We start from the raw sequence: 71,306 nt of genomic DNA on the forward strand, positions 1-71,306 counted from the left end.
AGTCCACGTGTTCGGCTTCATATCCAGAGGTTGGCTTTAAAAAATAGACACATGAGTGCTGCCAGCATTGCTGCAGAGGTTGAAGACGTGGGAGGTCAGCCTGTCAGTGCTCAGACCATACGCCGCACACTGCATCAACTCGGTCTGCATGGTCGTCATCCCAGAAGGAAGCTGACGCACAAGAAAGCCCGCAAACAGTTTGCTGAAAACAAGCAGTCCAAGAACATGGATTACTGGAATGCCCTGTGGTCTGACGAGACCAAGATAAACTTGTTTGGCTCAGATGGTGTCCAGCATGTGTGGCGGCGCCCTGGTGAGAAGTACCAAGACAACTGTATCTTGCCTACAGTCAAGCATGGTGGTGGTAGCATCATGGTCTTGGGCTGCATGAGTGTTGCTGGCACTGGGGAGCTGCAGTTCATTGAGGGAAACATGAATTCCAACATGTACTGTGACATTCTGAAACAGAGCATGATCCCCTCCCTTCGGAAACTGGGCCTCATGGCAGTTTTCCAACAGGATAACGACCCCAAACACAACCTCCAAGATGACAACTGCCTTGCTGAGGAAGCTGAAGGTAAAGGTGATGGACTAAACCCAATTGAGCACCTGTGGCGCATCCTCAAGTGGAAGGTGGAGGAGTTCAATGTGTCTAACATCCACCAGCTCCGTGATGTCATCATGGAGGAGTGGAAGAGGATTCCAGTAGCAACCTGTGCAGCTCTGGTGAATTCCATGCCCAGGAGGGTTAAGGCAGTGCTGGATAATAATGGTGGTCACACAAAATATTGACACTTTGGGCACAATTTGGACATGTTCACTGTGGGGTGTACTCACTTATGTTGCCAGCCATTTAGACATTAATGGCTGTGTGTTGAGTTATTTTCAGAAGACAGTAAATCTACACTGCTATACAAGCTGTACACTGACTACTCTAAGTTATATCCAAGTTTCATGTCTATAGTGTTGTCCCATGAAAAGATATAATGAAATATATGCAGAAATGTGAGGGGTGTACTCACTTTTGTGATACACTGTATGTATATATATATATATTAAGGCTGTCGAAGTTAACGCGATAATAACGTATTAACGCGATCTCAATTTAACGTGATTAAAAAAAATAGTGCCGTTAACGCAAATTCTATTTGGCTCTGCGAGTCATCCGTAGTTCATGTTGAGACTTGACCGTGCACGGCATCTCTCATTAACACAGCGTTTCTCAAAGTGTGGGGCGGACTTGCCACCGTTTGTTTCATTTGCGGTTTGTTATAATGTAACCGAGCGTCGTAGTGATGCACTCGCTTAATAAAGAAATAAATACACGCTGTATTCACAAGTTGTCGGAAGCAGAACACTTTTATTAACTTATTCTGTTACGGTACCGAGAGTCCTCGCGTTAGCCAAGCATGCTATCACATGAACTATGGAAGCCCCAAAGGGTCAAAACACACTCACTTCGTGTAGAAACGTCCATCAAACCATTGTCACGATACAAGCACAGAAAAGTCTGTTACAATAACTACGCCTTATCCCACCTGAAGCACCGCTGATCTACAATGTTTGCTGATGGTGAAATTTTAACCTACAATCTGACATATATACGAAGTCGAGGGTCTCTGCTGGATAGTATTACTGCCTAGTATGTGAGTGAATAAAACTCCCTTAGTTTTCTCTTGTCCCAGCAGTTTTTAACATCAGTACATTTAGCATAAAATGTGTTCACCATTTTAATGGTAACATTTCACTTTAAAAATCCTTGTTTTCTATAACATTTACACAGATTTTATTTAATGCAATTAATTGCGATTAACTATATGAAATTCTGAGATTAATCGCGATAAAAAATTTTAATCGTTTGACAGCCCTAATATACTTATTTATTTATTCATAATAATTATATATCCACTACATCAACCAGTTAAATATTTATTTATTTATTTATTTATTTATTTATTTATTTATTTATAATAATTATATATCTACTACACCAACCAGGCAAATATATATATATTTATTTATCTATTTTTTTTTTTTATAATAACCATATATCCACTACACCAACCAGGTACATAATTATTTATTTATTTATCTATTTATTTATTTATAATAATTATATATCTACTACACCAACCAGGCAAATATATATATATTTATTTATCTATTTTTTTTTTTTATAATAACCATATATCCACTACACCAACCAGGTACATAATTATTTATTTATTTATCTATTTATTTATTTATCTATTTATTTATAATAATTCTCTATCCACTACATTAACCAGGTAAATATTTATTTATTTATTTATATATAATAACCCTCTATATGCTACATTAACCATATTATCAACCATAAATATTTATTTATCTATTTATTTATAATAATCCTCTATCCACTACACCAACCAGGTGAATCTTTATATTTATTAATATTTATAAATATTTATTTATTTATGCATTTATTTATTTATAATAACCTTCTGTATAAAATACATATTATTTTGTCTAAAAATAGATGACCTTCTAATTCCTGGTTAGTGATTTATTAATTTCTCATTACTATTTGATGTACACACAATTATTTTCCTCTGAGGCTTTGATCTCAGGACCGAGCTGAACCTGTCTCATATACGCACACGCACACACACACACACACACACACACACACACGCACACACACTTTCAAACACCTCAGCGGTTAGATTTGAGCGTCTTCAGTGACGCGTGGTGTAAAATGATACATCACAGCTTGCTTAGTTTCATCTCTGCACATTTTTAAACCAGTGAAATAACTCACACTACCTACCTACACTGTAGGGTCAATAATATGTGGACACTATTCTGAATGATTGTGTTCAGGTGCATTTCATCATTTAATCTCTAGCTTTTAACTTGACTGTGACTGTACAAAGTGAGATCCATAAAGACGTGGGATGGTCTGTTTCTACACTCACTGTCCATTTTATCAGCTCCACTTACCATATAGAAGCACTTTGTAGTTCTACAATTACTGACTGTAGTCATCTGTTTCTCTACATACTTTTAAACCTGCTTTCACCCTGTTCTTCAATGGTCAGGACCCCCACAGAGCAGGTATTATTTAGGTGGTGGATGATTCTCAGCACTGCAGTGACACTGACATGGTGGTGGTGTGTTAGTGTGTGTTGTGCTGGTATGAGTGGATCAGACACAGCAGCACTGCTGGAGTTTTTAAACACCTCACTGTCACTGCTGGACTGAGAATAGTCCACCAACCAAAAATATCCAGCCAACAGCGTCCCGTGTGCAGCGTCCTGTGACCACTGATGAAGGTCTAGAAGATGACCGACTCAAACAGCAGCAATAGATGAGCGATCGTCTCTGACTTTACATCTACAAGGTGGACCGACTAGGTAGGAGTGCCTAATAGAGTGGACAGTGAGTGGACACGGTATTTAAAAACTCCAGCAGCGCTGCTGTGTCTTATCCACTCATACCAGCACAACACACACTAACACACCACCACCATGTCAGTGTCACTGCAGTGCTGAGAATGATCCACCACCTAAATAGTACCTGCTTTAAATTTGGACACCATTAAATTCATAAAACAATCATCTCTCTGACCCATTTGAACACCCTCATCTCCAACCAACAGTGTTATTTATTTATTTTATTAAGAGCACAGTGATCTAATCTTGCCGGTGTTTTAGTTTAGAGAGTACAGTACTGCATTATAATCTTCTACGAAGACGCCACGACTGTCAGACCCAAGGCTTTATAATCTGACACCATTCTGAATCCCACGACTGTTAGACCCAAGGCCACAGTACTTTCCCATCCTAGGTTTAACAGTATCATAGAAAGGCTTTTAGACTTATCTATCCAATTATTTACTTCTATTAAAACTTTTCCTCAGTTTATTTCATCAGCCCTGAAAAACAGAGCGTGTTGGTGCCACCATATTAATGGAATTTGTTTTTGGAAATGGGACGTCCAGCGAGTTTTGTTTCTTTTTGCTCTATATCTACCATCCCAACCTTTTTGGATTGAGTTTGTATTCCTGTACTGCTGGAACGGTTCTACAAGCACGTTTGTACAATCGTTATTAAACCGTTTTGGTGTGACCAGTAAAACCAGAAACATCAGGATGGTGTTTGTTCTTCAGCTTAACAGCTGTTATTATCCCGGCTGCGGTTCTGTGCTGTTGACCCACACCGAGTCGGATCCTGATAAGAGTTTAATCATCAGACTGAAGTGTAGCAGAACATTAACTACAATATGTGGGCTAAAGTATTGGGACTCGTCTTCTAATTACTGAATTCATGTGTTTCAGCCTGAACAATCGCAATCGCTAACAAGTGAAATTAATCAATTATATAAAGAAAAGAAAATGCTTCTGACTTTGCAGCAACAGTTTAGGGAAGGTCCCTTTCTGTACCAGCCTGTGCACAAAGCGAGCTTAATAAAGACATGAAGAAAAGCTCCATATAAAATCAAGAAACTCCAGTGTCCTGTCCTCAGCCCCATTCAACAGCTGTAAAATGAACCGGAACAGCCATACAAATGCTCATCTTCTGACTGAACGGTAGGGCTGCGACGATTAGTCGGCGTAATCGATGACGTCGACTATAAAAATTTGTCGGCGTGGAATTTAGTTGTCGACGAGTCGTTAGTATTGCAATGCACTAAAGGGACTGCAGGGGGCGCAGCATCGCTTCCATGGCGCAGCGGCAAAGATAAAGAGACCGAAACTTTCTAAAGTATTTCAGCCAAAATAACCCAAAGAAACGAGCTGGACGCAGACACTACAGAGCAGAGTTATGTTTTCACACCAGCAACACGGTGAAACGCCTTGCAGCGTTATTACGGTAAGTTTTTACACCGCTTTGTGCTTTAACTAACGTAGTTAATGTTTGTTAATGCTAGAGTACTTGTCGGAAAACTATCTAAGAGTTCGCTATTTTTCAGGTTTGTTTGCTAGCTAACGCATTAAGTGCAATAGTTAATCAGTAATGTATATGAGTAACGTTATATAACAACATTATAGCCTAACGTTACCCTGTCTCGTCTTCCATATGTTTTGCTCTCGTTAATAAGAGCATTCATTCTAAATAATAAGCTTCATCCACTTAATGATAGCTAGTTAGCTCAGCAGATAATTCAGTTCAGATATTTAACCTGTTGTGGTTTAGTTGGCATAGCCAGTACACTATTTGTAATAAACTATGATACATAGCCTTCAGTTTGTGATCATTAATACAGCTTTCTCTTTTGCTCTTTCTATTAATAGCAGTAAGCAATGGAGTGTTGATGAGAAGAGAAGGGGTTCATGCACCCCTCAGATGGCTGAGATCTTCACAGACAGCATTCACACGTTTCTCAACCACATGTTATAAATGTTTTTTGACTTCCAGAGTGATAACTTCTGAAACATAACAGTTTCTAATGCTGTCCAAAGCTTTCTTATTAAATTGAATTTTTTTTATTGTGATTGTGTGTTAATGTTTCAAATATATTTAATTCAACTATCAAGCTTAAGTTTCATATTCATGTTTCATGGGTCATTATTTTAATTTGATATTGGAACTTAAATGACATAACAGGGTTTTGTTATGTTAAGGCAGAGATGGAGGGTATGACGTAAATAATCGTTGACTAGCCGACTAATCGAAAAAATTATCGTCAGATTAGTCGACTACTAAAATAATCGTTAGTTGCAGCCCTACTGAATGGGCACAAATTCCCACAGACATGCTTTAAAATATTTTTTTTTAAAAAGCCTTTTTAGAGGCTGAAAAGATCACACAGAGGTCACTCTGTTTTAATACAGTTTGTTTTTAAATGGGACGTCCAACAAGCTCATGCTCAGGTGTCCAGATACTTTTTTTTTAATGCATTTTCTCCCGACTTTTTAGCGTATCCAATTACCCGATTGCACTCCGCGTCCTCTCTACTAATGCCGATCCCAGCCCTGGTCGAGGAGAGCCGTGACTGACACACGCCCCCTCCGACACGTGTGCAGTCGCCGACTGCTTCTTCTCACCTGCACGAGGCGAGTTCGTATGCGGATCAGCACTGTGTACGGAGAGCCACACCCTGATCGATGCATTATTCCTTTGACTCTGTGCAGACGCCATCGACCAGACAGCAGAGGTCGTAATTGCATCAGTTATGAGGAATACCTGTCCGGCTCCGACCCTGTATAAACGACAGCCAATCATTGTTCATGAGGGCCGCTCAGGTGGCGCAGCGGTGAAACACACACTGGAACCAGAGCTGGGATCTTGAATACATACATACTGCCGGCTGGGCTGAGCATCCACATGAAGAACGATTGGCCTGTTTTTCAGATATGGGTGGGATATTAAAAAGCCGGAGGGGGTCTCTCTCTCATAAATAATGCAATTACGACCTCTACTGGCTGATTGATGCCACCTGCACAGAGATGAGTGTGTCTCTCCGTACACAACGCTGAGCTGCGTCGCACTCGTCAGAGTGTAGGTGATGAGATGCATACGGCTGCTGCCCACGTGTCGGAGGGGGGGCGTGGGTTAGCTTCGTTCTCCTCAATCAGAGCGGGGATCGGCATTGGTGGAGAGGAAGCATGACGCAATCGAGCAATTGGACGCGCTAAAAGGGAGAAAATGCATAAACAAAAAAAAACAAAAAAATCGTTGTTCGTGCAGCCGCCCAGCCGGACGGCAGAGCTGAGATTCGAGCAGACGAGTTTGAGACGTCAGTGTTTTACCGCTGCGCCACCTGAGCGCCAGGTGTCCAGATACTTTTGACTAGGTATGTAACGATTCATCACAAAACTCCACGATTCAAATCGATTTGACATGTAAAATGAATCGATATTTACTTTAAACAAGCAAGGCAAGGCAAGTTTATTTGTATAGCACCTTTCATACACAGTGGCAATTCAAAGTGCTTTACATAAGGAAAAATTAAAAGCATTAAAACATTCCTGAGATCTAAAACCTCAGAAAGACTTCTCGCAAACATTTAGTTACAATTAAGAACATGTAATTCAAACAAGAGAGATAAAAATTAAGAACATGAAAAATTAAAAGAAAATATTGTAAAATATACCCTACAATTTGGGAAATACGAAATTAAAACGAGAGAGATAAGCAATTAAAACATGAAAACTAAAAGAAAATATAGTAAAATATACCCTACAATTTAGAAGAGCATGAAAAACTAAAAGAAATAGGGTAATAGCAAAAATTTCGAGCTCAGTCATAGGCACAAGAAAAAAGAAAAGTTTTTAACCTGGATTTAAAGATTTCTACATTTGCGGAACATCTAATATCTCCTGGCAGTCTGTTCCAGTTCTATGCAGCCCAACAGCTAAATGCTGCTTCACCGTGTTTAGTTTGGACTCTGGGCTCAACTAGCTGACCTGAGTCCATGGATCTAAGAGATCTACTGGGTTTATATTCTCTAAACATTTCTGAGATGTATTCTGGGCTGAACCCATTCAGTGATTTATAGACCAGTAGCAGCACCTTAAATTCTATTCTGTAACTAACCGGAAGCCAGTGTAGAGATTTTAGAACTGGAGTGATGTGCTCAGTTCTCTTCGTCTTAGTTAAAACTCTAGCAGCAGCGTTCTGAATGAGCTGTAACTGTTTAATGCTCTTTTTGGGAAGTCCAGTTAAGAGACCATTACAATAGTCCACCCTACTGGAGATAAAAGCATGGATCAGCTTCTCTAGGTCTTGTTGGCACACTAGACCCTTGATTTTGGCTATATTTCTAAGATGGTAGAAGGCTGTTTTGGTGATGGTTTTTATATGGCTGGTGAATGTAAGATCTGAGTCTATTAGAACGCCAAGATTTCGGACTTGGTCTTTGGTTTTAGAGCCCGGGAACTGAGGTGTTCACTGACACTGGTCCTCTTTTCTTTGCTGCCAAACACAACAATCTCTGTTTTGTCCTTATTTAACTGTAAAAAATTCTGGCTCATCCAGTTATTGATGTCCTCCAGACACTGACACAGTGAATCTATTGGGCTGTAATCATCTGGTGAGAGAGCCAGATATATCTGTGTGTCATCTGCATAACTATGGTAATCAATGTTGTTAGCCTGTAGCATTTGGCCTAATGGCAGCATATAAAGATTGAACAGAAAAGGTCCGAGAACTGATCCCTGGGGGATTCCACATGTCATAGCCACCCTGTCAGATTCACAGAGGGCACTGGCGCTATACACCTCGCCTGGTCGACGTCACTGGCACTATATGCCTGGTTGCCAAATTCGGGGTTTTCAGCCAAATTGGAACCCGGTTAAACTGTCCCTGACGAGCCTGGATTTACAATGAAACGGCGCTCGTGCACCTTTATACTAATTATAAGTGAATGAGAATTTATTTACATTTGAAAAGAACTCGGTTGTTCCTCGTGATGCTGGAGAGGAAGCTCCATGAGGAACGAGACCTTAACCAACTTCTCTATGGATCCGACCGAAGTTCCAAACTTCCACCTACCTGAGCAAGACTTGATTCTCTTCATTTTTCTCTCTCTGATATTTCAGTCGCACCCGGGGACGAACGTGTCGGTGATCGACCTGTTCGATCGCACCGCCAGTCTGGAGCCGCTGTGGAAGCAGGTGGAGGGATTCAAGGAGGCCATCTATCCCATCATGCAGAACGCCGCCGAGGGTGTTCACCTGCTCTGCTACTCTCAGGGTGGGTTCGTTTCACTCATCCTGACCCCTCTGTCTTGGGGAAAAAAGAAAGTGAACCCCACCTTAAATCCTGTAGTTTGATTTATCAGTGAATGAATAGCAGCTAGGAGCTAGTTTGGTGTTCTGGAGCACTTAGGTGTGTGTCTACATCACGCCAGGAAGAAATATAACGTACAATTTTCACTGCTCGTCAATCAGGGAAGAGTTTAAGGCCATTTCCAAACTATCTATAATCAGACAAACAGAGAAGCATAAAGAGGGTTGCCAGACCTCCAATAAGTAAGCGTCTGAGCCAAAGGAACATAAAATGGGTTGCCAGTCCTCCCATAAGTAAGCGTCTAAGCAAATTCAGTGCGAGATATAACAGAACACCATAAAGAGGGTTGCCAGTCTTCCCAGATGTGAGTGTTCAAGCTAATTTAGTCTGAGATATAACCGATGACCATAAAGAGGGTTGCCAGTCCTCCCATAAGTAAGCATTTAAGCAAATTCAGTCCGAGATATAACAGAGCACCATAAAGAGGGTTGCCAGTCCTCCCATAAGTAAGCATTTAAGCAAATTCAGTCCGAGATAGACTGGGGGCCAGTGATAGCTCAGTGGTTAAGGTACTGGACTAGTAAACAGAAGGTTGCCGGTTCAAGCCCCACCACCACCAAGTTGGGTCCCTAAGCAAGGCCCTTAACCCTCAATTGCTCATCGTGTTCTGCTCATTGTGTAAGTCGCTTTGGACAAAGCGTCTGCTAAATGCTGAAAATGTAAAATGTAAAATGAGATATAACAGAGCACCATAAAGAGGGTTGCCAGTCCTCTCATAAGTAAACGTTCGAGCAAATTCAGTCCGAGACATAACAGAGGACCATAAAGAGGGTTGCCAGTCCTCCCAGAATTGAGTGTTCAAGCAAATTTACTTTGGGATATAACAGAGCACCATAAAGAGGGTTTCTAGTCTTCTCAGACGTGAGCGTTCAAGCTAATTTAGTCCGAGATATAACCGATGACCATAAAGAGGGTTGCCAGTCCTCCCATAAGTAAGCGTTTAAGCTAATTCAGTCCGAGATATAACAGAGGACCATAAAGAGGGTTGCCAGTCCTCCCATAAGTAAGCGTTTAAGCTAATTCAGTCGGAGATGTAACAGAGAACCATAAAGAGGGTTGCCAGTCCTCCCATAAGTAAGCATTTAAGCAAATTCAGTCCGAGATATAACAGTGGACCATAAAGAGGTTTGCCAGTCCTCGCATAAGTAAGCATTCGAGCAAATGTAGTCGGAGATATAACAGAGGACCGTAAAGAGGGTTGCCAGTCATCACAGAAATAAGCATTCAAGCAAATTCAGTCAGAGATATAACAGAGGACCATAAAGAGGGTTGCCAGTCCTCCCATAAGTAAGCGTTTAAGCTAATTCAGTCTGAGATATAACAGAGGACCATAAAGAGGGTTGCCAGTCCTCCCATAAGTAAGCGTTTGAGCAAATTCAGTCCGAGACATAACAGAGGACCATAAAAAGGGTTGCCAGTCCTCCCATAAGTGAAAGGACCCTGGTTAGTAGCCCGAAGCGCCTGTACAGAAGTGGAGATTAGCGTGTGACTGTCCTCACAGTTAATCCACCGAAGTACAGATAAATAAGAAGGGGTTGGTGGACTGTGCACCAGGCTAAATAATAGGCATCAGACGAATATACCCTCCTCGGGTACGATCAGGGTCTCCAGCAGAGGAAGACTAACTGGCTATGACTAAATTGCGAGAAAAGGGGAGAACAGAGGTACAATAACAACACACTATATGATAACATTATACAATTCATTCATTTATCCATACCCTCCTAATCAGGTAATTTGGCCTCTCCAACAGCGGGTATCGCACACTTACTAATCAATACACTTAATCACACCTAGGGCTGGTAAACAGCCAATCCACCTTCTGCATTTTAGAGTAAACAAACACATTAACACGGGGGATCTGCAAACTGCACACATTTAATCAAAGTGGCTTACAGTTACCAAATACAGTGCTAGCAATTGAGGGTTAAGGCTTTTCTTAAGGGTCCAGCAGTGGCAGCTTGACAGTTGTGGGTCTTGAACCAGCAACCTTTTGATCACTAGGCTTTATTTGTCATATATACATGTACACACATGAAATTTATTTGTGTATCCCAGCTTGTTTGGAAGCTGAGGTCAGAGCGCAGGGTCTGCCATCAAACGGCGCCCCTGGAGCAGAGAGGGTTAAGGGCCTCGCTCAAGGGCCCAATATTGGCTGCATGGCAGAGCTGGGATTCGAATAGCACAAACCACTGTTAACCAAGAAGCTACCACTGCCCTTACAAACAGTTGCTGTTATTGGACATGTGGATGGATTAGACAAGGTTTTTATTGTGATATACCTTCACAACAATATATCGTCACACCCCTGGCCAGTAGTGTTATTTATACCACGACTTTAAGACTTTATTAAGCATTTGTGTGTTCTCTAATACGTTCTACTCACTCTGTACAGGAGGACTGATCTGTAGAGGAATCCTCTCCACGCTTAAAGATCACAACGTTCACTCCTTCATCTCCCTCTCTTCACCTCAGGCTGGACAGTATGGAGGTCAGTCTGTTAAAACCAATAGCGTTCAGCTGTGCAGTGACTAGGGCGATACGAGGTGACCATGTGTATCAATCTGTGTTTGATTTATTTCCACAGATACAGACTATCTAAAGTACTTCTTCCCTCAGTTTGTCAAGTCCAACCTCTATCACTTCTGCTACACCACCCTGGGGCAGATGTTCTCCATCTGCAACTACTGGAACGGTACGTACAGAGATAGGGGGTGCGGTGATGGGTTAGGTGGAGGGATGTATGGAAATGGACACAAGATGAGATACAGAATGGCTGCATGACTGGAGGTGTAATAATAGGATGGGTGAATAATCTAGAGATAAATATATAGAAAATAGATAGACAGGTACACAGAGGAATGGATTGATGGATGAATTAAGGAAAATATAAATTTATGGATGGATAAATAGTTGGACATATGGGTGGATGGATGAACATTTCAGATGTGAGTAGAGGGATAATGTGGTAATGGAAAAATATAATAGATGTGGAAATAGACAAAGCCAGTGAAGAAACAAGTTTGAAGTGACTGTTTGATGGATGGATGGTCACTCAATAGAAAAGTGAATGGATGGTCGGTCAGTGGAATTGTGGATGGATGGTTGGTCAGTAGAAAGGTGAATGGTCGGTCAGTTTATTTGTTTATTAGGATTTTAACGTCATGTTTTACACTTTGGTTACATTCATGACAGGAACGGTAGTTACTCATTACACAAGATTATATCGAACACAGTCATGGACAATTTTGTATCTCCACTTCACCTGACTTGCACGTCTTTGGACTGTGGGAGGAAACCGGAGCTCCGGGAGGAAACCCACGCGGACATGGGGAAACATTCAAACTCCACACAGAGAGGACCCGGACCGCCCCACCTGGGGATCGAACCCAGGACCTTCTTGCTGTGAGGCGACAGTGTGGCCGGTCAGTATAAAGGTGGATGGGTGAGAAATATGTGGGTTGATGAGTGATGGCTGGATGAATTAATAGACAGGTGGACATATGAGTGAATGGATGGATGGATGTTTAGTTGGGTGAATGTTTGGATGGATGGCTGGATAAATGGATGGTTGGATGGATGAATGGATGGATGAATGAATGTTTGGATGAACGAACATTTGGATGGATGAATGAATGGATGGATGAACGAACATTTGGATGGATAAATGAATGGATGGATGAATGAATGTTTGGATGAACGAACGTTTGGATGGATGAATGAATGTTTGGATGGATGAATGAATGTTTGGATGAACGAACGTTTGGATGGATGAATGAATGTTTGGATGAACGAACATTTGGATGGATGAATGAATGTTTGGATGAATGAACGTTTGGATGGATGAATGAATGATTGGATGGATGAATGAATGATTGGATGGATGAATAATTGTTTGGATGAACGAACATTTGGATGGATGAATGAATGTTTGGATGAACGAATGAATGTTTGAATGGATGAACGTTTGGATGGATGAACGTTTGGATGGATGAACATTTGGATGGATGAATGAATGTTTGGATGAACGAATGAATGTTTGAATGGATGAACGTTTGGATGGATGAACGTTTGGATGGATGAACATTTGGATGGATGAATGAACGTTTGGATGGATGAACATTTGGATGGATGAATGGATGGATGAATGAATAGATGAACGAACATTTGGATGGATGGATGAATGAATGGATGGATGAATGAATAGATGAACAAACATTTGGATGGATGGATGAATGAATGGATGGATGAATGAATAGATGAACAAACATTTGGATGGATGAATGAAGGTTTGGATGAACGAACGTTTGAATGGATGGATGAATGAATGATTGGATGGATGAATGAATGAATGATTGGATGAATGAATGAATGAATGATTGGATGAATGAATGAATGTTTGGATCGATGAATGATTGTTTGGATGGTTGGATGAATGGATAGATGAATGAATGTTTAGATGAACGAACGTTTGGATGATGGATGGATGAATGGATGTTTGGATGTTTGGATGAATATTTGAGATGGATGGATGTTTGGATAGATAGATGAAGGATGGACGGATGTTTGGATGAATGTTTGAAATAGAAGAATGGATAGATAGATGATGGACAGATGTTTGGATGGTAAATGAATGGATGGATGGATGTTTGGATAGATAGATGAAGGATGGATGGATGGACGGATGTTTGGACGAATGTTTGGAATAGATGGATGGATAGATAGATGAAGGATGGTTGTTTGGATGGTAAATGAATGGATGGATGGTTGTTGTATGGATGGTCACTCAGTGGAAAGGTGGATGGGTGAGTGAATGGACAGACAGCTCTGTGGAGGATGAGCACTAATATTAGATGCTGAGCCATGAAGGACTTTCTTCTAGCTGGCTTGGGTGACCACATACATTATATGGCCAAAACTATACGGACACCCATCGTGATTATTCAGCTCAGATGTTTCAGCCACACTCTTTTCTAACACACGTATAAAATCCACTAAATATAATAAATGATATGATTCCATCACTGAAAGGTTTATGGAGGTATATGTAGAGCTTGTTGATTTGATAAGTTTGGTTGGAGGAACTCCGGGACCCTGAAGGCCTCACAAATGATCTCAAATAGGATGATTGGTGGGTTGAAGGTTGTTGAAGGGTTTTAGAAACTGTACTTGTATTTATTTGGAGTAGTAAGTAAGCTGAGTTAAATGCCAGCGAGCCTCCACGATCAGTCCAGTGTTTGGTCTGTCATAAATCAAATGCTGGGATTATTTTTAACTGGTATGACTGGAAAGTCCCTCTGGATGTTTACACAGTCACGTATCTTCCTTATAACAGCTCTCAACATGTGACTTCCACCAACATCACAATGCATGATTCCGCACCGCCATTGTGTTTATGAACTTTGAACGTTACGGTGTGATGCTAATTAACTTCGTCACCGTGTACCATGTGGCACCTACCACAATGCATCTGAGTTCCAATCTCAGCTCTGCTACTGGTCGGGTGGGCGCCCCCTAGTGGACACAGTTGGCAGAATCGGCCACTACAGTCTGCTGGGTGGGAAGAGATCGGACAAAAATTGTCCATTGTTTAAGGAACCCTGGTTAGTAGTCCGGGGCGCCTGTACAGAAGTGGAGGAACGTGGAGATCAGCGCGTGACTACATTCATGAGACCGGCCTCAAGTGCCAATCCTCCGAAGTACGGGTGAATAAGAAAGGGGTCTGAGAGAGCGTGTATCAGGCAAATATACCCTCCTTGGATGCGATCAGGGTCTCCAGCAGTGGAAAACTAATTGGCTATGACTAAATTGGTAGAAAAAGGGAGAATTTAGCTCTGACTGTCCACTTAGCTGATGGGAATTGTCCGGCAGAAGAAATGGAGGAACATGGCTTGTATGGCACGGCTTTTGGTGAGAATCCACCACCGGCTGGTGTAAAGAACTGACCAGCAGCTTCATCTGTGACTGAGGGTGCAAGTGCTAGTCTAGAGCGCTAGGTGGCGAGAAGCTTTTTCAGACGTGCCGCCGTTGTTTTCAGTCTCATTCGTTTTTTTAAATGAGACATCCAGCAAACTCGTGGTCAGGTGTCCAAATACTTTTGACCATATAATGTATGTAAGAGATGAGAGGTGAGCAGCACCACAGTGACTTTATTCTTTCTCTTTTACAAATAGGGCTTTAAATATATTTTCCTTTTGCACTTTACCCAAGGGTTTAAAACATGGAGCCGCTCAGGTGGCGCAGCGGTAAAAAGACGCGCTGCAACCAGGGCTGGATTCTGAGGACGTGGTATCGAATCCAGCTCTGCTTCCCCGATTCGAAGCTGAGAGGCTGTATGAGCAACGATTGGCCGGTTGCTCATATGGGGAGGGTGGGACAAAGAACCGGATGCGGGTCTCTCTCTGTCAGAATGCGATTACGTTCTCTGCCGGCTGATTAGAGGCGCCTGCACAGGAGATGAGGAAGAGCGCCCTTAGGGTGTGTCTATCCGCATGCAACGCTGGGTGGCGCCAAACTCATAAATGTTTGGGTGGCAAAGATGCATCTGGCTGCTGCTCATGTTTCGGAGGGGATACGGGTTAGCTTCGATCTCCTCGGTCAGGGCAGGGTTCGGCATAGACAGAGAGGAAGCACGATGCAAACTGAACAATTGGATGTGCTAAAGGGGGAGAAAAAGGGGGTAAAATTAAAAACATGGGTCACAGGAAAAAAATAATAAGCCTCTTGTGGGGGCTTTACATTACGTCTTGTAAACCACAGTGGGACCAGATTGCCACCAATTTCATTAATTAAGTATATTTTGTTTTGCGTTTCGTTTTGATGCGTCGTTTGTGTTGCCTGGGTCGCAATAAAAATCACAAACTAATTGTGGGTTTGAAAACTTCAGCATTATCAAATATTTTGTTCATCCTGTTTAATACATGTCGACCCTGTTTGGCCCTCGACAGAGTCCCGCCTTTTAATTTTGGCCCTCTCTGTAATTGAGTTTAACATCTGATAGCATGAAAGACAAAGAATGCAGCTTACGACTGGTTATAATGCATCATAGCAACATCTTAATTTGGTTTGCATCCTGTATCAGCTAAGTCTTTGTTTCACCATTAGTCCCACTATTTTATCATCACGGCCTCGGCCAGCGGACACAGACCTGAATAACTGGGAGTGAAGAGTGAAAACACGTGCAGACGCCGACTCCCCCAGTTCAGTGTTGTAAATCACTGACCGTTCCACTGACGTACACCAGGAGTTCAGACGGTGTTCTCCGTAAACAGGTTACTAATATAAAAACGCATAGGAACCCGGGTTCGAATCTCAGACAATATTGACTACATCTGAGTGAAAGAATGATGGATTGCTGCCCTGTTCAGGGTATCACTGCCCTGTTCCCAGTGTTTCCGTCTGACTCTTATATACTGAGAGTATACACCGATTAGGCATAACAATATGACCACCTTCCTAATATTGTGTTGGTCCCCCTTTTGCAGCCCCATACACAACAACCTGTGATGCACTGTGTATTCTGACACCTTTCTATTAGAACCAGCATGAACTTCTTGGATCGGACCACACGGGCCAGCCCTCGCTCCCCACGTGCATCAATGAGCCTTGGCCGCCCATGACCCTGTCGCCGGTTTACCACTGTTCCTTCCTTGGACCAATTTTGATAGATACTGACCACTGCAGACCGGAAACATCCTACAAGAGCTGCAGTTTTGGAGATGCTCTGACCCAGTCGTCTAGCCATCACAATCTGGCCCTCGTCAAACTCACTCAGATCCTCACGCTCGTCCATTTTTCCTGCTTCTAACATCAACTTTGAGGATAAAATGTTCACTTGCTGCCTAATATATCCCACCTACTAACAGGTGCTGTGATGAAGAGATAATCAGTGTTATTCACTTCACCTGTCAGTGCTCATAATGTTATACCTGGTCTGTGTATATTCAGAATCAAACTCTAATTGATTAACGAATTAAATAATTAATTGATAGTGGCCAGTGACAATGAATGAATGAATGATATATTATATATATACACACTAGGGATCTTCAAAAAGCTTTAAGGTGCGAGTAAATGAGTGAAATCTAGCCAGATGCAGTTAAGACAGATAAGATGCTGAATGGGTCTCAAGAGACGCCCCATATTTAGCCTCCGTCTCACAGGTTTATTAGAAAGCTTTACTTCCTCTTACACATCCTCTCTCTCTCTCTCTCTCTGTCTATAAATTAACAAGCAGCTCCTCCTATCGGAGCTCTCTCTTTCTTTCTCTGTCTCTTTTTCTCTCTTTTAAATCCATATTGAAATACTCAAATATACAAGCTGTGTACAGAGTCTTTCTCTGCATTGAAATACAATTAATAAACTAAATTCCTTCCTCAGGTAAAAAAAAAAGTTTTTGTAACATGCAATAAAAGAAGAATCTGCAGTTTGTTAATTCTTATAAACTTTTATTTATCTGAAAAAAGTACAAATAAACAATGTCCAGTGTTTTCGCCGACCAAAGTAATTGTGTTTTCTAAAAATATAAGCATATTTTTTTAAATTTTCTATTTTTTCCCCACTTTTTCCCCCCAATTTTCTCCCCCTAATCTAATCGTGTCCAATAACCCTGATTGCGTCCTCTATACTGATTCGGCCTCTCAACTGACATGCGCCCCCTCCGGCACGTACAGTCAGTACAGACTGCATTTTTTCCCTGCACAAGTCGAGTTCATACACTTGACGGGCACTGTGTACGGAGGGCCACACCCCCATCAGCATTATTCCTCAGCCCTGTGCAGGCGCCATCAGTCAGCCAGCAGGGGTCGCAGTCGCACCGGTTATGAGGATCTACGATCCGATTTTTTTTACCCTCTAACCCTGAACAACAGCCAATCGTTGTTCATGCTGCCGCCCGGCCCAGTCGGAGAGGCAGAGCCGAGATTCAGTACGATGTATTCGAAACCCCAGCTCTGGTGAGCTAGCGTACTTTACCGCTGCGCCACCTGAGCGGCGTAAAATATAAGCATATTTACAAAATAAAAAGTTGGGATGGGGTATAATAGGAGTAAAAAGTTTATAGAATATACAAATGATTTCATTCCACAATAAGCAGGTAAGCAGGTGAGGGAATCATGATTCAGTATAAAAGGAGGATCCACCAAAGAATCATTTTGTACAAGCAAAGCATACAATAATTTTGATCTTTCACCATCTACTGTACCTAATATTGCAAAAAGAACCAATGAATGTGGAGATCGCAGTCTCACTTCTTTACAGCAACCAGCGGTGCATTCTCACGCTCCATAATTTACAGTAAATGCTGTAACACGTTTTTCTTCTGCTTCCCTTTGCCTGTGTCTCCTTGTAGATCCTCATCACAGAGACATGTACCTGAACACCAGTGATTATCTGGCCCTGCTGAACAGTGAGCGACCACACCCTGAATCTGCAGGTATTAAAGCTCTAATCTCTGATCTACAGTCTGAAAATGTATTTATGTTAGATGCACCTTGTTTACTCACTGTCTATTTTATCAGCTCCACTTACCATATAGAAGCACATTGTAGTTCTACAATTACTGACTGTAGTCCATCTGTTTCTCTGCATGCTTTGTTAGCCCCCTTTCACCCTGTTCATCAATGGTCAGGACCCCCACAGGACCACCACAGAGCAGGTATTATTTAGGTGGTGGATCATTCTCAGCACTGCAGTGACACTGACATGGTGGTGGTGTGTTAGTGTGTGTTGTGCTGGTATGAGTGGATCAGACACAGCAGTGCTGCTGGAGCTTTTAAACACCACACTGTCCCTGCTGGACTGATGAAGGTCTAGAAGATGACCGACTCAAACAGCAGCAATAGATGAGCGATCGTCTCTGACTTCACATCTACAAGGTGGACCAACTAGGTAGGAGTGTCTAATAGAGTGGACAGTGAGTGGACACGGGATTTAAAAACTCCAGCAGCAGTGCTGTGTCTTATCCACTCATACCAGCACAACACACACTAACACACCACCACCACGTCAGTGTCACTGCAGTGCTGAGAATGATCCACCACCTAAATAATACCTGCTCTGTGGTGGTGCTGTGGGGGTCCTGACCATTGAAGAACAGGGTGAAAGGAGGCTAACAAAGTATGTAGAGAAACAGATGGACTACAGTCAGTAATTGTAGAACTACAAAGAGCTGATAACATGGACAGTGAGTGTAGAAACAAGGAGGTGGTTTTAATGTTATGGCTGATCAGTGTATCTGCATTGTTTTGTTGCCTCACAGCATGGAAACAGAACTTCCTGCAGATCAGAAAGCTGGTCCTGATCGGCGGACCGGACGACGGGGTCATCACGCCGTGGCAGTCCAGGTTGGTACGAGCGTTCAGACGGAATAAAACCGAAGCTGACGTGATGCCCAATCTGTAACCCTGAGATGTTTGTTATCTGCTCTCTCAGTCAGTTCGGATTCTACGACGACAACGAGACGGTGGTGGAGATAAAGAACCAGGACGTGAGTATTGATTCGTGGCTCTGTGGGTGCAAAGACTCCGATCATTTACACCAGACTCATAAAATAACACAAATTAATAAAGAAACACGCCAAAGAGTGGGTTCAGTTCAAAGAGGAAGTTTATTTCAGGTTAAACAGCCCCCCTCCTTTCTCTTACCACAAAAACTAATCAGGGACTCTCTCATCCCTAAACATTTTATATAAAAATATTCTCTCTCCTAGTTCTAACTCAAATCTGTCCGGTATCAGAAACTCGGCCTTGAAGCTTTTACAACCGATACTGAGAAGAAACTCCCCACTCAGGGTCGAAGTGTTCCTGATAATGAGCAGCTGTAGCCTGGTGGTTAATGTACTTGTCCAGTAATCTAAAGGTAGCTGATTTGAGTCCCAGCACTGCCAGGTTGTCACTGTTGGGCCCTTGAGCAAGACCCTTAACCCTGAATCGCTTATATTGTGTACTGTCACAGTACTGTAAGTCGTTTTGGATTAAGGCGTCTGCTAAATGTAAATGTAAAATGATACAATCATACAATACAATCACAGAGTTTAATAAAAAGGATTTCGTATTCGATAACACGCCTCTAGCAGGTGGAAAGAGGCGGTCGGTGAGCGCGGGCGTGTCGGAGGGGCGCGTGACAGGACCTCCAGGATCTGAGAACCTTCTCGATCGGGGTTGGGGGGGGGCTGCAGAATCAGGCGAAGATCAAATAGAAAGTGGACACGACTACTAGATTGAGTAGAATGAGGAAATGCATACAGTACATTCAAAAATATGAAATACCCCCTGCAGCATTGGCCCAGTAGATGGCGCACTGGTGTATTTTTGATCAGCTTTGCTAAAGGCGTGTCAGGTTTTTAGGTGCCCAGACACTGATGGTGCTGGAGCCCTATTTTTGCAGCAGAGCACGCTAGCACACTTGAACTTGTGGGTTCAAATCTCAGCTCTTCTACCAGCAGGCTGGCTGCCTACACAGACAATGATTGGCTTGTTTGTCTTAATAACTGCTGAAATTACGCCCTCTGCTGGCTGATCGATGGTGCTGCACAGAGACATGGCATAACTGAGATCTGAGTCCGACTCTCTGTGCACAAAAGAAGTGGTCGGCTACTGCACACGTGTTGGAAAGGGCGTGTGGTTGTCATGCTCTCCTCCGTCAGGAGTGGAAGTCGGCAGCAAAATGCGACTGGGAATTTGATACAACTAGATTGGGAGGAAATAAAATCAGGCAGACCAAGCTGTGAAAATCAGTCGACAGCTGAGCATGATCGGCCTATAGGTGGCGCCAGAGCACAGCATCTTTCCATCTTGGCCGGGTGCCCACACACAGACACGTTTCCCTAATCTGAGCTGCAACTAGAGAATTGGATATGACTAGACTGACAGAAAAGGGAAATAATGTTCATAAATTCGTAAATGTTCTTCGGGGTCCAATACTGAGCTCTGATCTCTGATTCTAATCCCACACCACACACAGTGTAGAATGTGGACTGCCAGCCTACAGAATGCTCTACGAACTGAATAAGTGCAAGTTTCCACAGGCACACTCTTGTGGAAAGCCTTCACAGAAGAGTTTGGGGCAATTCGCTGATGCTATTGTCCAAAGCGACTTAAGGGCCTTGCCCAGGGGTCCAACAGTGGTTTAACTAGCCACCTTCTGCCCTATAGCTGCAAAGGGGTGATCGTGGGTAAATTGGGAGATTAAATCCATATTAATGCCCATATTAATGGTTTATTCACGCTACAGCTCAGGGATAAACCACGGGTTGTGAGTTCAATTCCCAATGGGTTCTGCTTTTGGACAGTGGTAGCCTAGTGTGTAGAACTTTGGGCTATCAGTCCGAAGATTGACGGTTTAAACACAGGCTCTGCTGTGCAGCCACTTTTGGGCCCTTGAGCAAGGCCCTTAACCCTGTCTGCTCCATGATTTTGGAATGGGTCATCCAACAAGCTCATGGTCAGGTGGTCACTGTCCGAATGTCCCAAATTCTCTGAATCCCAAGTCTTGCTTTCTTAAGTGTTATGAAAAGATTAGATATTATGTTTGATATCACTTGAATATTAGTTTTATGCTGTTTTGTGCATCCTAAGTTATGTGGTGCTTGAGATGTACAGAGATAAGCAACATGTCTTTTGTTATCAGATAACAAACAACAGTCAGCCCCGAATGGAGGTTCCAAAATCCAATACTGAATGTGATGTGACTAGAGCGGTATAAAGGGAGGCCCACAGCTCTGTTCCTTGTTCTTCAGCTATTCCACTGCTGGAAAAACCCACAATTGTTCCAATGAATTCTTTCAATCCAGTCAACTGTAATCTTGTGGTGTTTGTGCGGCAGGTGTTTTTGCGGGACGCGTTCGGACTGAAGACTCTGTACGCCAGAGGAGATCTGGAGCTCTGCACCGTGGCCGGCGTCGAACACATCTACTGGCATTCCAACGAAACGGTTTACAAGAGCTGCATCGACAAGTGGCTCACATAAACACACACACACACACACACACACACACACACACACTGATACCGAGAGAGGATTATTTTTACAGCCTGGATTAACACGACTGACTTTTTTAATCAGATATGATGAGATCGGATCTCTTTTAAACTGTTTTTAACGGATTTAAAGCTGTACATACTGCACACTCACAAGCACACGCAATGCAAATCTGATCAGTGCCTCATACGGACGTCTGTCCAATCATACGACGGTCAGTGGAATTTTAAAACGGGGGCGGGATCGGGGTGTGGTTTTAACCCGGGGTGGACGATATGGCTAAAATATCATATGATATCAATACAATACTGTTAGTACTTTATATACCGAGCCAAATCTCGGAGTCTGGGGGGCTGTCTGAAGCCCTGCCACAGTGTTTTCGAGTAAACTGGACCCACTGCGACCCGGACCAGGATAAAACAGCTGATAAAAATAAAACATAAATTATTATTGTTATTATTATTATTAGAAGTCCCAAGTATCAATTCCTAGTGATCATGATTCCTGGTTTCTCCAGAGTATCCCATTTACTGTTTGGGTCTTCGGGCATCTGTTTGCTGCCCGTCCTCTTCCTCTTTTACCTTCAACTCTTCTTTCGATAATATGATTGTCTTTTTATTAGGGCTGTCGAAGTTAACGCGATAATAACGCATTAACGCGATTTCAATTTAACGCGATTAAAAATAATAGTGCCGTTAACGCAAATTCTAGTTAATGTTGAGACTTGACTGGTAGAACTACAACGCTCGGTTACATTATGTTAACAAACCGCAAATGAAAAACGGTGGCAAGTCCGACATTAAAAAACATAATGTAACCGAGCGTTGTGTAGTGATGCACTTATAAAGAAATAAATACACGCTGTATTCACAAGTTGTCGGGAGCAGAACACTTTTATTAACTTATTCTGTTAAGGTACCAAATACCGGAAAGCTGAGTCAAGCACGTTAGTCCATGCACTATGGAAGCCCCAAAGGGTCAAAACACACTCACTTCGTGTAGAAACGGCCATCAAACCATTGTCACAATACAACCACAGAAAAGTCTGTTACAATAACTACGCCTTATCCCACCTAAAGCACCGCTGATCTACAGTGTTTGCTGATGGAGAAATTCTAAACTACAATCTGACATTTACTGCCTAGTATGTGAGTGAATAAAACTCCCTTACAGTTTTCTCTTGTCCCAGCAGTTTTTAACATCAGTACATTTAGCATAAAATGTGTTCACCATTTTAATTGTAACATTTCACATAAAAATCCTTGTTTTCTATAACATTTACACAGATTTTTTTTAATGCGATTAATCGCGATTAACTATATGAAATTCTGAGATTAATCGCGATGAAAATTTTTAATCGTTTGACAGCCCTACTTTTTATATAAATATCATATTCATGCCCAGTTGTAGCCTAGCGGTTAAGGTACAGGACTAGTAATCCAAAGGCCGCTGGTTCCAGCCCCTCCACTCCCAGGTTGCCACTGTTGGGCCCTTGAGCAAGGCCCTTAACCTTTAATTGCTTAGACTGTATACTGTCACAGTACTGTAAGTCACTTTGGATAGAAGCGTCTGATAAAGGTCTATGTAAATATTGATGCCATATCGTCCAGCCCTGCTTTTACTTGTCGTTATCATCTCTGATCCAAACGGTAATGTTTTCCCGCAGTCCTTTAAATGTTTAAGTCTTTTAAAGTGTTTTAGTCTTTTAGTATTTGAGTCTTTAAAGTCTCTTAGTCTATGAAGTATTTTAAGTATTTTAGTCTCTTAAGTATTTAAGTCTTTTGACTAAAACTCTGCATGTCACTTCTGTAATGCTGCCTTCAAGAGCTCCTTGGAAATCATTACTTTTAACTGAAGCGAAGACGACAAATATGGATTCATTTTGTTCTTTTGTTTGCTTTAATGTTTATTTTTTGGTATTTAAATGTCCACTGTGTGGCTGATAGTCCTCAAATTTTAAGTTTTTGACCAGTAATTACAAGAGTGTGATTAATGATGTTAATCCACTCTGATCCCAGTGACAGTGTTTATATAGAACTTGTGGGCTTTTACAGTCCAGATTTCTTACATGTTTCCTATTCTCTTCTTTACATTTAGTGATTGACTGCGTGTACTGATACACTATATCGACCAAAAGTATTGGGACACCCCTTGACATTTTTTTTATTCATGCATTGCTGCCACAGCAGTTGCTAACAGGTGTAATAAATCACTACTTATATAAAGTAATTTATGCCTCCAACTTTGCAGCAACATTTGCAGCATGGCCTCAGTCCCACCAAACAGCTCTGGAATGAACCGGAACATGAACTAGGCTTTCTTAAACCATACAAATGCTGAAACTTTCTTTTGACCATCTTTTGACTGAATGGGCACAAATTCCCACAGACATACTTTAAAGTCTTGTTAAAGCCTTTTTAAAAGAGCGGCTGTTGTTCTAGCTGAAACGATCACACAGAGCTCGCTCTGTTTTATTACTGTTTGTTTTTGAAATGGAAAATCCAGCAAGCTCATGGTCAGGTGTCCAAATACTTTTGGTCATGTAGCACATCACAAAGCTGATAAGGGACAGGGATTTTATCTACACTTTTTTTTTTACCAATAGCAATAATTCTGATCTTAATCGAGTTAATATTAGTGTTAGTGAGGACGGAGGTTTATTAGGGAGGAATAAACATTTACTGTAGCCTTGATACTTAAATATCAGCATTTTTAATAAGTCAGTACAAAAAGGTGGACGTAACGGTGTAAGACATCTAGAACGTCTTTATTCTCACTAGTGGCCTCGAACTTTTGGGATGTACAGAAGGGAGTGAAAATAGGGCATCAAGGAATTTCATTAAAAATGGGATGCAGAATTGAGGAGAACAGTCAGACTTTAAAGGGAATGAACCTTGCCGATTTATATCATTATGTATCACAGACTGATTATCATGGATGGAGAAATGCTGTTTGTGAACTGATTGCAAGCACAGATGGGTCATTGCCCACTACTTTGTTTTAGATTTAAGATTTCTCCCTATTTCGTGAATCTTTTCACCATGTTATGTACGGTAGATGGTGAAAGGCCTAGATTTTTTTTGCAAACGTAGAGAAACACTCCTTTTTGAACTGATTGCTAGTAAAGATAGGTCGTTACCCACTATTTTGGTTTAGATTTAATATTTCTCTCTATTTAGGTAAAAGACCTAAATTATCTGCAATCTTGTGTGAAGAAACACTCCTGTTTGAACAGATTGCAAGCAAAGATGGGTCGTTGCCCACTATTTAGTTTTAGCATGACGAAGTGCAGTTTGCAGACTTGAAGGTCCCGCACATAGACGGAGGTTTTTCCAGTATTTTACATCTTTTCACAATATTAAGTACGGTAGATGGTAAAAGGCCTCAATTATTTGCAATCTTGTGTGGAGAAACACTCCTATTTAAACAGATTGCAAGCAAAGATGGGTCGTTGCCCACTATTTTGGTTTAAATTTAAGATTTCTCCTAGTTTTCATTTTATCTTTTCACAATATTATGTACGGTAGATGGTAAAAGGCCTATTTTCCTGCAATCTTGTGTGGAGAAACACTCCTTTTTGAATTGATTGCTAGTAAAAATGGCTCGTTGCCGTCTATTTTCTCTCTATTTTATGAATCTTTTCACAATATTATGTACTGTTGGTGGTAAAAGGCCTAATTCATCTGGAATCTTGTGTGGAGAAATGCTGTTTTTAAAAGGATTGCAAGCAAAGATGGGTCGTTGCTCACTATATTTTGATTTAGCATGACGGTTTAATATGAAGTGCAGTTTGCGAACTTGACACAGACGGAGATTTTTCAGTATTCCACAAATCTTTTTACAATATTAAGTACGGTGGATGGTGAAAGGTCTAAATTAGGCACTACTACTACGTGGACCTATGTTCATGTAGAACAGCGCGGAGGTTACGTTTTTGTTTCAGTTTGTCCTTCAGAACGTGGACTCGAAGGGTATTAAAGAGGTTTTATTTACAAATACAATAATTTGCACAGACATGATTAAACACTCCTCTGTAAAACCAGTAATGTGTGGGTGTGTTTAATGGTATCACGGCAGTGTTTAATATGTTGTTTCTTTGTCTTGTGTGAAAGTATTTTATTTTAATATCTGACAGGAATTCTTTGTGTTTAATTTTTTTCTGCTTTTAATCTGTATTATTTTGCTGTATTATTGTGGGTTTGTTATATTAAAAGTGTTATGAGGGATTTTTACTGTACATGTATTAAACTGTAACTCAGATGTGTGTTCAGCCACATGTACTGATGTGTTTTACAGGTTTAAAAAAGTGTATTAATACATTTTGAATACTAAAATGTGGCTGAATGTCATCAAATAAAGTCTAACTTTTACACTAGACATCTCATCTGTTCTGTACTTTTTCTACTCTTGCATAAAAGGGCGGCACGGTGGCTAAGTGGGTAGCACTGTCGCCTCACAGCAAGAAGGTCCTGGGTTCGATCCCCAGGTGGGGCGGCCTGGGTCCTTTCTGTGTGGAGTTTGCATGTTCTCCCCGTGTCTGCGTGGGTTTCCTCCGGGTGCTCTGGTTTCCTCCCACAGTCCAAAGACATGCAAGTGAGATGAATCGGGGATACAAAATTGCCCATGACTGTGTTTAATATAAAAAACTTGTGAACTGATGAATCATGGGTAATGAGTAACTACCATTCCTGTCATGAATGTAACCAAAGTGTAAAACATGACATTATAATCCTAATAAACAAACAAACAAACTCCTGCATTAACAAATGAAAAAATCTAGTCGCTTCTTATTCCCCACAGAGTCTGTCTGAGAACCTAGTGATCTCTCTACACAGACACATTTTACATCATCCTACACTCCCGAGAAGAGGGCATGTCTAAATTCTTAGATTCCTTAAAATGCTCCCACTTAGGCGCCTTAATTCTGAGTGATAATCTGACTGAATAACTAGGGAGCGTCTGATGCGTCCTCAGCGCTGAAGGCAATTAAATAAACGTATTCTTGTTGGAAGTAATCATGTCCAATGGCCTACTACATTTTTGTACAAATCAGTGTAACCACAGGTCTGGCTCAATACATATTTTGGCTCGATGGGTAGCACTGTTGCCTCACAGCAAGAAGGTCCTGGGTTTGATTCCCAGGTGGAGCGGTCTGGGTCCTTTCTGTGTGGAGTTTGCATGTCTGTGTGGGTTTCCTCTGGGAGCTCCTGTTTCCTCCCACAGTCTAAAGATATGCAGTCAAGGGCATTGGAGATACTAACTTGCACTGAGTTTGTGTGAGTGCCCTGTGTCCGGAGTGTTTCCTACCTTTCACCCAGTGAATCAGACCCACCACCAGCCTGAAAAGCATAAAACGGTGGTAAAACAGACAGGACATGTTCTCTTTTTGGGACATAAAAAATGCGTCCGGGAGTCACTATTTTCGACAGCACATCTGTCTTGTTAAACAAGCCTTTACCTGATTCCAAAACAGCGCAAACACTTATTTTAACAAACACGTTCTAACACAGAGGCTCTTGTTGTGATTGCACTGCATTCTGTGGAAATTGCTCAGCAATTTCAACAATTTTCAACTTTTTTATATGTTTATTATGTTTATAATAGGTTTATTATTATTTGTTGTTATTATTGTTTAGGGCTAAACGCTGAATGCAAGGGAACAAGATTATTTGCATTTGTTAGTTATATTGTTAAAGAGTAGCTGTATATGCATTAAAGTTTAATAACATAGTTGCAATATTGATGCATTTGTCAACAATATAAACCTCTACACCATACATATTACCATGGTGCCACCAATTACATGAAATTAACCCCCCTTTTCCCAGGACCAAGTGTCCTCTTTTTTGAAAACCAAAATATGGTCACCATACAATGCATGATCAGTATAAAAACAATAGTACATTTCATACATACAACTGGTATTTTATAGTGCACCACCCAATCAATCATTTGTAAGTTTTTGTTTTGTGTTAAATATGTTAGAAAAATGATCAGGGTGACTGTTTGTTAGTTTATTAGGATTTTAATGTCTTGTTTTACACTTTGGTTACAAACATGACAGGAACGGTGGTTACTCATTACCCATGATTCATCAGTTCACAAGTTTATATCAAACACAGTCATGGACAATTTAGTGTCTCCAATTCACCTCACTTGCATGTTTTTGGACTGTGGGAGGAAACCGGAGCACCCGGAGGAAACCCACGCAGATACGGGGAGAACATGCAAACTCCACACAGAAAGGACCCGGACCCAGGACCTTCTTGCTGCGAGGCGACAGTAGTACCCACCGAGCCACCGTGCCGCCCTCAGGGTGACTGAGACGAGAAACACTGGGCAGTTGGCTGATGATCCACATGTAATAAAACCAAGAGGACGTGAACCTAATATGTAACAAATGGGTGAATAATGTATTCTGTCCATGACCATGTGATTCAAGTGTAAAAAACATATCTGTGACATAATTTTTAAAAAACATTTATGATAAATGAAAAGTCAGAACATGAGAATCAGTGTCACAAAGAACAAATGATTCATTTAGAAATAACGAAATAACGAAATTGGAACGGCTCGTTAGCAATTTAGCATTTAGCGTGTGTTGATTAACGACAGTTTGTAGTCAAATTGCCCAGAAACGAACTACAATTCCCGAAATGCTCTAGCCGGCGTTTCCGCTGTCAGACCGGATGTAGGGCCGCCGATCCGCTCTCAGGCCCTTTTCTCTCTGCAAGCTGTGCGTGTGCGCTTCTGACTCAAGTGAGTTCCGTTTTTTATCATTTAAACGCGTTTTAAGCGAGTAAAATCGGAATATTTCTCATCGTACGGGTGTGTGAACACATTCCGGAGTGTAAGAGAAGAGTTAGGAGCGGTTATATGTGCAGGAAATGTTTAAATAGTTGAAAAGTGAGCCGGAGCGGTGAAAGTGCCATGTGTGCCTGTTAGCTTTAGCATGGTTAGCCAAGCACCCATAAGAGTCATGTGTTATGTGTGTACAACATTAATACACTATAAATGTGTAATTTACATACTTAAATTATTATAAACGCGTTATTTGAGATTTTTATGTTGAACAGGTATTGGTTATTAACCGCTGTTCTGTTTGCGGCCTGTAACTGGTGGCTCTGTGGCGGCAGGAGTTCATTACTGATCAGTCCGGAGACTCTGTTTCGTTCATAATATTTGATTATTTAGTATTATCAGGCCATATATTGTATTATTCTGCACATTTAGTATCATACCGTTACTTAGGTGTGTATTAGTGATGTTAAATATTGTAGTTTTCGGTATTTTACAGGCAATTAACAGTGTTCCGCACAGTGAAACTTCATTAGAGGCTTATATTCGTTAAAGCCAAACTGTCTGGATTGTTTTATAGACACTGTTGGACCCCTGAGCAAGGCTCTTAATAGCTTGGATTGTGTTTACTTCCTTGCTCTCTATAATTAAGTTCCAGGGAATAGTTTTATCTCTATGTTGAGCATCGAGTCTGATTGTGATGTGATATGATATGAATAACGGCTTTAATAACTTAAAAACAAATAGAAATGTCATTTATTCAGAACAGAACAGAGTTCAGGTTAATTATGAGTGTACTGGTGCACTACACTATATGGCCTAAAGTATTTGGACACCTGACTAGAAGGGACAGTTGTGGCCTAGTGGTTAAGATACTGGACTAGTAATCCAAAGGTCGCTGGTTCAAGCCCCACTACTGCCAGGTTGCCACTGTTGGGCCCCTGAGCAAGGCCCTTAACCCTCAATTGCTTAGACTGTATACTGGATAAAAGCGTCTGCTAAATGCCTTAAATGCAAATGTAGAAGCTTGCTGGACCTCCCATTAAATAAAACAAATGGTATTAAAACAGAGTGACCAGTATGTGATCCCCTCAGCTAGAACAACAGCCGCTCTTCTGAGAAGCTTCTCACAAGACTTTAAAGTACGTCTGTGTGTGGGAATTTGTGCCCAATCAGTCAAAAGAGCATCTGTGTAGCTGGGCACTGATTTAGTTGTTCTAGTTTATGCGAAATGTATGTTTATGTATTAAGAAATGTATTAATACTTTGGTCGTACTATTTTCTCACTGGTATGTCATGCATAGAAATAAAAACTAGGATTGAATTCGGGATTCGGTTTATGTCCACGTGCCCAAAATCTTTCATTAGCTTTTCATATATTTAGATGTATTTATATGGAATAAAAAATATATTGCATCAAATTGATTTAGTTGTTGAGCCCTAATCGATATAATAGAATTTCTTCTTCAGTTTCTGGTGGCCAGACTACATGTGAGAGAGACTTTCTCAAGTCTCTGGCCTAGTGATCAGAAGGTTGCTGGTTCAAGCCCTGTTGTTGCCACTGTTGGGCTCCCGAGCCAGGTCTTTAACTCTTACTTGCTCAGTCGCTTTAGATAAAAATGTTTGCTAAATTCTGTAATTGTCATATCGGGATGGTGGTGACTTAGCAGTTAATGCAATGGATTAGTAATCAGAAGGTTGCTGGTTCAAGCCCCACCACCGCCAAGTTACCACTGTTTGTTAAACTGTATTTAGTGATAGTTGTAAGTAGAGATGGGACGATCGATCGACTTCGAATCGATATCGGCCGATTTTCAATCAAAATATGCTATCGGCGATCGGACGATATTTCCCAAATGTAGCCGATTCGATCGTGTGATATATAAAGATCACGTTAAGTTAACAGCTCAGTGGATTGATCCAGACTTTGCGCTACAAAACACGAACCATCACATCACCATTCATCAACCATCGTACAGAAACCATCATGAAAGCTCTTCATGACCTAAAATAACAGAATTAACGTTGTGCATCATACATACGATGCAATTTTGCTGACTGAAATATTTACTTTAAAAAGATAATTCAACCCGGTCACATCTGAGTCGATTCTATCAGCACATTATATAAACTCCTGGTTCACTTTGGTAAATCGTGAGCGGTTCTTACTTGTGATGTAGATGAGAACAGAAAACGTTACAGAGCCAATCAGAGGCAAAAGTTTATTCATTACCAAATTCGTTAGTTCAGGATCATCTGCTGAACTTTTAGGGTAATCAGAACTTTTAGCTCCACAGACGGAACGAGTCTGACTCGGTGACCGCTCTGTGGTAATAGCAGTTTAATGAAGCTTTTTAATGTAAGAGAGTCACACAGAATGTTCTGTAGTAGTTGGTGTTAATTTAAAACCACAGCATTTATTAATAACAGTAAAAACGGAGAGAGAAACTTACGCGTCACATTCGACTCCTGAATCAGAATCATTTAAAGCGACACTGTGAACAAAGCGTTTTTTTTAAAGAAACACACACACGCTGTTGCTTTCGGTTTATTTTCACTGTGAGGCTCTTTTTAAGTTTTTTTCAGACTAAACTGGATAACATTAAACCTGTGTGTGTGTGTGTGTGGTCAGTTAGACTAATAAGATATGTCTCCTGTGGGTGAAAAAAATAATTGTTTGGTTACTTTATTTACCCCCCCGGATCGAAATCGACTATCGGCCGATTGCCCTGAAAGGAGATCGCAATCGATGCCAAAAAACCCGATCGGTCCATCTCTAGTTGTAAGTCATTTGGATAAAAAGCGTCCGCTTAAACACGCAAATGTAAAAAAAACCCACTTGATAAGTGGTAAAAATCGAGGCTAGAGTCACATCCCGATACGTCTGGTTGTCCTGGTGTGCTAGAGCTCTCGTAGAGTAATATTTCTCTGCTTATTCATTGGCTGACCCTTCTCATTGCTCAGCCAATCACCAGCTCAGAAACACTCACAATAACCAGGTAGATTAAGCAGATGCTTTTGTAGAATAGTTTATTTGGATGGCACTCTTGGACGACTGGAGTCATTAGTTCTTCTCTACGTCACATGCAGCATCATAGGTGTGAAATTATGCACTAGGTCTTTGACAGTAATGGTATGTTCTGTCCTCCTCAGAATGGCAGACTGGGAGACCGCGCCCGCTGTGGCTGAGACACCCGAGATCAAACTGTTCGGGAAGTGGAGCACCGATGATGTACAGATCAACGACATCTCCCTTCAGGTAAAAACTTAACAGACGCCGGAAGCTCTGCCAGTTTGGAGACTCTGAGCTGTTCGGTTCCTCTAAACCAGAACCATTGATTTTGGGTCTCGATCTAACCCAAGTTCGGTCTGGATCATTCTTTTGAAGGTTCTGAATTTCACGTATTAGTGTGTGATTAATTTCTCTGGGTTTTCTCCGGACATTAGTGGACGGCTGACCAGAAAGCTAATTAAAGAGCGTCGCAGCAGAGCTTTCTACACGTTTCATCTAATAAACCAAGCTTGTTTGAGGTCCCGTTCCAAAACCGTGTGCGTTTATATTTCTCTTTGTAGCTTCGATATCATCCACTCTTCTGGGAAGCCTTTCTACAAGGCTTTGGAGTGTGTCTGTGGGAATTTGTGCCCATTCAGTTTTAAGTCAGTGAGGTCAGGCACTGATGTTGGATGAGAGAGCCAGGTTTAATTCATCTGGGGGGCGGCACGGTGGCTAAGTGGGTAGCACTGTCGCCTCACAGCAAGACGGTCCTGGGTTCGATCCCCAGGTGGAGCGGTCCGGGTTCTTTCTGTGTGAAGTTTGCATGTTCTCCCCGTTTCTGCGTGCGTCCTCCCACAGTCCAAAAACATGCAAGTGAGGTGAATTGGAGACACTAAATTGTCCATGACGTGTTTGATATAACCTTGTGAACTGATGAATCTTGTGTAACGAGTAACTAGCGTTCCTGTCATGAATGTAACCAAAGTGTAAAACAGGACGTTAAAATCCTGTTTGGTGAAAAGAAGTGACTGTCCGGAGAAAAGAAATGATTGTGTTTAGGGTTGGTGTGTATCGATATCGAGGCTAGAGTCACATCCCGATACGTCTGGTTGTCCTGGTGTGCTAGAGCTCTCGTAGATTAATATTTCTCTGCTTATTCATTGGCTGACTCTTCCCATTGCTCAGCCAATCACCAGCTCAGATACATTTTTAATATACACTATGGGGCCAAAAGTATTAGGACACTTGACCATGAGCTTGCTGGACGTCCTTTTAAAAAAAAAAAAAAAAACCAGACTGTGACCCTCTGTGTGATCTTTCAGCTAGAACAGCGGCCGCTCTTCTGAGAAGGCTCGTCACAAGATTTTGAAGTATGTCTGTGGGAATTTGTGCCCATACAGTCGAAAGATTACTGCATTTGTATCAGTTGATGTTCCGATTCATACCAAAGCTGTCGAGTTTCCTTAAACTAGGAGTTTCTTCGCGTCTCTATAGAGCTCGCTCATGCTGCAACAGGAAAGGCCCTTCCCCAGACTGTTGCTGTAATGTTGGACGCTTGTAATATGTTGTCGAGTCGAGCTAAAGGTGTGTGTGTGTGTGTGTTTCTCTCTCTACCGCAGGACTACATCGCTGTGAAGGAGAAGTATGCCAAGTACCTCCCTCACTCCGGAGGGCGCTACGCCGCCAAGCGCTTCCGTAAGGCCCAGTGCCCCATCGTGGAGCGTCTGACCAACTCCATGATGATGCACGGGCGCAACAACGGCAAGAAGCTGATGACCGTGCGCATCGTCAAGCACGCCTTCGAGATCATCCACCTGCTGACCGGAGAGGTACGAGCGCCGACCGCTTCACCCTGTCCGACTTTGTAGGTCAGCAGAACCGCCGACCTGGTCAGTCCAGTCGCTCGCAGCGTTTAGCAGACGCTTTTATCAATTTATGACAGAATACAAATTAAAGTGATTAGGTTTAGGCCCCTGAACCCACAACCTTATGATTACTAGTTCAGTACCTCAACCTGGGGTACCACCGAGCTACCACTGCCAACATTGGTCATGTCTGAGGGAGGGAAGGTTGTGAATGGGAGGGCACGATACTGGTAGGTGATAAAAAGCGGCAGCAGATTGGACACCTTTCAGAAGGGACGTGTGGTGATCCGGATCTCCTTAATTAGACTGAGGGTTGAGAGAGCACCAGCACATTCACAATCCGGAATTAGATATGACTAGATCTAGACACAAAGCAGTACCTACAACACTGATGGGACAAACTCATTTAGAATGATGTCTTTGGTCGTCATGGCATCACATGAGGCGAATTGGGGATACTAAATTGTCCATGACTGTGTTTAATATTAAAAACTTGTGAACAGATGAATCATGGGTAATGAGTGACTACCGTTCCTGTCATGAATGTAACCAAAGTGTAAAACGTGACGTCACAATCCTAATAAACATAATACATAATATTGAGGGTTGTGAAAGCACTAGCGCGTTCACAATCTGGATTTGGATACGACTAGATTTGGGCACAGAGCAATACCTCTCACACCATGTGTCCTGCTGTTATAGGAGAGTTTGGAGCCGGTTAGTGCTCTCGTTAGAGGAGAACGTGCCCTGTGTCCTCCTATTGGCGCATGTTCCAGGACCACCAGTCATCTGACCTGTGGTCACACGCCTGGTCATACAATACTGTCTTAGTATGTTCACTATATGGCCAAAAGTATCCGGACACCGGAAGATGAGCTTGTTTTTTAGCTAGAACTACAGCCACTCTTCTCAGAAGGTTTTTCACAAGATTTATACTATATGTAGTATATAGTATGTCTGTGGGAATTTGTGTTTGTTTAATCAAAAGTGCATTTGTATGGCCGGGCACTGATGTTGGTCAAGAAAAAAGTCTTTATGGAGCGTGTTTTTGTGCACAGGAACAGGAAAGGACCTTCCCTAAACTGTTCTTATATAATTATCACATCTGTGATCAGTATGAGTCGAGGCTAGAGTCACATCCCGATACGTCTGGTTGTCCTGGTGTGCTAGAGCTCTCGTAGATTAATATTTCTCTGCTTATTCATTGGCTGACCCTTCCCATTGCTCAGCCAATCACCAGCTCAGAAACAGAACCTCTTGTAATGTAGGACTGGACGGCGTCCAGTCAGCATCTAGCCTACGTCCTCCAGTATTCCTGACCGTGTGTGTGTGTGTGTGTGTGTGTGTGTGTGTGTGTGTTACAGAACCCTCTGCAGGTGTTGGTCAACGCCATCATTAACAGTGGCCCACGTGAAGACTCCACCCGTATCGGCCGCGCCGGAACGGTCAGGAGACAGGCCGTGGACGTGTCCCCACTCCGCCGTGTCAACCAGGTACGTGCGCACACACCGTCTTCACGTTATTTAGAAATACGGTCCGTTGGGTTTGCACCAGGATGCCCTTGCCGGTCTGGTAGCCGTCAGGCAGTCGTGCACACATCCGCTAGTCTGGGTTGCCAGGTCCTCTGCTCAGTGAGCTCAGTGTCCGCAAGGCTTGGTTGTTATTCTTATCAGGATGAAGACGGAATGAGAATCTCAGTGGTCACTAGGGGGCGCTCGGGTAAACCGAGAAATAAACAATCATGTAATATATTCAAAAAGCGTGAATGAGGGGCGGGACTTGCAAATGCTTTTCTCCAAAGTAGCTTACAGTGCTGTGACGGTACACTGTCTAAGCAATTAAGGGTTAAGGGCCTTGCTCCAGGGCCCAGGAGTGGCAACCTGGCAGTGGTGGGGCTTGAACCGGTGACCTTTCGATTTATAATCCAGTACCTTAACCGCTAGGCTGCAACTTTCCTCGGATGTGTCCAGACGCTGTACCGTCAGGACCAGCTTCGTATTATTTCGGATGAAAAGTGAAGAAAGTGAGATTGCGGGTTGAGAAAGCACCAGCGCATTCATAACTGGGAATGTGATATGACTAGGTCTGGACACAAAGCAATATTTATATTTACATTTACGGCATTTAGCGGACGCCTTTGTTCAAATCGACTTACAGTACGGTTACAGTATACAGTCTGAGCAATTGAGGGTTAAGGGCCTTGCTCAAGGGCCCAACAGCAGCAACCTGGCAGTGGTGGGGCTTGAACCAGCGACCCTCTGATTACTAGTCCAGTACCTTAACCACTAGGCTACGGCTTGCCACAATACCCGCCTCACTATGAGATCCTCCGACAGCCTGGGTAGTGGAAGGGCGTCTGGCTGTGTCGGATCAAGCAGGCGGACCAGAACGACCCGAGAACTCGGAGCAGGGCGCAATTTGAAGACAAAAGTGAGTGAGGGTCGGAAGCACCAGCGCATTAACAATCGGGAACTGGATATGAATTCATCGTGTAATATATTCAGAAGTGTAAATGAGGGGGCGGGACTAGCGTGACCCGAAACGAGTCCTGTAAAGTTTGGGCGCGCGAACGCGAGACGGCAGTCGCGTCCCGATGCTCCTGGTCGCCGGGACGCGACTGCCGACCTCGCAGAGTGAATCTTTGTCAGTTCATTGGCCGCTGCTTTCCATTGCTCAGCCAATCACAAGCTCAGATACAAACTGCGTTCATATCTGAGACGTTGCTGCATTTTGAATGCGACTGTGCTGATAGTAATGAACCGTGTGTGTGTGTGTGTGTGTGTGTGTGTGTGTTTAGGCTATCTGGCTGCTGTGCACAGGGGCGAGAGAAGCCGCCTTCAGGAACATTAAGACCATCGCTGAGTGTCTGGCCGACGAGCTCATCAACGCCGCCAAGGTAACGCAGTCCTGGTCCACGACGTTGGAACGAATTGGAACATCAGTTGAGGCTTTCCCGACCAATATCAGCGCCCAGCCCTACAATGCAGTCATCATATGACTGAATGGGCACAAATTCCCATACCCAGACATACTTTAAGGTCCCGTGAGAAGCTACTTATAAGAGCGGCTGCTGTTTTAGCTGAAAAATCACTCTTTTAGTGCTGTTAGTTTTTGAAATGAATTGTACAGCAGGTGTCTCAATACTTTTGGCCGTAAAGTGACGAACAAGGGTCAGTTTTTACCGAAATATAGCACCATCGGACCAAAATTCTACCAAACAACTAACTACAGGGAAATCTTCACCTCAGTAAAGCACTTAAAAAACACCATGTAAGTTATTTTTAATAAAATTTCACTCAAAACCATTCGCTGCTTGAGATCTACTATTTTAATCAACTGGTCATCACAATCGCCTCATCAAGCTTTGTAGCTGTTTTAAATGCGCTGAATGGTGTCGGTCAGGTTTATGTAGTCTGGACAGGAGTGCTCATCAGTAAGGGTGGACCCATATTTAGACTTCATTATTTTATATGTGGGAAAAGGCTGATTCACACAAGTAGGTTGATCCAAATATGTGGCACATTTTATGTTTGGATATTATCAGAAATGTCCAGCAGAGGCCCTTGACTGATTCTAGGGTTAAATTTTCTCCGTCAGCTTCTCCCACGTATAAACAAAACGGCGTCTCTGCAGTGTTCCTGCCCCAATCGAAGCGTCTTTGGTTCCTTTGTGCTTGGTTGCGCACTCATCGTCACAAACAGTGCAGGTTACAACAGGAATAATGCAAAAATGGTGCAAACTGGCTACTGATGAATGAAAAAACGTTCTAGATTAGCGGTGCTTTAGGCGGGCTGAGGCGTAGGTGACCTGTTGAATGAGGCGCGATCTACCAGCGTGCACTGTGCGGTAGACTGGTAGATCACGATCTGCTTATTGGGCACCCCTGATCTACACCCTTAGTCGCACAAACACTCTACCCACTATACACACATATAGACCATACCTTCCACTAGGGATGCATCGATACCATTTTTTCCCAACCGAGTACGAGTACAAGTACATGTATTTTTGTACTCGCCGATACCGATACCTATTTAGAATGATGCAATCTGGAGCATTATGGAATAGTGTAGTTTTTAGTGTAAAATAGTGCAGTGGAACAGTTGCTTGGGTTGCCATCACTAATAAAAAAACACCGCACAGCCATCATTGAGAAAGCTTCTGACAAGCTAACGTTAACGTTCATTAATAAACGCACGTAATTAACGTTGTGCACATCATACATGCGATGCGATTCTGCTGATTGAAATATTTACTTTAAAAGGATAATACAGTCCGATCCCATCTGAGCCGATTCTATCAGCACGTACATTCGTGGTTCACCTCGGTAAATCCTAAACGACTCCGAGTCGACTCCCGCTCTGTGGTAATAACCAGTATAATTAAGCCTGAACTTTATAATGTAAGCGAGTCACACAGAATGTTCTGTAGTAGTTGGTGTTTATTTACAACCGCATCATTTATTATAACAGTAAACACGGAGAGATGACTGAGAAAAGAAGCTTAAAATGAGTCGACTCCTGAATCACTTGTATCGACACTGTGAACAGAGTATTAAAGACACACACACGTCCTATAACAGCGGTCGCTGCTTTTGTAACTGGTTATCTTCGCTGTTAGCTCTATTTTGAAGTTTTTTGTTTTTTTTCATACGGAACTAAATAACATTAAACGTGCGTGTGAGCGTGGTCAGTGAGAATAATTCAATCTGTCTCCCGTGGGTGAAAAATTAATTGCTTTAGTTTTAGAAGTTTAGAAGTAAACCCCCCCCCAGACAAGCACTGCCGCCCCACGGGTTGAAAATCCCTGCGTTAACGCAGCAACGTGCACTTGGTACAAGGTATCGGATGTTTAGTATCGAAGCCTCGTTTGCGAGTACGAGTTAATGAGTGCGGTATCGGGCTAATACCCGATACTAGTATCGGTACTCATGCATCTCTACCTTCCACCAAAAAGGAGTTCCACAATCGTCCATGTCCACATCGTCGTCAGAAATCTGAATCAGCATGGTGCTTACTAATAATAAGGCTGTGTTCAATCAGTTGTCTATTTATTCCTGCTTAGGTCAAGAATAGGAGCAGAAAAGATGAATGAAAAGCTTGTTTTTGTTTTCATTCTGAAATCTGAATACACTGATTTAATTTTGTTGCTTTTATCTGCAGTCGAGGCTAGAGTCACATCCCGATACGTCTGGTTGTCCTGGTGTGCTAGAGCTCTCGTAGATTAATATTTCTCTGCTTATTCATTGGCTGACTCTTCTCATTGCTCAGCCAATCACCAGCTCAGATACATTCATTCTTTGTTGTTTATAAGCTCACCAGAGTTCCTGAAAGGAAAGCAGAACCATTTTTAGTTTGGTCTCATTGTTTCTCTCTGCTGCTTTCAGGGTTCGTCAAACTCCTACGCCATCAAGAAGAAGGACGAGCTGGAGAGAGTGGCCAAGTCCAACCGTTAAACACGGATCTCGTTTCTACAAAAATATCGAATAAATACATTTGGTGGAGATTTGATTCTTTGTTTTGTGTTCAGACTCGTTTATAAGATGAAGCTGAAAGTTTATCCCACTTTTCACATTTCCAAGACCTTACAAATCTGGTGCATTTACATTTTCAGCATTTAGCAGACGCTTTTATTCAAAGTGACTTACAGCACTGTGACAGTATACTGTCTAAGCAATTGAGGGTTAAGGGCCTTGCTCAAGAGCCCAACAGTGGAAACCTGGCAGTGGTGGGGCTTGAACCGGCAACCTCCTGGTTACTGGACCAGTACCTTAACCACTAGGCTACAGCTGCCCCCCCCCCCCACAGCCTGGTACATTTCTATAGGCATCAATTTACATCTTAAACGCCCACGGTCTCCCTATAACATTATTATTAACATTGTCACAAATGGGCCGCTCAGGTGGCGCAGCAGTAAAGTACGCTAGCACACCAGAGTTGGGGTTTCGAATACATCGTATCGAACCTCAGCTATGCCTTTCCGACTTAGTCGGATCATAGGTCCTCATGCAACTGCTGGCTGACTGATGGCGCCTGCACAGGGCTGAGGAATAATGCTCATCCCATCGGGTGTGGCCCTCCATGCACAGTGCCCATCAAGTATATGAACTCGACTCGTGCAGGTGAAAATTATTGACTGTACGTGCTGGATGGGACGTGTGTCAGTTGAGAGGCGTCCTCAGTCAGCGGTGAAGGGTCGAATCGGTATAGAGGACGTACTAAGGGTAACTGGACACGACTAGACAGGGGGATAAAAATTGGGGAAAGTTTCTTGCCAACAAGCCTAATGGAGGCAGATTGGAGACACTTAGAATTGAACCTACAACCTGATCGTAACCTGCACTGCTGAATCGTCGTCACCATTGGACCAGAAGCTGAGACCATGCTAAAACAGTTTAAGGTGATCGGATCAGGTCTTCGTAGAGCCGCCGACCTGACTGGGTGTCCATACAAACATGTTTGGTCGTGTTTAAGGGAGGGATGGTCAGACAGGGTCTTCTTTCCCCTGCTGCTAACAACAAACATCAAAATCCCTTCAACAGATACTAAACCACTAAATAAGTTTTTACATTAAGGGAAAATGGCAAACTAAATGGAACAGACCACAAACTCTGAAATACACCCAAACATTAACATTAAACCAAGGAACGTGTATAGACCAAGTCATACACACAAGGTGCAGAATAACACACCAATACCTGTTAGAAAGAGAAAACCCACAACCTTCCAAACACCTATAGGATCTCTCTTGATGCTTGCTCAATAATCCAGGTGCACAAATCCACAAAGTTGAATCAGTTCACCTGGACACAAGTTTGGTCTGGAGATACGTTTCATCACTCATCCAAGAGATTCTTCAGTCTGAGCTGGTGAGGAATACCCCAACCTTATATGTAGTTGATTTTCATTGTTATGCAATGGGCGGTGATCGGTCGTGATGCAAATCGTCTGCATATAAGGTTGGGGGTATTCACCACAAGCTCAGACTGAAGTCACTTGGATGAGTGATGAAACGTATCTCTACAACAAACTTGTGTCCAGATGAACTGATTCAACTTTGTGGACCCATAACGATAAGGAACATCCTAATAAAACGCCTCAAATACACCAAGGAAAGACAGCAAGTACACATGCTTGGAAACATAAAATAAATTTTTAATGTAAGACCACAAGAACAGTCCTTACCTACCTTGCAGCCAAAAAAATATAATATAAAATGACGTGTTAAATATGGCATTAAAAACCAAATAAATTCCCCCGCCGCTATGATGTGTGAGTTCCGAGACCGAGCGCCCGAGCAACTGGGTCAGGAGTCACATGAAGCTTCGAGTGGCTCTGTGTAGGAACCCAACACTAGCAGCCAAGAAGAAGTGGGTGCAGATTTGGACTCCTGTCGGAGGGGCATGTGGTTAAGCCGGCTCTCCTTGATCAGATTCACAAACTGGAATTGGATAGATTGGGAGATGATTTGGGGGTGGGTGGGGGGGTGGGATACAGTGGGAAGATTTAAGAGTAATAAACCCAGTAAAGAAGTCTATGGAGAAACAAGGCTAGATGCCATCCAGACGATGGTTTGTTGCTAAAGCTAGTTTCAGAAATTGTCGGATTTCCGAGTCTGTCATGACCTTGTCCTTCAACTGTCTGTAAACTTTTGCGTTTGACTGGTTTAAACAAAACCAGTCCAGCTACATCATTATATGTAGTGAAAAAAAATGACCAGGACCAGAATGGCAATTCATTATTAAGCTTTTGATGGTCTAAAAACAATAAATCAAAAATGGGCAAGAAATAAAGCAATACACAGTACGGTAAGCTTTTTCATTTATTGAAAAGTAAAATTGTGGTGATTGTTAAAATGTTTGCATGTAAACTGCAAAAGGTTTTCAGGTTATCAGATGTTGCCAGAAAGAAAGCATCTGAAGAACCAAATCACACTGTTACCCCTTTTCCACCAAAAACTCTGGTTCTTGAACCGGTTCTGTTCAGGTTTCTCTGAACCTTGGTGTTCTGTAGAGAACCGACGCGCGTTTCCACCAGTTTTTGAGAACCAAGCAGCGTCATCAACGGTGGGCGTTACTAAGAGTTAAGAGTAGTAATATCATGGCGGAGCGTGTGGATTATGTGCGAGCATTTGTGCTGCTGTTACAGATGTTTGTTTCTATGTAAAAAGCAGCGATCTAACAATCGGTGATAAAAAGACGTGACGTGTTTGTCGCAGTTGTTGTTTTCTTTAGTCCATTGATGTGAGAGGAGTTTTGCGCTTCGCTTTCACCGCGACTCTCGGCGCAAATAACCGATTTGCTCAGCGCTCGACTTGAGCGATAAAACATCATTAAAGTTCCACAACACGAACAAACATCTGTGTGAAATAACCATCAAATCCACTCTAAAATACAACATGTATCTGTGTTTAACTGGATTTACTTCACGTGTGCTTATGCAGCTCGGGGAGTTGAAAAAGCTTCACGCTTTATTTTTCACGTTAAGCGTGTTCGTTCTGTCCGGGTCACTTTTATCACGTCATATCACACAGTTCACCTTTTTAAAGGCGCTTTGAAAATATAAGCGGCAAACTGGCTCAAAATGTAATCAGGTGAAGTTTAAAAGATAAAAATGCAGCATTAAGCTCCATACGAGACCCCAGCTGACGCCATTGTTGCTAACGCGCTGTGCTGTACAACATGACACGCCCACTGACGGACGTCACAGTTCGGGCTGAATAATCAAGTATTCCGTGGTGCCAGATTGGCCCGCTAGTTCACTGTCTGGAACCTCTTTTTTCCGGTGGAAACACGTGGAACCGGTTCAAAATCAAGTTCGGGAACCGGAACGGGCTCCGTGCCGCGCCGGTGGAAAAGGGGTAAGAGGTCACTCTATTCTAATAGCGGTCGTTTTTGAAATGAGACGGTCAGGTGTCCAAATACTTTTGGCCATATAGCGTAAATTAAGCTTTCGACTGATCCGTTGTTGGAAATGAATAATACTGACATTTTTGGCATTTAGAAGACGATTTTAGCCAAAGTGACTTGCAGTAGTGTGAGCGTATCTTGTCTAAGCAATGAAGGGCCTTGCTCAAGGGGCAAGGGGACGGCAATGGGGCTTGAACCAGCAACCTTTCGATTTCTAGTCCAGTACCTTAACCGCTAGGTTGTAAATATGAGGGTTCTTCCAAAAATTTGTGCACTTTATTAACTCTGTTTATTAAGAATTTTAAAAACAAATGATATCACTTTTCACATCATCACATGAAAATCTTCTTCCTCTTAAAGCTTCTTTGAGCGTCCAAACAGGTGAAAATCAGATGGAGCTAAATCTGGACTATAAGCGTCTCTCAGTCTCTCAGACACGACCGATTACTCCTCCTCCCACCCTCACCGCATATAACCTAAATATAAAAGTGAGGAAACTTTTTGAAGATCACTCGTATACAGAAAAAAAACATGCTTATTATCTCGTAAGCTTTAATGTTTCCTGGTGTTGTGAGCAAAGTTTCTGGTTCATCATCCGGCACGTACGAGGTTTTTAATATGGAAGTTTCCTGTTAATCAGAAGGCAGAAGGACGACAGCGCCCCTCTGAGTTTGACGGCCTCGCTGGATGCTGTAGGGAGGAGAGTGTAATCGGCGAGCTTCTGGAACGCCTGCATGACAGAAACAGAAGAAAAAACTGTTTATACAATGTACGACCGAAAGTATGTGGACACTTCTTTTAATGACTGAGTTTGGGTGCACCTTGTTGTCCATAAAAAACATGGTTTGGAGAATTCGGGATGAATATACAATACAATATACGATCGGTTAGCGCCTTTGGCTGTTAACGGAAAGGTTCTGCTATGCAGCCACTGTTGGGCCCTTAAGCAAGACCCTTAACCCTGTCTGCTCCAGGGGCGCCGTATGATGTCTGACCCTGCGCTGTGACCACAGCTTCCAAACAAGCTGGGATATGCAAAGAAAGAATTTCATTGTACTGTACACCTGTGTATGTATATATGACTAATAAAGGATATCTTAGAATTGGACACATTACAAGTTCTATTTTGACTGAAAAGCACAAGACTCCTAAAAACATCTGGGCCTTTTTATCTATAGAGAAGATGAGGAGCAGCTCCATTAACAAGCTCCTAGTCCAGTGTCCACATACTTCTGGCCCAACAGTCAGATCTGTTTTTGGAGATTTACAGAGGCTGGTAAGGGTGGATTTATTTAATTTGAGTAAGTGATAAAATGGAAATCACACCGAAAAGCCAAAAGTATTTGGACACCTGACCATGAGCTTGTTGGACGTCCCATTTCCAAAACAAACGCTATTAAAACAGAGTGACCCTTATGTGATCTGTTTAGGTGGAAAAACAGCCGCTCTTCTGAGAATGCTTCTCGCAAGACTGTGGGAATTTGTGCCCATTCAGTGAAAAGATGACAGCATTTGTATGACTGACGAAAGCCTCAGTTGATGTTCCGGTTCATTCCAGAACTGGTTAGTGGAGCTGAGGTCAGGACATGTCTTTATAGAGCTTGCTCATGCTTGAACAGGAAAGGACCTTCCCTAAACTGTAGCTGTAAAATCGGAAGCATATAATTCCCTTTATATAATTGATTTATTACACCTGTTAGCAGTAGTTGTGGCGGAAACACATGAATTCAATAAATAGAATGGGTGTCCCAATACTTTTGTCCATATTTTCAAACAGCTTAGAAAGAACTCGATCAAAGGGTAAGTCTATTTCCCAAACATTCATTCCAAAGGCTTTGGTACATCCATTGCTGTTCATCGCCAACTTTGGCAAAGGCTTTTTCTCTCACAGTGGCAGCTCAGGTACCGGACCAGTAATCAGAAGGTCATCGGTTTAAGCCCCACTACTGCACAACTGCTTGGATTGTATTCAGTGCACTTACAGAGATGCTGTTGGGACATTCGTCGGCGGTGGGGTGCAGCAGGTAATTGGCGTCACTCGCTCCTCGTACGTACACACAGTTCGCTGCAGCGTCTTCTGGTACTGACAGTATTTCATAGTGATGATCCGTCAGCTGCTCCATCACCTACACACACACACAGAGGTTACACTGTGAGGAGGGACAGCCTGTTCAATACTCCAGCATCCTCCAACATCCCAAAACCTCCCTAAAACAGATCAATAGGTCAATCAGTTACTTTTAACTCTATAACGCCAAGCGTATCATATTTGATACATGGGTTTTAGAGACCTCTACATCATGTATGTATATTGCTTTCCTAAAAAACCTGATGTGTACAATTAGATACATGTGTTCTGCCCCCTGGTGGATTATTCATGTATTGGAACCAAAGAGATTAAAAAAATAATTCAATTATTAAGTCTTCCTCTGCGTGCGCACCACCCCTGAGTGGCATAGCAGCTGCAATCAGGAAAGAAACGTCTTTTTTGGGCCACAACCCCTCATCACATTTCAGTGTCGATCCTTTTGGCCTTCATAGTGGACAATAGTTAGTGCACAAATCTTAAGAATACAGGGGTCAGCAGAACCAAACGGCCGAGCGTAAGGATTGCATGGACAGGATGTGAGTGCTATTAGAGCTAACTAGGTTAGAACCAGGATGGCTGAGCAGAGCGAGGATCACGTTACCTCGTTATGGAGACGCTTTGATCCAAAGTGCCATGCAAGCGAACCAGATCGACTTTACGTAACCGAGGATATCGGGCGTTTGGGAGCGGCAGGGTTCGAGCCTTTAAGCTTAAGTGCTAAACCATGACTAGATACAACAGACTTCAAAAAGAAATGTGTGCTTATTTAGCCCTGATACACTTGCCCCCCTCAATCCGAAAGTATAAGGTCTATAAAGACATAAAGCAAAGCGAGTCCTGACCTCAGCCCAATTAACAGCTCTGGTCACTTTAAAATGAGGTGACCAAACAGCTCATGGTCATGCGTCCAAATACTTTTGGCCATATAGTGTAGGACCGTCATGAAGCCAACTTTTAAAAAGCGAGGAATACCTGCACATGGAATCATGGACTTCATTAAGTACCAGGAGATTTTAATTGTACTGCTGTTGGGTTTGGGCTTTTGTGATGGCCATCCCACAATCATGAACCTAAACACCACTGAGAAGCAGTGAGGACCTGAACGCCCGGAGGACCTAGATGAACTTTCTCTGGAATTTCAGCCTTCATCAAGCATTACAGGAGAAGACTCAGTGCTGTTGGTAAGATCTACGTGAGATGGACGTTTCCGGAGCTGTTAGCACTTCTTACCCTCAGTGTTTTTCTGGCTCCCTCACTGTTACTGAAGACGATGGTTTCTGGACCCCCCATCGAGCAGATGTTCTTCAGACGTGTACCAGCACACACAGGCACTGTGGATACTGCAAAGTCCTGCACACACACACACACACACACACACACACACATACAAACAGTCAAAGTAAATACACACCAAAGCACCAAATCTGTCTGTCTGTCTGTCTGTCTGTCTGTCTGTCTGTCTGTCTATCTATCTATCTATCTATCTATCTGTCTGTCTGTCTGTCTAATCTATCAGTCTGTCTATCTATCTAATCTATCTATCTGTCTAATCTATCTGTCTGTCTATCTATCTAATCTATCTGTCTGTCTATCTATCTAATCTATCTATCTGTCTGTCTATCTAATCTGTCTGTCTATCTATCTAATCTATCTATCTGTCTGTCTAATCTATCTGTCTGTCTATCTATCTAATCTATCTGTCTGTCTGTCTAATCTATCTGTCTATCTATCTAATCTATCTATCTGTCTGTCTATCTGTCTGTCTGTCTATCTATCTAATCTATCTGTCTGTCTGTCTAATCTATCTGTCTGTCTATCTATCTAATCTATCTATCTGTCTGTCTATCTGTCTGTCTGTCTAATCTATCTGTCTGTCTATCTATCTAATCTAATCTATCTATCTGTCTGTCTGTCTAATCTGTCTGTCTATCTATCTAATCTATATATCTGTCTGTCTAATCTATCTGTCTGTCTATCTATCTAATCTATCTGTCTGTCTGTCTAATCTATCTGTCTATCTATCTAATCTATCTATCTGTCTGTCTATCTGTCTGTCTATCTATCTAATCTATCTGTCTGTCTGTCTAATCTATCTGTCTGTCTATATATCTAATCTATCTATCTGTCTGTCTATCTGTCTGTCTGTCTAATCTATCTGTCTGTCTATCTATCTAATCTATCTATCTGTCTGTCTGTCTATCTACCTAATCAATCTATCTGTCTGTCTAATCTATCTGTCTATCTATCTAATCTATCTGTCTGTCTAATCTATCTGTCTGTCTAATCTATCTGTCTGTCTGTCTGTCTGTCTGTCTAATCTATCTGTCTGTCTGTCTGTCTAATCTATCTGTCTGTCTGTCTATCTAATCTATCTGTCTGTCTAATCTATCTGTGTCTGTCTATCTATCTAATCTATCTGTCTGTCTATCTATCTAATCTATCTATCTGTCTGTCTATCTAATCTGTCTGTCTATCTATCTAATCTATCTATCTGTCTGTCTAATCTATCTGTCTGTCTATCTATCTAATCTATCTGTCTGTCTGTCTAATCTATCTGTCTATCTATCTAATCTATCTATCTGTCTGTCTATCTGTCTGTCTATATGTCTGTCTGTCTATCTATCTAATCTATCTGTCTGTCTGTCTAATCTATCTGTCTGTCTATCTATCTAATCTATCTGTCTGTCTATCTGTCTGTCTGTCTAATCTATCTGTCTGTCTATCTATCTAATCTAATCTATCTATCTGTCTGTCTGTCTAATCTGTCTGTCTATCTATCTAATCTATATATCTGTCTGTCAAATCTATCTGTCTGTCTAATCTATCTGTCTGTCTATGTAATCTATCTATCTGTCTGTCTGTCCGTCAAATCTATCTGTCTGTCTGTCTATCTAGCTTTATAACAAATATGAGGGTGGGATTTAGAATATGAGGGTTTTTCAAACTTTTTTTAAAGTGACCCCTATTTTGTCCATGATTTGACCCAGGCAACACAAACAATGCATTAAAACAAAACACTAAACAAAATATACTTAATTAATAAAACTGGTCCCGATCTAGTGTAACGTAAAACCTCTACAAGGGGGCGTTTGTGTACAAGTTGACAAAATAAGTTCATTTCTTCTTTTTTTTGCGGCCCATTTTCTTGGCTCGTGAAAAACCCTGTATTAGATGTTGGGCTGATGGTGGTTCCTTATAGTTCATGTGTTGAATGCAGCAGATCTGATGACTCGCTAAGGACCAAATCGTTCTCGTTCTCTGAAACAGCAGGTCATAGGCAGACGTGGTCTGTGGAGGTACAAAGCCACAAACCGCAGACAGGGTGTTGGCCAGCCAGACTCATTAATACCAGAGAACATAAAGGCTGTGGTGTCTGGTCTGGACCTACAGGAGATCTACTGGGGATCAACTGCAGATCATTTTAATCCTGGTGATGAAGTGAACGTGTCCCAACACACAGAGTGTACGGAGCTGTGTAGTTGGGTTTAAACGGCTCACACTTCTAGTAGTCATAAATCTGGTTACAAGACAAAAGACTAAACACAAGATGACGTAAAGCTTGATTGACTGTGAACAATGACACCCGAGTTCCAGCAGCTACAAATTAATAGCAGATCTGTTTTTGGTGGTTCTTGGGGTACATCTAACCATTCAGACAAATGACCTCTCGGCATAAGACAACAGTTTGGGAGAGAAACGACTGTTCCCCTGGAAATGACTCCAGTACTATTAATATGGGCACAGAGAAGTCACCAGCTGTGCTCAGTAAGAACTGGAATTTGGATTTAGAAATCAGACTGCCATTTTTGGGAAGGATTTCCACAAGATTTTGAAATGTACCTGTGAGAACTTGTGCTTATTTAGCCAAACCACATGTTGGATGAAGGCCTGGCCCACATTTGATGTTCCAATTCATCCCAAAAATGTTCAGTATCGTTGATGTCAGGGCTACGTGCAGGCCAGGGACATTTCTCCACACAAAATTCACTCTGTGAACAGAGGGCCTTCCCCAAACTGTTACCATTGGCCAAATAGTATACACAGACTGCCTACCCTGAACGTGTTGGCGAGGATCTCGGCACCGCGCTGGTTGGTGTTTTTGGAGAGGCCGACGAAGAACTCTCTCCCGGTGAAGAGAACATCTGACCCCTCTAACGTGGCTCCTTCATCGTCCATCTCCACCACGCTGAGGTTCAGCTCGGTCAGGACACGCCTCACTGCCTCGGCCTAAACACACAATCCCACACACACACACATGGGAATGAAAGGACGCTCGTACTCTCCATACCCCATCGCTGTGGATACGTGAGGGTGGGGGTAAGGGGGCATACCTCTGGATGCCTCCTCTGGTTCAGGGGGTGTGTGATGAGCCCCGTGTCCCCCTGTACGATGGCCGTGTCCTCTATTCTCCAGCTGTCGGGGAGGTGTGTATCGGGTGGGATCTCCACCACCTGCAGCCCTACCTTTTGCCTCAGAGTTCCCACTAGTACCCCATACTGACGCTGAAGCTTCGCCACGTCCACCTCTGCGTCCATGCCCGGGGCGTCTGCCGGCACGGTGCGTACGACCGCGTGGGTGAACCTCCCGTACCCGCACACGTTCGCCATGATGCTTAGGTGTGTGCGCCAATCGGGCTTTTCGGGAGGCGTCACTGAGACCTGAGAGGGACAAGGAGGGAGATGGATCAGAATTAGGGATGGACATGGACATCTGAACTGATCCTGGTATCCATTTCCATACAGTTGAGGTCAAAAGTTTACATTCACACATCATTCTTCTTGTAATAGATAATAATGATAATAACTGTTCCTAAAATTTTGCCCACACTACCTACCATGTTGTTTCATTAAATTTAATTCAGCAAATAAACACTAAAATGTGCAGACGTGACACTTGTGTGGAGCAGAAGCATTAGTACGCTAACCAACCACCACCATCCATTAAGCCTCAGCTTAACGTCTCTGCTTAGTGTGTCGGTTTCAAGTTTCAGCTTTGAGTTCTGGCTTCAGGTTTCAGCTTTAAGTCTCTGCTTCTAATCTCAGCTTTGAGTTTTAACCTTAAGTTTGGGATTTGAAACTCTGCTTCAAGTCTCAGTTTTGAGTCTCAGCCTCAAGTTTTGGACCTGAGTCTCTGCTTTAAGTCTCAGCTTTGAGTCTCAACCTCAAGTTTCAGCTTTAAGTCTCAGAATTGAGTGTCAGCCTTGAGTTTCGTCTTTGACTCTCTGCTTCAAGTCTCAGAATTGAGTCTAACCTCGAGTTTCAGCTTTGAATCTATGCTTCTAGTCTCAGCTTTTGGCCTTTGCCTTAAGTTTTGGCTTTGAGTCTCTGCCTTAAGTATCTGATTTAAGTTCTGGCCTTGAGTTTTAGCTTTAATATCAGCTTTTAGCCTCAGGTTTTGGCTTTGAGTCTCTGCTTTAAGTCCCAGAATTAAGTCTAACCTCAAGTTTCAGTTTCAGGTCTATGCTTCAAGTCTCAGATTTTAGTCTCAACCTTGAGTTTTGGCTTTGAGTCTCTGCCTCAAATCTCAGATTTGAATCTAGGCCTTGAGTTTCAGCTTTGAGTCTCTGCTTTAAGTAGAGTCTAAACCTTGAGTTTTGGATTTGAGTCTTTGCTTTAAGTCTCAGATTTGAGTCTCAGCCTTAAGTTTCAGCTTCAAGTCTCAGAATTAAGTCTAACATTGAGTTTCGGATTTGAGTCTCTGCTTCAGGTCTGCACTTGTCAGTGCGCTGTAAGTGCAGGTCCCATGCCTGAATATAATATGGAGATTTGGTCAGGAAGGGCATCCGGCATAAAAACTGGTATGCGGACCAGAATGATCTGCTAAATACAAGAGCAGCCGATAGAAAAAAAATACTTACAAACAATTTTATTATCATTAGCTGGTCTTAAAACAGCACATCTTATTAAAACATCCTCTATAAAATATGCAAAACACAATTATTTCATTGGTTCTGCTCAGAAGGATGGAATTAAATACAATTAATTAATGATTAATGAGCGTTATTGCTTTAATACTATTACTAGTTACCACTATGTGTCATTGTTGAATTCTGTTTTAGGTGTTATCAATTCAGAAAGGATTGTTTTAAGAATATTAGCATTTGTTTAGTAAATTTGCAATGTAGGACATATTTGGCTCCAGTGCTTACAAGATCTACAGCAGCAACCTGTGCGAGTATCTTTAAGCTTCTGTATATTTAGCTGTGGAGTTCACCATGTTTTCATTTGTGAGAAGTAAAGACTGTGATGAATCAGGGCAGCTTGGTTTTGTGTTTTTGTTATTTCAGTCTTCAAACAAACTCACAAATTCTGTTCCTCACATATCCCACACACATCCACATAGCTTGTAATATAAAGATCAATAAAAAGTAGCCTGGTTTACATTTAATTTCCAGCTAGATCGTATATTTAAACAGTTTGAAATGTGATCCACAGAACAGGATGAAGTTTTGGGGTAACTGGGTTATGCATCAGGTTGCAGCTGTTTTGCCAAAGCAAGCAGCAACATCTGCAACATCTGCAAACCTCCACCAGAGCAAAACCAGAGCAAATCCTCTCAAACGTCACATTTAATCCTACAAAAACAAAATACATGCAGCCTAAAATCAGTGCAAACCCACATATAGGAAAAAAAACCAAGTAAAGCAGCACTTCCATTATTGTTTTCCAATGCAACAGATGCAGAATGAACTTTATATTAAGTGTAAACACAGTTTTAAAGAAACTATAATTAATAATGCAACTCCAAAACCATCATGAGATCTTACCTTATAAAGCTCTGAGCTTAACTCGTCCTGTTCTGATCTGTAAAACAACACTACACGAGTCAGCCTGATTTATTTCTCCTTCCACACCCACAGATCCCGTTATTCCCCCCTCTGTTCCTCTTCTTTTCTTTTCTGTTACCCTTTACCATCCCCCCTTTCATCCCTGCTGTTCATCAGTGCACTCACGATTCACTCTGCAGAGTCGATACAACGCCCTTCTGACTCACTTCACTGAGTCGATTCCATTTAACAAAGCCTTTTTGGCGAATCAATTCAGTGAATCGGTTAGTGTTGATAGTTTGATTCACTAAACAAGTACCTGAAAGTGCGTATATCCAGCAGATTGTTGGAAATCAGTCAAAGTTACTATATTAAAGTACAAATAGAAATGTTTATACTGTTTTTGTACATATTTAACTAAATATTTTTGCTCTAACATTATTAAAACACGTTACGACCTGTTACGCTAGTTCAGCTAATCACACATCTTCAATCTAGCACCAAATGTATCATTTATAATACTGTACAATGCAAACTAAAACATTTTATTATTATTTATTTATATCAGCCATAACATTAAAACCACCTCCTTCTTTCTACACTCACTGTCCATTTTATCAGCTCCACTTACCATAAAGAAGCACTTTGTAGTCCTACAATTACTGACTGTAGTCCATCTGTTTCTCTGCATGCTTTGTTAGCCCCCTTTCACCCTGTTCTTCAATGGTCAGGACCCCCAACAGGACCACCACAGAGCAGGTATTATTTGAGTGGTGGATCATTCTCAGCACTGCAGTGACACTGACATGGTGGTGGTGTGTTAGTGTGTGTTGTGCTGGTATGAGAGGATCAGACACAGCAGCGCTGCTGGAGTTTTTAAATACCGTGTCCACTCACTGTCCACTCTATTAGACACCCCTACCTAGTTGGTCCACCTTGTAGATGTAAAGTCAGAGACGATCGCTCATCTATTGCTGCTGTTTGAGTCGGTCATCTTCTAGACCTTCATCAGCGGTCACAGGACGCTGCCCACGTGGCGCGGTCAGTGTCACTGCAGTGCTGAGAATGATCCACCACCTAAATAATACCTGCTCTGTGGTGGTCCTGTGGGGGTCCTGACCATTGAAGAACAGCATGAAAGGGGGCCAACAAAGCATGCACAGAAATAGATGGACTACAGTCAGTAATTGTAGAACTACAAAGTGCTTCTATATGGTAAGTGGAGCTGATAAAATTAACAGTGAGTGTAGAAACAAGGAGGTGGTTTTAATGTTATGGCTGATCGGTGTACATTTATACTTATAATGTCCTGGGGGAGGAATGGCCCAGGAACACCTTCATTACTTCAACAATTTTTGGCAGCTAGGAGCTAGTTTGGTGTTCTGGAGCACTTAGATTGCTGTTGTCTCACAGTAAAAGGTCATGGGTTCAGTTCCCAGGTAGAGCGGTCCGTGTTCTTTGTGTGTGGAATTTGCATGTTTTCTCTGTGTCTGTGTGGGTTTCCTCCGGGAGCTCCAGTTTCCTCCCACGTGAGGTGAATTAGAAATACGAAATTGTCCATGACTTTGTATTAAAAGACTTAAACTGATGAATCTTGTATTGGAGAGTTCAGGGCTTTGCTCAAGGGCCCAGGGCCCTATTAAGTAGTGGCCAATACATTTATATTCACAGAACTTAACAGACACTATTTAAAGAGACTTACTATTATGACAGAATACAGTTGAATCGATTGATGGTTAAGGACCTTGCTCAGGAGCCCAAACAGTGGCAACTTGATGATGGTGGGGCTATAATTACTAGTCCAACACCTTAATCACTGCCTAGAAACATTGATAGAACTGCAGGCGTCTTCTTAGGTTGACTCATGTATCCAAAGCGACATACAATTATGACGGTATACAGCGCAAGCATTTAAGGATTATTGGCCTTGCTCAGTGGCAGTGCTAAGGCTTGAACCAGCAACCTTCTAATTACAAATCCTGTATCTTAACCATTGAGCTCTCAATGAAACATTAAATGTTAACTGTCTTCTTGTTTGGTCATGTCCAGTTCCTCACTGAACTCACAACCTCAACACGAGTGCAGTCATCGTTTACTTCTTTCTATCAGGCAGCAGTGGATCCCTCAAAACATTGATGTATTTCTGTCACTTCACTTCATCGGACAAAACCTAAAATGATTGGCTACAAACCCAGTTCAGGAAAAGATGGGACAGTAGGGAAAATGCAAATAAAAGCAGAAAGCAGTGATTTGTAAACGGCCTTTGAGGCTTTTTTAATGAAAACAGCACAAGGAAGTGATATTTAATGTTTTACAATATTAACTTTTTGTGATTTAGATATTATAAACATGCTAATTCCTATTTTGATACCGGCAATATTTAATTCATTTCTTTTTTCTTGTTTTTCCTTTTTATCAACAGCTTTATTCTAGTCGCAGAGGGTCCAGTTTTATCGGGAAACACTGGGCACAAGGCATGTGTGGCATGGGATGGTCTCACAGAGAGAAATGTTGCATACAGAGAGGTACGCACATTCTATCCATCAATTAACCATCTTTCAAAGATGGAAATCTTAGCAGTGAGGTATACATTCATTCAATCATTTATTTATTGTCTGTTTTACCACTGCGTTATCCTATTCAGGGTCGCGGTGATTCACTGGGCAAAAAACATCCTGGTCCATCAGAGGACAGGTACCCATTTCACCTCTCCCTAATTGTGTCTTGTGTGGGCACCTGGCCAGTCAATAGCTCAGCTTAGATACTCAGACTGGTGGCTGCTGCTCCACCCAAGCGTTGTATAATTTTGGTCATAGAAAAGGGCGCTAAGCATGTTCACCAACCCACAATGCATTTTTTTATTCGTAGGTCCAGGTTATTCTGTACAAGAATAGATCCCTGTGGGAATTTTGCCTCATACAGGTGAAAAGAAGTGGTTGCAATTATAAATGCGTCGGATATGACTAGATTAAAAGAAAAAGGAGAAAATACACTATATAGAAGGCAAATATTTTTTACAGCACAGTATTTCCACCACCTCTGTCCCTTAAAGACAAAAACAAACAGACAGAGGTGCAGCAGGGGACAGATGGGATAACAGTACACCACATCTGTCCACCACTTCTAACCAACAACCACCATCGTCATCTCCAGTAATAACCCATTTACACTAATCTCATCACATCCAGCAGCACCATGAGTGTGTGTGTAGTAAACAGTGTCACGATTATAATGAGTCTTATGAGACGTATTCGATTTTTGGCATCGCCCTTGTTTCTTATTTATGTTGAGAGGGGTGTCCCAATGCTCGAGAAAGGTGTTCCAATGCTGAGAGGGGTGTCCCAATGCTTGAGAGGGGTGTCCCAATGCTTGAAAGAGGTGTTCCAATGCTTGAAAAGAGGTGTTCCAATGCTTGAGAGGGGTGTCCCAATGCTTGAAAGAGGTGTCCCAATGCTTGAAAGAGGTGTTCCAATGCTTGAGAGGGGTGTTCCAATTCTTAAAAGGGGTGTCCCAACACTTGAGAGGGGTGTCCCAATGTTTGAGAGGGGTGCCCCAATGCTTGAAAGGGGTGTCCTGATGCTTGAAAGGGGTGTCCCGATGCTTGAGAGGGGTGTCCCAATGCTTGAGAGGGGTGCCATAATGCTTAAAACGGGTGTCCCAAAGCTTGAGAGGGGTGTCCCAATATTTGAAAGGGGTGTCCCAATGTTTAAATGAGTTATCCCAATGCTTGAAAAGGGGTGTCCCATTATTTGGAAGTGGTGTCCCAATGCTTGAGAGGGGTGTCCCAATGCCTGAAAGAAGTGTCCCAATGCTTGAGAGGGGTGTCCCAATGCCTGAAAGAAGTGTCCCAATGCTTGAGAGGGGTGTCCCAATGCCTGAAAGAAGTGTCCCAATGCCTGAAAGAAGTGTCCCAATGCTTGAGAGGGGTGTCCCAATGCCTGAAAGAAGTGTCCCAATGCTTGAGAGGGGTGTCCCAATGCTTGAAATGGGTGTCCCAATGCTTTTATCCATGTAGAGTATGTGCCACCACTTGGACTGGTGCCTTGATAAGACAGCAGAGGGCGCCAGGGACCACAGAAACCCCCTTTGCTGTGAGGCACCCACAATGCCGTTCGAAAATGTCTTAATTCTGTCTAGTTCAGGCCATGTGGTGCAGGTGATGGTGCTGCCAGCAGGGGGTACACTCTCACCCATGTGGAGGGCAGTGTTGCCAATTTAGCGACTTTGTCGCTATATTTAGCGACTTTTCAGACCCCTCTAGCGACTTTTTCTGGTGTTATTGGAGACTTTTGGAGACTCGAACGTGAAAACACACATTGTTCTGCAGTTACTGTCCTCAAGCACGGGCGGTCAGTAGCACAGTCAGTGTTGCCAGATTGGGCGGGTTTCCACCAAAATGAGCGGATTTTGTTGGGAATTGGCAGGGAAAAACACACTTTGGCAGGTGGACAAAATTTGGGCTGGTTTGTAATTATTTTGGCAGCTTAAAATGTAAATAAAAAAAGCTATTGCTAAAGCAGGTGGAATATAAATAGGTCTCCCTTCTCCCTACCTTCTCCCACCACATCCAACCAGTTGTCAAAAGTTTGATTGACAGGTTATTCTTTCCAGTCCAAGACACTGTTTATTTTTATTTACATGCAAAGGGTTGTGTGTCCTAACAAATAATGCATTTTACAAACTTGTCAGGCTACTTTAAAGACATGCAAGCAAAAAAAATTGTCCTTTATAATGTATAATTACTGTATCTGTACATTTTAAGATATTAATTTGTACGTCATGGTGGTTTAACTGGTTTATTATTTGTGAAATGCTAAACATCATCTGCTTATCCTGTGTTTTGCGCGTTTTTTCATGCATTTTGGCTGAAAATTACTGTCGCAATCTGGCAACCCTGCCCAGAGTAGCTCAGTGTTTTCTTAAAAAACAAAAGCAAACCACGAATTAACAGAAGAATGTTCATTTGTAGTTCTAAACATATTTAGGGTGTTTTTACCCACTTTTTGTCTTTCCCACGATGTTATTCCTCTCTTTTACAGCGTCAATTACATGCACATGGATCATATGCAAATATCCGCATACTTCTTTCCATATAGTGTATCTGCACATCCTAGTCTGTGAGGCCAATTGTAATTAGCAGCATGTATCGGCTATGAAACAGCCATAATAATGAAGAACATGAGACAAAAGGTGCAAAAGTTGCAACAGGTAGACAAAAAAGGAACAGAAATAGACGCATTTTTACAGGATTATAAGGACCGCACCCTTCCTCACCCCCACAAACAAAGAACTGAACACCTCCAGGATCCAGTTTTACGAGTTTTTAGACTACAAAATCCAAGTCAAGTCACGAGTCTTTAGACTATATAGTCCTAATCAAGTAACGAGTCTTTAGGTTATAATCCAAGTCAAGTCATGAGTCTTTAGGTTATAATCCAAGTCAAGTAATGAGTCTTTAGGTTATAATCCAAGTCAAGTCATGAGTCTTTAAGCTAGATTCCTAGTCAAGTCATGAGTGTTTAGGCTATAATCCAAGTCTAGTCACAGGAAATGAAATAAAATTAAAAAAGTCGATTTGTTTGGGTATGTTTGATAAATAAGTGACTGTGCAGCACCACTTTAGTGTGGTATCAGAAGAGCGAAGAACACTTTGCTCACCCCACCAAGCGCTGTGATACTAATCAGTGTAACTCAGCACCACACCCCAGCGCTCTCTACTGGATCTACAGAGCACTGATTATCATCAGCGTTGTGCTTGATCGACCACAGAGCTTGAAGTGAGGAGATACAAATCTGTACGAGATACTTTTTAACACACACACACACAGCAGTTTTCTGCAGCAGTTTCCTCTTTGCTCTTCAGCAGGTGCAGTCTGGGTAACCGCACTCGCCTCTGCTAACTGACGTGATGCAGGAAGAGGAATCTAGAGCTCAGAAAAACATTTCTGTTTTATTGTCATGTCAGCTTCATACAAGTACATGAAACGAAACAACGTTCCTCCAGGACCAGGACCTTGGTGCAACACAGAACACAAGTGCAAACAATAAGATAAAAATGGTTCAATAAATACAAGGGACATTTTCAGACCTAAAAACTGAAGGTCTGGACCAAAAGACAGTGTGGTGTTGGCCAGCACAGAGTACTGTGCAGAGATATTCACAAAACACAAAATACAAGTCCAAGTCAAGTCATGAGTCTTTAGGGTATATAGTCCAAGTCAAGTCACAAGTCTTTAGGATTTAAAGTCCAAGTCAAGTCACAAGTCTTTAGGATTTAGAGTCCAAGTCAAGTCACAAGTCTTTAGGATTTAGAGTCCAAGTCAAGTCATAAGTCTTTAGGCTACATAGACCTAGACAGGTCACAAGTCTTTAGGCTACATAGACCTAGACAGGTCACAAGTCTTTAGGCTACATAGACCTAGTCAAGTCACAAGTCTTTAGGATTTAGAGTCCAAGTCAAGTAATGAGTCTTTAGGCTACATAGACCTAGTCAAGTCACAAGTCTTTAGGACTTAGAGTCCAAGTCAAGTCACAAGTCTTTAGGATTTAGAGTCCAAGTCAAGTCACAAGTCTTTAGGCTACATAGACCTAGTCAGGTCACAAGTCTTTAGGCTAAGATAAGTTCAGATAAAAAGTACCTATTAAAACAAAAACAGAAGAGTCGGTCAAACAGGGTAGAACACAAAGTCAACGTGAAGAAAAGGGCAGCATGTTCCCTCTTTAGTGGAGTATGTGGAAACCGAGTCAGCCAGGAAATTGCCCTAAGCTTCCTGGTTTGACCTTTAACCTTATCAATAGCCAAACGAGCATGTAAAAAGATTTGTAATAAGAGTAGAATGAGAAATACGCTTGCCATTAACTGTACAGAAGTTTGTCTAAGACCAAAATCATGCGCAATACTGAAAGCGTAGCAGTTATGAGTGATGTAGATTGCGACAGAGCATCTCTGAAACAAAGAACATGCACACATGAGGTGTGGTTGTATGAACCACAATCAGTTAGAGAAAATGAACGGTGAAGGTAGTTTTATAATTTTATCATTAATAAATGAGACAACATCTTTATTTAAACCCGTCCGGCTTCTCGGTTTCTGCAGGTTTATAAGGAGTAAGATCTAACAGTGAAGTAAAGCTGAAGCACAGGAGCAAAAAAAGAGGAAGGAAACTGAGCACAAAGCAAATAAGCATCGAGAAAGAGAAGAAGTAAGTGTGAACTCTTCTCTGATAAAGAGTTGCGGAGGGGAAGGAAATGGGCTGGACGGGGGTTTTCTTCTATACTGGGTACAATCTTACTTCTTTCTTTATCAGGAAACCTGCATCTGCTCCCACGGCTAATACAGCTAGCTAGCATTACAGTAACGTAACCTGATTTTAACTGTTATGATTAAGAAAATGATGTATGAGGGTTCAGTTCAAGTGTTTCTGCTCAACACACTCACTTTGTTTTGTACATTTACATTTTACATTTTCGGCATTTAGCAGATGCTCTTATCCAGAGCAACTTACAGAAGTGCTTCCATAGTAAACATTTCATTTCTCAAGTTTTAGTAAACAACAGTCCAAGAACACAAATCTGCTAAAACCCTGATATAACCAAAGTTTTTTTTTTTTTTTTGAAAGAAATGAAAGTGTGTTAGTAAATAAGTACAAGTCAGTTTAAGTGTTTAGTAAAAAGGTGATGAAGGTTTTTAATCGTTTTTTAGACAGCAGGAGACTCAGATGTTCGGACAGACAGATGAAGTTCGTTCCACCACTTGGGTGCTGGTACAGAGAAGAGCCTTGATGATCGTCTTCCTCGAGTCCTGGGTGGAGGATCAAGTCGAGCGAGACTAGTGGCTCGGAGGTTGCGTGGTACAGAGTGGGGTTTGATCAGACCACAAAGGTAGCTCGGTGCTGGTCCATTTTTGGCTTTGTAGGCGAGCATCAGTGCTTTGAACTGTGTTTGAATGCGTGCAGCTACAGGAAGCCAGTGGAGAGAACGCAGCAGTGGGCTGATGTGGCAGCAGTGGGCTGATGTGGCAGTGTTTAGGTTGGTTAAAAACCAGACGGGCAGCTGCATTTTGTAGATACTCGTTGCCAATTGCTGCACTTCTAGTGAAACTAGGGTCACCACCAATGCGTCTGACAAAAAACCTGGACACCGTCATATATGGGAACAGTCTCGTATGGCCAGAATTGGATGCATCAGAACATTTGGCGCTGTCTGAAACTCTGCTGCTAATCTCTCTTGATTAAATGGTGCCAACACATTCTCAACTAAAGAGTCACTCATACCCCTTCTCCACTGATGCGGAACGGGCTCCGTTTCGGTTCCTAAACTTGATTTTGAACGGGTTCAGCGTGTTTCCACCGAAAAAAGCTGGCACCACAGACTACTCGGTTTTTCAGAGTGAACCGTGATGTCATATGTGGGTGTGTGAGCTTGTAGAGTTTTGGGTGCTTTCGCATGAGAAGCTAAAAAATCGCTTTCATATGGAGCTTGGCGCTGCATTTCCATCTTAAACTTCACCTGATTGAATTTTAAGCTAGTTTACCACCGATATAGTGCCTTTAATGAGACAAACTGTTTGATATGACGCAGTAAAAGCGTCCCAGACAATAGTTCAGTATTTTATCCACATTTAACCACAGAAAAACAGAATTCAAATTAAATAAATAAATAAAAAAGTAAATAAATTAAATAAACACAATAAATAGAATAAAAATAAATAAATAAAAAAAACAAATAGAATAAATAAATAAGTAAATAAATAAATAGAATAAATAAAATAAATAAATACATTACAAAAAGAAGCTGTTTGAGAGCTTGGTTACAGAGAACTGTGGGGGCGGGGCTTTCTGCCTTTTAGCCAATTGTAATTCAGTTAGTTTGTCACAACAGCCAATCAGCATAAGAGAAACGTTTTAGTGTAAATCCTGACAAATTGAGTGAGTGCTGCTAGGCAGAACTGAGAACCTTACAGTGTTTTTATCTGGTTTTGATCTGTTGAGCTGTAAGCTGGCGGTTAGATTACAGCTGTAGGTGTTTCATAAGATTTAGAGAAGTGAAAGAGGAACAAAGGACGAAGGGGGTTGGAAACAACGGCCTGTAGTAACCGCACACACTCGAATTCGATTGAGAAAAGCACATATGCTTTTTTAATGGTGCTGTACTTACCAAGTATTTAGCAAATATACCTAGCTCTCTCTCTACACAGACACATTTCACATCACGCTACACTCTTGAGAAGAGGGCGTGTCTAAATTCTTAGATTCCTCAAAATGCTCCTACTGAGGCGCCTTAATTCTGAGTGATGATCTGACTGAATAACGAGGGAGCGTCCGACGCTTCCTCAGCGCTGAAGGCAATCCCAGCATTCAGTGCGGCACGACTTTTCTCACAAAAAACTTCAAACATGGCAGACAAACAAAACGCGGAGCAACCAACGGAGTTCTTTCAAATGTAAATAAATCCTCGTTGATGTTTAATCGGTATAAAGGTGTAATTATTCAGGCTCGTCAGGGACAGTTTAACCCTTTTGGCTACACGGAGGGAGACGTTAGCGAGTGTGCTAGCGGTTTGAATGGCCCGAGGCTAACTGTGTTAGCTTAATAAACTAAAACTGTGGTGATGTAATCACCGTAATCTCTGTATAAGTAGAGCATCTAAATAATCTGCCTTATGAGTTCCATGTCTTATTAGAATCCTCTCTACTGAGGCAGCTGATCAGGTAGGTAGTAAGCATCGAGGCAGCTCACTAGGTTTTCAGACAGACCCCATAGTGTATGAATATGAAGACATGAGCTCATAGCTGGAGTTTGCATGTTCTCCCCGTGTCGGCTCCGGTTTCCTCCCACAGTCCAAAAACATGCAGTCAGGTTAATTGGAGACACTGAATTGCCCTGTGAGTGAATGTGTGTGTGTGTGTGTATGTTTGTCTGCCCTGTAATGGACTGGTGTCCCGTCCAGGGTGTTACTGTGTGCCTTGCGCCCATTGAAAAGCTGGGACAGGCTCCAGCCCTCCGACTTTGTCCGTGGGTCTTCACTCTTCTTTCTTCTGCGATGTGCTTCACTCAGAATCAGATGTATTTTTTGTGGGTTTATTTTTAGTCTTGTTTGTATGTGTGGTCATATTTGGACATGCACCAACAGCACCTCGTCTTTTCCCACGCTGGGGTTAAACGCTTCTGCATTGTGTATATCTAACCCACACACACTTGCATGCAGCTACACCATATGGTAAAGGCTTCTCGCAAGATTTTCTTCATGTCTTTACCGAAGTTGCTTCGTGCACAGGGGCACAGTCATGCTGGTACAAAAAAGGGCCTTCCCTAAACTCTTGGAAGGATATAATTCCTTAATATCACTGATGTATACACCTGTTAATAGTGCTCGTGGCTGAAACACATGAATTTGAAATTAAAAGGGGTGTCCCAATATTTTTGTTCATATAGTGTAGCTGTTTCAGTTTCGGCTCGGTGGGTAGCACTGTCCTGGGTTTGATTCCCAGGTGGGGCGGTCCGAGTCCTTTCTGTGTGGAGTTTGCATGTTCTCCCCACATCTGTGTGGGTTTCCTCCCACGAGTACAAAGACATTCAGTCAGGTTAACTGGAGATAAAATCCCTGTAGATAAGAGTGTGTGTGAATTGATCAGCCATAACATTAAAACCACCTCCTTGTTTCTACACTCACTGTCCATTTTATCAGCTCCACTTACCATATAGAAGCACTTTGTAGTTTTACAATTACTGACTGTAGTCCATCTGTTTCTCTGCATGCTTTGTTAGCCCCCTTTCACCCTGTTCTTCAATGGTCAGGACCACCACAGAGCAGGTATTATTTAGGTGGTGGATCATTCTCAGCAATGCAGTGACACTGACATGGTGGTGGTGTGTTAGTGTGTGTTGTGCTGGTATGAGTGGATCAGACACAGCAGCGCTGCTGGAGTTTTTAAATACCGTGTCCACTCACTGTCCACTCTATTAGACACTCCTACCTAGTCGGTCCACCTTGTAGATGTAAAGTCAGAGACGATCGCTCATCTATTGCTGCTGTTTGAGTCGGTCATCTTCTAGACCTTCATCAGTGGTCACAGGACGCTGCACACGGGGCGCTGTTGGCTGGATATTTTTGGTTGGTGGACTATTCTCATATTCTCAGTCCAGCAGTGACAGTGAGGTGTTTAAAAACTCCAGCAGCGCTGCTGTGTCTGATCCACTCATACCAGCACAACACACACTAACACACCACCACCATGTCAGTGTCACTGCAGTGCTGAGAATGATCCATTATCCACACTCTTATTTTAGGTCACTACTTCTGGATCCAGGGTTCGAATCCTCAGTGGTGCTACCGACCAGTTGGGCGTCTACATACACACAGACATGACTGGCACGAGAACGAGTCTGGAATGTTTTATTGAACGTAACAAACACGGCAGTAATACAGAACACTAACCTGAACCTGAACACCATCATCAGAGCATCAGAGTTAGATTAACCAAAAATAAAGGGACGGCAGGTAAAGAGGAATTACACTATATGGACAAAAGTATTGGGACGCCCATTAGCCACAATAGTTGCTAACAGGTGTAATAAATCAATTATAGAAAGAACATTACATGCTTCTGACTTTGCAGCAACAGTTTAGGGAAGGTCCTTTCCTGTTACAACACGAGAAAGCTCTATAAAGACATGAAGAAAAGCTCCAGCACAGAGCCCTGACCCAACAGCTCTGGAATTAACCGAGGCTTTGGATACACAGGCACAAATTCCCACAGACATACTTTAAAGTCTCGTGAGAAGCTTCTCCGAAGAGCGGCTGTCGTTCTAGCTGAAAGGATCACACAGAGGTCGCTCTGTTTCAACAACGATTGTTTTGAATTGCTCATGCTCAGGTGTCCAAATACTTTTGGCCATATAGTGTAAATCTACTTTCGTATCTTTCCTACTGTCCCAGCTTTTTGGGACTGGGGTTGTAACAGAGGTGCAGCCGGTATCACACAGCTCTTCTACACGACGTTAAGAGTCCGACCAGCAAAGCATGAGATAAAAAATATATGAAATGATTTATGTTTAGATATGACACAAAACACACACAGGTAGGTGCACCCTGTGGCAGGGGTGCAGAATTTGGCGTAACACTGCTGTTCTAGGATTTCTCTCTACGTGCTGCTGTTGGAAGATGTCAGATCAACCATCAGCTGTTAGAAATACACAATAAAAAACTAATAAAAACAAATTGGTCCCAAAATTGATGGCAATTTGTTGATTTAGGTCACAAACTTCATCCGTGAAGAATAAACATCTGAAGGTTTGAAGTGGAAAACACTCGTACACTCAAACACTTACAGGCGTTCAAATGCAGGCCAAAATAAACCATGAGATATAAACATAGTGTGTGTGTGTGTGTGTGTGTGTGTGGTGTTTATTTAAGAGCTTTAACGACGGACGAGTAGGCGATGTAGATCTCGTTGTCGCTCGGACACGTGGAGGAGAATTCCTCACGGGCGTATGCCGCATCCAGGTATCGCCATAGCGACGAGAGAGTACGAGGGATGGAGAAGTTCCGATACTTCTCACACACCACCTGATTACAAAGAGAGAGAGAGAGAACAGGAAAGAACCATTAAGGGACATCATGAGAGAGAGAGAGAGAGAGAGAGAGAGAGAGAGAGAGAGAGAGAGAGAGAGAAAAGAGAAAGTGTGAGAGAAAAAGAGTAGGAGAGGGAAAGCAAGCAAGAGAGCGAAAGAAAACGTGGCAGAGGAAAAAAGACAGCACAAGAAAGCAAAAGAGAGTGAGAGCGAGAGAAAGAGAGGGAGTGAGAGCCATCGAAAGAACAAGAGAAAGGGAGCAAACAAGAGAACAAAATAGAGAGAGAGCGCGAGAGATAGCGAACAAGAGAACATGAGTGAGAGAGACCAAATGAGAGAACATGAGTGAGAGCAAAAGAGAGGGCGAATGAGAGAACATGAGTGAAAGAGCAAACGAGAGAACATGAGAAAGAGAGAGAAAGCGAGAAAGAGTGAACGAAAGAACATGAGAAAGAGAGAGAACGTGAGAAAAGAAGAGAAAGTGAGAGAGCGAACAAGAGAACATAAGAAAGAGAAAGTGAGAAAGCGAACGAGAGAACGTAAGAAAATGAGAGAGCAAACAAGAGAATGCGAGGAAGTGAGAGAGCGAACGAGAAAAAAAGAGAAAGCAAAAAAAGAGTGAACAGAAGAACATGAGAAAGAGAGAACGTGAGAAAAAAGAGTGAGAGAGCGAACGAGAGAATGTGAGAAAGTGAGAGAGCGAACGAGAGAACGCAAGAAAATGAGAGAGCAAACGAGAGAACGTGAGAAAGTGAACGAGAGAATGTGAGAAAGAGAGCAAACGAGAAAACGTGAGAAAAGCGAGAGTGAATGAGAGAATGTGAGAAAGTAAACAAGAAAATGTGAGAAAAGCGAGATCGAACCAGAGAATGTGAGAAAGTAAACAAGAAAATGTGAGAAAAGCGAGATGATGCTATTGTGACAGACGAAATGGGCACAAATCCCCACAGCCACACTCGAGAATCATGAGAATCATTTCGAAAGTCCTGCAGAAGTCAAGACTGTTATAGCTGAAAGGTGGGCGGGGCATCTATATTTAACAGCAGGTCTGCTCTGAATAAGAAGCAGTCGGAACACAGGTTTCACTGTCCACAGTCAAGCAAGCTTCACATCACACTGGACCTAACAGGCAAGAAAGAAGCCTGCTCGACTGTGGACAGTGACACCTGTGTTCCAGAAGCTTCTACCTGACCAGTTCTTTGGTGTTTTTTTGGTTACATGTGACCATCTAGACCGATTTCCTCACAGCACAAAGTGGTCTGGGTGCAATCAAACTGGCCCTATTTATATGGGCACAGAGAAGTCACCCCCAAAATCAATCCCAATCAGTAACGACGAACTGAGAGGTCATGATACAAAGTTAAACGGCACTACAAAGCTGATGTCTGTATATTTTGGACCCTGCAGACCTGCGGGGGGTAAAGGGGGCGTTCCGCTACCTTGACGATGTGTAACTTGGGCAGCAGGTTGCAGTCGGCCAGCGTGAGCTCCTGCCCGTCCAGGAAGGCGCGGGACGAGGTGGTGACGTCATCAGCGCTGTTTTCGTCCACCTCGTCAGGTAGAGGGGAGCCCAGGTAATTGTCCAGCTTCTTCAGAGCCTTCAGCAAGCCTTTCTCCAGGTCTAACACACACACATGCACGGTCAGTTCCAAAATGATGAGCACCCTTGACCTTTGAGCGCTTAAAATGTCATTTGTTCACCTAAGTTCGAGTCTCGGCTGTGCTACCGACCCACCGGGCGCCCACACAGACGTGACTGGTTGTGTCTGAGGGTGGGAGGGCTGAAGCTAGGGCGATATGGATCAAAAATAATATCTCGATATTTTTTGCTGAACGGCGATATACGATATATATCTCGATATTTTTTTATCCCATAAGGTAATAACAAAAAGACACTTCTGAGACAAAGCTACATGTTCCAATTTTTTTACAGGCACTTTTATTAATATTCATGCTGGGGAAGCTTCACACAAGAACTATTTTTCCTTAAAAAAACAAAACAGAGCTATTCTAAGAAAAAAAAAAGTTGTTTTCTAAGGCATCTCCTGTTGTGTAATGTGAATTACAAATATATTGTCTGGTCCTTTAAGAATGTTAAGTGCACTATAGGGCGCAGGGAGCAAGTGTGTAGGGAAGATGTCGGAATGACACGGTTTCCGGCTGAGCTTGTGTGACATTAAAAGTAAAACCCCGTTAGAGTAAACCCCTCGTTAACCCCCCACCCCACCCCCCCATGTTTGGACTTACATTATTTTATGTATATGTCGCCATAACATTTACATTAAATTTTTTTTACGTATAGAACTCAGTTCTGTAATCCAGGCAGAACTAATCGTTCATGTTACTGTGTAACTATTACAACATTTAATGCATTTTAATCAGCGTTCTTCTTCATGCACTTTATTATTATTTAACAGATTTATTTGTTGTTTAATTGCTGTTTGCTCCTTGTTTACTGCAGAGTTAGTTTGTGCAATTTTATTAATTTTTGGATGTTTATTGGCCGACAACAAGAAATACTATAATAGAAGATAAATAAATAAATGACGTGTCGGACGTCGGGCGATCGTCCAGTATAAACTAACACGACCACGTACAACATCCAGTACAGAAATCCCCATAATGTTTGTTTTTTACAGATAGAGCAAATATATGCACATCACATATACAAACACAAGAGTCAGAACAACAGGAGATGCACCGCTACGTTATTATTACTTTCTCAACACTTAATGTGAAGTAAATACGTGCATGTCAGCGCGTGCATGCGCTTGTATTGGTTTTTGAAACAAATAACGACTCGTTTTCTTGTTTTTTAACTTTGGGATTTGGAGTGAAAACAAATGACCAAAGGTACACGGAGCTGGAACCTTTTGTCTGGACTTGTTTTCGGCGTTCTCTACAGAATACATTATTCTGCTGCTCATCTGACACTTTGAATTCGAACCATCTCCAAATAATTCCAAAGAGAGTCATTATTTTTCTTTTTAGTAAGCAGCTCCTCTTCGATAGCTTCTGTCATGTCTTTATCCGTCTCCATGCTATCGCTGCCTGCAGGAATTACTGGTGAAGCGGTGGGGAGGGATGAGTTGTGTTCAGTGAGGGAGAGGGGCGGGGCAGTGAGGGAGAGGGGCGGGGCGAGTTGTGTTCAGTGAGGGAGAGGGGCGGGGCAGTGAGGCGGTGGGGATGGGTGAGTTGTGTTCAGTGAGGGAGAGGGGCGGGGCAGTGAGGGAGAGGGGCGGGGCAGGTGAACATGTGCAGAGACAAACTGGGAGAAGAGAAAGACGAACTGTCTGATCTAACTGGAACGCAACATCTATATCGATATACGCGATATTGTCTTATCTTATATCGCGTATGAAAATATATCGATATTTTATAAAATCTCGATATATCGCCCAGCCCTAGCTGAAGCTATTCCTCATCACAGCTGCTCGAGGCGCTGCACAGAGGCGGTGAATAGAGGAGAGCAGTGCGTGACTCTCTGTACGCCATACGGATCCCTGTGTGAACTTGTCTCGTGCAGGGGAAAAGAAGTGGTTGGCTACTGCCCACGCACTACTGCTACGATCACTATAGGATGGGACGCTAAAAGAAAATTTTAAGGAAATACAAACCCATTACATTTTATTAGCTTTTATTGATGACAATTGTGGATGTAAGTTTAATTTAGCTTCCAATGGAACTAGAATCTTTCTCTTAAAGTGGGCGGGGCTTGTGTACAGTCCACCAATCAGAAGGCTGAATAACCTGTAGAGTGAAAGATAACTGGTGCACTCACTGTCGTTCATGCCGGGGTTGGAGTTCTTGATGTAGGCGGAGAACTTGGAGAAGACGTCCATGCCGGCCGTGTTGGACTCTGGGTTCCGAGAAGCAAGCCGAGGGTACCTGAGGGTTCAGGTGTGGGCGTGGTCAGGTTACCGATACAAACAACACATTCAGTCAGTCGTTGTATAAACACGCTGGACGACACAGTCATCACAGAAATGTTCCATCATATTCATCAGGTGTACTGACTCACAGTGAAATGTAATGAGTGAATGAGTGAGTGAATGTAAAAGAGTAAGTGGATAAGTAAATATGGTGAATAATTGAGTGACTGAGTAAATGAGCAGTTGAGTGAATGAGTGAGTAAATAAATAGTTAAATCAATGAGTGAATAAATAATTGAGTAAATGTGTGAGTAAACAAGAAAATAAATGGGTAAGTGATTAAGTGAAAGAGTAAATAAGTGATTGAGTGAGTGAGTAGATAAATGAGTGAGTGATTAAGTGAATGAGTGAATAAATGAATAAGGGATTTAGAGTAAACTAATGAGTAATTAAATGAATGATTGAGTAAATACGTGAGTGAATGAATGAGTAAATAAATGATTGAGTAAATAAGTGAGTAAATGGATGATTGAGTGAATGAGTGAATAAATGGGTGAGTAAATGAGTAAGTGATTGTGTGAGTGAGTGAATAAATGACTGAGTGAGCGAATGTATAAATGATGCATGAAAGAAATAAGTAAATCAGTGAGTAAACAAATTAATAAATGATGAATGAGTGAATAAGTGAATCAGTAAGTGAGTGAAAAAATGAGTAAATTAGTGAATAGTGGGGCCAGTGATAGCTCAGTGGTTAAGGTACTGGACTAGTAAACAGAAGGTTGCCGGTTCAAGCCCCGCCACCACCAAGTTGCCACTGTTGGGTCCCTGAGCAAGGCCCTTAACCCTCAATTGCTCATCGTGTTCCGCTCACTGTGTAAGTCGCTTTGGATAAAAGCGTCTGCTAAATGCTGAAAATGTAAATGTAATGTAAATGAATAAGTGAGTGAATAAATGAATGAGTGAATAAATGAGTAAATGAGTGAATAAGTGACTGAATGAATGAGTGAATAAATGAGTAAATGAGTGAATAAGTGACTGAATAAATGATGAATGAGTAAATGAGTGAATAAGTGAATGAATTAATAAATGAGTGAATAAGTGAGTGAATAAATGATGAATGAGTAAATGAGTGAATAAGTGAATGAATTAATAAATGAGTGAGTAAGTGAGTGAATAAATGATGAATGAGTAAATGAGTGAATAAGTGAGAGTGAAAAAATGAGTAAATGAGTGAATAAATAAATGAGTAAATGAGTGAATAAGTGACTGAATGAATGAGTGAAAAAATGAGTAAATGAGTGAATAAGTGAGTGAATAAATGATGAATGAGTAAATATGTGAATAAGTGAATGAATTAATAAATGAGTAAATGAGTGAATAAGTGACTGAATAAATGAATGAGTGAATAAGTGACTGAATAAATGATGAATGAGTAAATATGTGAATCAGTGAGAGTGAAAAAATGAGTAAATGAGTGAATGAGTGAATAAATAAATGAGTAAATGAGTGAATAAGTGACTGAATGAATGAGTGAAAAAATGAGTAAATGAGTGAATAAGTGAGTGAATAAATAAATGAGTAAATGAGTGAATAAGTGACTGAATGAATGAGTGAAAAAATGAGTAAATGAGTGAATAAGTGACTAAATAAATGATGAATGAGTAAATATGTGAATAAGTGAATGAATTAATAAATGAATAAATGAGTGAATGAGTGAATAAGTGACTGAATAAATGATGAATGAGTAAATATGTGAATCAGTGAGAGTGAAAAAATGAGTAAATGAGTGAATGAGTGAATAAATAAATGATGAATGAGTAAATATGTGAATAAGTGAATGAATTAATAAATGAGTAAATGAGTGAATAAGTGACTGAATGAATGAGTGAAAAAATGAGTAAATGAGTGAATAAGTGAGTGAATAAATAAATGAGTAAATGAGTGAATAAGTGACTGAATAAATGATGAATGAGTAAATATGTGAATAAGTGAATGAATTAATAAATGAATAAATGAGAGAATAAGTGACTGAATAAATGAATGAGTGAATAAGTGACTGAATAAATGATGAATGAGTAAATATGTGAATCAGTGAGAGTGAAAAAATGAGTAAATGAGTGAATGAGTGAATAAATAAATGAGTAAATGAGTGAATAAGTGACTGAATGAATGAGTGAAAAAATGAGTAAATGAGTGAATAAGTGAGTGAATAAATGATGAATGAGTAAATATGTGAATAAGTGAATGAATTAATAAATGAGTAAATGAGTGAATAAGTGACTGAATAAATGAATGAGTGAATAAGTGACTGAATAAATGATGAATGAGTAAATATGTGAATAAGTGAATGAATTAATAAATGAATAAATGAGTGAATGAGTGAATAAGTGACTGAATAAATGATGAATGAGTAAATATGTGAATCAGTGAGAGTGAAAAAATGAGTAAATGAGTGAATGAGTGAATAAATAAATGATGAATGAGTAAATATGTGAATAAGTGAATGAATTAATAAATGAGTAAATGAGTGAATAAGTGACTGAATGAATGAGTGAAAAAATGAGTAAATGAGTGAATAAGTGAGTGAATAAATAAATGAGTAAATGAGTGAATAAGTGACTGAATAAATGATGAATGAGTAAATATGTGAATAAGTGAATGAATTAATAAATGAATAAATGAGTGAATAAGTGACTGAATAAATGAATGAGTGAATAAGTGACTGAATAAATGATGAATGAGTAAATATGTGAATCAGTGAGAGTGAAAAAATGAGTAAATGAGTGAATGAGTGAATAAATAAATGAGTAAATGAGTGAATAAGTGACTGAATGAATGAGTGAAAAAATGAGTAAATGAGTGAATAAGTGAGTGAATAAATGATGAATGAGTAAATATGTGAATAAGTGAATGAATTAATAAATGAGTAAATGAGTGAATGAGTGAATAAATGAGTAAATGAGTGAATAAGTGACTGAATGAATGAGTGAAAAAATGAGTAAATGAGTGAATAAGTGAGTGAATAAATAAATGAGTAAATGAGTGAATAAGTGACTGAATGAATGAGTGAAAAAATGAGTAAATGAGTGAATAAGTGACTAAATAAATGATGAATGAGTAAATATGTGAATAAGTGAATGAATTAATAAATGAATAAATGAGTGAATGAGTGAATAAGTGACTGAATAAATGATGAATGAGTAAATATGTGAATCAGTGAGAGTGAAACAATGAGTAAATGAGTGAATGAGTGAATAAATAAATGATGAATGAGTAAATATGTGAATAAGTGAATGAATTAATAAATGAGTAAATGAGTGAATAAGTGACTGAATGAATGAGTGAAAAAATGAGTAAATGAGTGAATAAGTGAGTGAATAAATAAATGAGTAAATGAGTGAATAAGTGACTGAATAAATGATGAATGAGTAAATATGTGAATAAGTGAATGAATTAATAAATGAATAAATGAGTGAATAAGTGACTGAATAAATGAATGAGTGAATAAGTGACTGAATAAATGATGAATGAGTAAATATGTGCATCAGTGAGAGTGAAAAAATGAGTAAATGAGTGAATGAGTGAATAAATAAATGAGTAAATGAGTGAATAAGTGACTGAATGAATGAGTGAAAAAATGAGTAAATGAGTGAATAAGTGAGTGAATAAATAAATGAGTAAATGAGTGA

The 71,306-nt window shown here is 41.7% G+C and overlaps 4 protein-coding genes, 1 long non-coding RNA gene and 4 other non-coding genes across 10 annotated transcripts in view; 7 read left to right on the forward strand and 2 right to left on the reverse strand.

The window, feature by feature from the left end:
- The first annotated feature begins 4,042 nt into the window (after positions 1-4,042).
- Positions 4,043-5,476, forward strand: LOC134318863 (uncharacterized). The gene is made up of 2 exons (XR_010013435.1): positions 4,043-4,853; positions 5,276-5,476. It is a non-coding gene; the product is annotated as an uncharacterized LOC134318863 (long non-coding RNA).
- A 2,937-nt stretch (positions 5,477-8,413) lies between these two features.
- Positions 8,414-22,950, forward strand: ppt2b (palmitoyl-protein thioesterase 2b). The gene is made up of 7 exons (XM_062985937.1): positions 8,414-8,678; positions 11,170-11,265; positions 11,362-11,469; positions 18,124-18,207; positions 19,033-19,117; positions 19,206-19,260; positions 21,597-22,950. Exons 1-7 carry the CDS (start codon positions 8,414-8,416, stop codon positions 21,738-21,740), a joined length of 837 nt encoding a protein of 278 aa, XP_062842007.1. The 3' UTR covers positions 21,741-22,950.
- Positions 22,951-28,426: 5,476 nt separating this feature from the next.
- On the forward strand, positions 28,427-38,913 carry rps5 (ribosomal protein S5). The gene is made up of 6 exons (XM_063017771.1): positions 28,427-28,511; positions 31,704-31,809; positions 33,165-33,374; positions 34,775-34,903; positions 36,208-36,306; positions 38,797-38,913. The coding sequence occupies exons 2-6, from the start codon at positions 31,705-31,707 to the stop codon at positions 38,863-38,865; spliced, it is 612 nt and encodes a 203-aa protein (XP_062873841.1). The 5' UTR covers positions 28,427-28,511; position 31,704; the 3' UTR covers positions 38,866-38,913.
- Positions 31,406-31,538, forward strand: LOC134325790 (small nucleolar RNA SNORA3/SNORA45 family). Its single transcript, XR_010014353.1, has one exon. It is a non-coding gene; the product is annotated as a small nucleolar RNA SNORA3/SNORA45 family (small nucleolar RNA).
- LOC134325808 (small nucleolar RNA SNORA3/SNORA45 family) lies at positions 32,622-32,754 on the forward strand. Its single transcript, XR_010014361.1, has one exon. It is a non-coding gene; the product is annotated as a small nucleolar RNA SNORA3/SNORA45 family (small nucleolar RNA).
- On the forward strand, positions 34,531-34,663 carry LOC134325800 (small nucleolar RNA SNORA3/SNORA45 family). The gene has a single exon (XR_010014357.1). It is a non-coding gene; the product is annotated as a small nucleolar RNA SNORA3/SNORA45 family (small nucleolar RNA).
- LOC134325795 (small nucleolar RNA SNORA3/SNORA45 family) lies at positions 38,572-38,704 on the forward strand. The gene has a single exon (XR_010014355.1). It is a non-coding gene; the product is annotated as a small nucleolar RNA SNORA3/SNORA45 family (small nucleolar RNA).
- A 3,658-nt stretch (positions 38,914-42,571) lies between the features above and the next one.
- Positions 42,572-51,879, reverse strand: ddah2 (DDAH family member 2, ADMA-independent). 2 transcript variants are annotated; one of them, XM_062999828.1, is made up of 7 exons: positions 51,805-51,879; positions 51,174-51,210; positions 48,739-49,065; positions 48,461-48,634; positions 45,638-45,757; positions 44,301-44,444; positions 42,572-43,048 (listed from the first exon to the last, which is right to left on the reverse strand). In XM_062999828.1, exons 3-7 carry the CDS (start codon positions 49,012-49,014, stop codon positions 42,932-42,934), a joined length of 831 nt encoding a protein of 276 aa, XP_062855898.1. In that variant the 5' UTR covers positions 49,015-49,065; positions 51,174-51,210; positions 51,805-51,879; the 3' UTR covers positions 42,572-42,931. The 2 variants fall into 2 exon arrangements, with proteins under 2 accessions (XP_062855898.1, XP_062855891.1); XM_062999821.1 differs by lacking the exon at positions 51,805-51,879 and having other exon boundaries at positions 51,174-51,350.
- Positions 51,880-62,551: 10,672 nt separating this feature from the next.
- Positions 62,552-71,306, reverse strand: part of clic1 (chloride intracellular channel 1) — a 19,395-nt gene continuing 10,640 nt past the window's right edge. Inside the window, exons 4-6 of the mRNA XM_062999838.1 lie at positions 67,527-67,633; positions 65,185-65,366; positions 62,552-63,740 (exon numbers count right to left, since the gene is read on the reverse strand). Coding sequence (XP_062855908.1) covers positions 63,579-63,740; positions 65,185-65,366; positions 67,527-67,633 — 451 coding nt within the window. The 3' untranslated portion in view covers positions 62,552-63,578. The remainder of the gene's footprint in view (positions 63,741-65,184; positions 65,367-67,526; positions 67,634-71,306) is intronic.

The sequence above is a fragment of the Trichomycterus rosablanca genome, chromosome 1 (assembly GCF_030014385.1).
Source record: "Trichomycterus rosablanca isolate fTriRos1 chromosome 1, fTriRos1.hap1, whole genome shotgun sequence".
NCBI classification, from domain to species: domain Eukaryota; kingdom Metazoa; phylum Chordata; class Actinopteri; order Siluriformes; family Trichomycteridae; genus Trichomycterus; species Trichomycterus rosablanca.

Coding starts and splice junctions, on each gene's coding strand:
- ppt2b (XM_062985937.1), top strand. CDS start 8,414: ATGAGGAACGAGACCTTAACCAACTTCTCTATGGATCCGACCGAAGTT. Junction 11,266..11,361: donor TCAGGCTGGACAGTATGGAG/GTCAGTCTGTTA, acceptor TTATTTCCACAG/ATACAGACTATCTAAAGTAC. Junction 18,208..19,032: donor ACCACACCCTGAATCTGCAG/GTATTAAAGCTC, acceptor GTTGCCTCACAG/CATGGAAACAGAACTTCCTG.
- rps5 (XM_063017771.1), top strand. CDS start 31,705: ATGGCAGACTGGGAGACCGCGCCCGCTGTGGCTGAGACACCCGAGATC. Junction 34,904..36,207: donor CACTCCGCCGTGTCAACCAG/GTACGTGCGCAC, acceptor GTGTGTGTTTAG/GCTATCTGGCTGCTGTGCAC. Junction 36,307..38,796: donor AGCTCATCAACGCCGCCAAG/GTAACGCAGTCC, acceptor TGCTGCTTTCAG/GGTTCGTCAAACTCCTACGC.
- ddah2 (XM_062999828.1), bottom strand. CDS start 49,014: ATGGCGAACGTGTGCGGGTACGGGAGGTTCACCCACGCGGTCGTACGC. Junction 45,758..48,460: donor TCCTCGCCAACACGTTCAGG/GTAGGCAGTCTG, acceptor GTGTGTGTGCAG/GACTTTGCAGTATCCACAGT. Junction 44,445..45,637: donor GAGCCAGAAAAACACTGAGG/GTAAGAAGTGCT, acceptor GTGTGTGTGTAG/GTGATGGAGCAGCTGACGGA.